The sequence below is a fragment of the Nyctereutes procyonoides genome, unplaced genomic scaffold, assembly GCF_905146905.1.
Source record: "Nyctereutes procyonoides isolate TBG_1078 unplaced genomic scaffold, NYPRO_anot_genome, whole genome shotgun sequence".
Lineage (NCBI taxonomy): Eukaryota > Metazoa > Chordata > Mammalia > Carnivora > Canidae > Nyctereutes > Nyctereutes procyonoides.
This window is the reverse complement of record NW_026575044.1, coordinates 19,745,224-19,817,312: the sequence shown is the minus strand read 5'-3', so window position 1 is coordinate 19,817,312 and position 72,089 is coordinate 19,745,224.

Genomic DNA, 72,089 nt, shown 5'->3' with positions numbered 1-72,089 from the left:
CAGATGTTTATAGATTTTCATCAAATTAATCAAAGAACCCTATAGTCAACTTGACTTCCTTTTTCCAAAGTTCATTAAAATATAATCTTTGTCAATTAAATGGAGCATTGCTTATCTGTTGCTGGGATACCATTACCTCCTCTAGTCAAGAAGGTACTTAAATTGGAGAGAGAGAAAAATAATGCTTGGCCATTTGCCCATCTGGAAGGTATTCATCATTATCAGAATATTAGGTTTCATAAGCTACTGTAGCATACTAGAGCTAGAAAAAAAATAGTCTGAAGAATTTCTTTTACAGTTGTGGAAAATTTGTCCTAATTGTAAGTATTCAAATATTTAAGTTCACTTAGAAAATTAGAGGTAAAATCTGGGCTACTATATTGTATCATATTTTTATCCATTTTGTTCTTGTTCCTAAATAAAAGTTCTATTGTGGCTAGACGATCCCCATTGTCCTCAGCAAGAATGTTTAATTTTTAAGTCTACACCCTTGTGTGTAATTGTTCTTTTTTGCTAGATAATTATCTTCAATTTTCCTATATATATCAAAATCAAACTCGTCAGCAGCAGAAGTCCTAGACTGAGCTTAAAGATTAGGGCTATCGTGTCATGTCTGGCAAATTTAGTAGTTCAGGACACAGGAACCTATTAAGAAGAAAACTATTTACCCCCATAAACAGATGGACACTAAAGACTGAAAGTACCTACTCCCTTCCCTCTATTGAACATGTCTTTATTCTTCCATTGTCTTCATTAGCATAACAGTATTTTTCCAGGAAACTCTTCACCATGCAAATAACTTGATTACTCATTACAGGGATTGCCCAAAAGACCCATCAACATTTCAATTGAATTTATGCCTTGTTATTTTCACCAATCCTACCATTCTGCCATAATCTTTAACTAGTCCTAATCAAATTCTCACTTTCAAATACCTGCCTTAAACCAAATTTCAAATTCTTCATAAATCCATTTCTTTCCCCTCAGAGACATTCCAAAGGTCTCTGATTCTCCTTTACTGTGGTAAACAATAAACTCAGCTTTGTTTTATTTACAAGTTGTGTTGGTTATATCTTGGGAGAAGGCATTTGACACCACACAAAAGCTGGAGAATTTTCTGGGGGAAAAAGATATCCTCATGGAAGAAAGGGTCCAAAATCATGAATTTGATAAAGAAATCAAGTGTGAATCATTGAGAGTGAGAGGAGGGGCAAAGGGAGAGGTAGAGAGAGAATTTCAAGCAGACTCCTCACTGAGCGCTGAGCTCGACGTGGGGCTCAATCTCACAATCCATAAGACCATGACCTGAGCCAAAATCACGAATTGGACACATAAGCAACTGAGCCACCTAGGCACCCTGCAAAGTGTTTCTTAACATATTTTATCTTCTGTTTCTGGTCACCATTAGAAAAATGATCAAAACTTAGTGATCTCTTGCTTTTATAGTTTCTAATTTTGGGAATGATGTATATAAGTCTGCCCTAATTCCAAGACAGTATAATTATTGATTTACATTTTCTTCTACTAATTTTATAGTTGCCTTTACTCTTAAAATGTCAAATCTATTTTGGATTGTTTTATTATGAGGCCTAGATCTGCATTTATTTCCTTCCCAAAGGAAATATATTATTTCAATAGCCTTTTGTGATTGGTTCTCATCTATTTGCTAATTTATTATTTATATACCTAAATCTGTGTCTAGAATCTAAAATCAGACTTTTGTTATATTTCTCAGATGTCTTATTTTTCTTCCTATACTAGTAAAATACTGTTTGAATTACTGAAGTACTATCATGTGTTTTAATTTTTAGTTGAGCATTACTTCCCTCACTGTCTCTTTGTTCAAAAGTATAGTTCCTCAAAGCCTATGGTTATTTAGATAAACTTTAGAATCATGTATCAACCTCTAAAAATAATGTCATAGAAGTTTTCTTTGGGATGAAATTGATTTATAAATTAAATTGACGGGGGATCCCTGGGTGGCTCAGAGGTTTAGCACCTGCCTTTGGCCCAGGGCGAGATCCTGGAGTCCCAGGATCGAGTCCCACGTCAGGCTCCCAGCATGGAGCCTGCTTCTCCCTCCTCCTGTGTCTCTGCCTCTCTCTCTCTCTCTCTCTCTCTCTCATAAATAAATAAATCTTTAAAAAATTAATTAATTAAACTGATGGAAAATTTGATGTGTGTGTGTGTAATACTAAAGCTTGTTTGACTGAAATACAAACTTCATTGGTGGAAGATATTCAAAGTAAACAGACAAACTCATGTCACTTTAAAGATGTATTAGTGATATTATTTTGGATATTAGCAACTGAAACAGATTCTGATTAATAAACCACAGATAGGTTTGTTGGAAAAACAGGATAGCACCTGAATGGGAAAGCAGAGGCATCCAGAGAGCTCTGGACACCGAAGGAGCCCCTGACTTGCCATAAAATGACTTGCCTCCATCACTTTCTGTCGTTTTCTCTGTAGAGAGCATGTTAAGTTACATACATTTTATTTTGTTTTGTGTTTTGTTTTATTTTAATCAGGACATACATACATACAATGTGCAAAAAAAAAAACATAGAAAACACACACACACACACACACACACACACACACACACCTCTTAAATATATTACTTAATTGCCAAAAGTAAGCACTTGGAGAATTGCCACCGAAATCAAGACAGTGTTGTCAACACCTTCAGATCTCTCATTATGGCCTGTGCAGTCTCTACTTCCTTTTCCTCCAAAAATAATTATGCTTTTAACACAGTATCAGTTTTGCCTGTTTTTTACTTTAATATCAATTGAAATATATATCATATTAATTTTTATTTGGCTTTTTTTGTCTCACTATGATGTTTGCTAAGTGTGTACTTGTAGTTTTTTTCTTATTCTGTACAGTATTGGAGAATATCCTGCTGTATGAACAGTTCAGTTTATTCATCTTTTTCCTCCTACTGTTGGTGAACACTTTTATAGTTATTTTTCTCTTATGAATAATTCTGCAAAGAACATTCTTGTGCACTCATCTTTCTTGGTGCACATAGCACCTCTGGTGAATATATACTAAGAGTGGGGTGTGGCACATATATATTTTCAATTCTAGCAAATAGTATCAACACCTTTCCAAAGGGGTTTGTAACAGTTTACAGGACTCCTGTCAGTCAGACTCCCCCCCTTTTTTTAAAGATTTTATTTGTTCATGAGAGACACAGAAAGAGAGAAGCAAAGACCCAGGCAGAGGGAGAAGCAGGCTTCCTTTAGGGAGCCCGATGTGGGACTCAACCCTGGGATCATGCCCAAAGCCAAAGGCAGACACTCAACCACTGAGCCACCCAGGTGCCCGAGACTTTCCCCCCTTATCCACAAAAAAGATTGATTATGTGAATCTTTTTAACTTTGCCATTCTTAAAAATATGAATGACATCTCATTGCAGTTTTAACTGCATTTCTCTGATTAATAATGTTGAGTCTTTTATAGGTTAACTGGCTATTTATATATTCTCATTTGGATATCCTCTTTTGTAAAGTTTCCTGATTAGTGTCTTGCCTATATTAATATTTGGTTGTCATTTTTCTTTCTGATTTGTATAAATATTTTATATATCCCAGATATAGGCACTTTGCTCTAGGTATTACGGATATATTATTTTAATACTTTGACTTGCATTGTCTTAATGGCATCTTTTAGTGAAGAAATTCCTTAGTTTTTGCCAAAAAACTAGTCAAATTTGCCAATTCACTACTGGTATTGTTTCCTTTGCCCTGTTTAAGGAACAACTCATGTTCCAAAATAGTAAAGAAATTATGTCCTAGGAAATCTAATTTTTATTTTTATTTTTTTAATTTTTTTTATAAATTAATTTTTATTGGTGTTCAATTTACCAACATACAGAATAACACCCAGTGCTCATCCCCTCAAGTGTCCCCCTCCGTGCCCGTCACCCATTCACCCCCACCCCCGCCCTCCTCCCCTTCCACCACCCCTAGTTCATTTCCCAGAGTTAGAAGTCTTTATGTTCTGTCTCCCTTTCTGATAGACATGGCCAACATGCACATGAGAAAATGCTCTGCATCACTTGCCATCAGGGAAATACAAATCAAAACCACAATGAGATACCACCTCACACCAATGAGAATGGGGAAAATTAACAAGGCAGGAAACCACAAATGTTGGAGAGGATGCGGAGAAAAGGGAACCCTCTTACACTGTTGGTGGGAATGTGAACTGGTGCAGCCACTCTGGAAAACTGTGTGGAGGTTCCTCAAAGAGTTAAAAATAGATCTGCCCTACGACCCAGCAATTGCACTGTTGGGGATTTACCCCAAAGATTCAGATGCAATGAAACGCCGGGGCACCTGCACCCCGATGTTTCTAGCAGCCATGTCCACAATAGCCAAACTGTGGAAGGAGCCTCGGTGCCCATCGAAAGATGAATGGATAAAGAAGATGTGGTTTATGTATACAATGGAATATTACTCAGCCATTAGAAACGACAAATACCCACCATTTGCTTCAACGTGGATGGAACTGGAGGGTATTATGCTGAGTGAAGTAAGTCAATCGGAGAAGGAAATCTAATTTTTAACCTGTGATGTATCAATCTTTAATATTCTTAGATTGGCTTTTTACTAATTGTATGGGAAAGAGAGTCACACATTGTTTAAATAAAGATTTTATTTATTTGAGAGAAGTGAGAGCATGAGGAAGAGATCACAAACAGGAGGAAAAGATAGAGAGAGAAGCAGACTCCTCACGGAGCAGGGAGCCCGATGTGGGACTCCATCCCAAGACTCTAGATCATGATCTAAGCCGAAGGCAGACACCTAATCAATGGGGCCACCCAGGCACCCATCATGCATTTGTTTTTAACTAAGATATCTAATTGCCCTAGTTCCTTATGGCTCTGGTGGATTATTAAATTGTGCTCTTTCAATGAAAATTGCTCTAATTTGGACAATAAAATATGTGATCCTACTCCAACTGATCAAGCGATGTTTATTTTAAAAGACAAGTGTAAACTCATTGCTCAGTAGTAAGCTTTATCTTAAATTCAGTTTCCACACATATATAGCTCTGTTCTTGAACTCTATTGTATTTAGAGGCACAATTACTTATTCATGTACCAATACCAAACTTTTAAATCATCTGTGTAATCATCTTAATAAATTCTATTAATCCCTATAATAAACCATTATTTCCTCCAATTTTGTTTATCTTCAGGACAGAACTCTTCTTTCTCCTTTCCGTTTTTATGTAATTTTAGATGTAATTTGTTAATTTTGAAAAGTTCTAATCGTAGTTGGGATTTGGTTAGGATTGAATCTCTAAATGAATTTGCATATCTTAATTCATGTGTAGGTAACATTTATCTTACATTTATCTACTTATTTAAGTGTCCTTCAGTTTTTCTAAATGGTACTTTACAGTGTTTTATGTAGTTGTCTTATCCTAATCCATTAATTTAATTCCAAGATATTTGATATACTTGCTACTATTTAAACTAGTATCTTTAGCTTAATTTTATTAACTATGTATAACTAATATAAAGGAGTAAAATTAATTCTTATCTATGAACTTTAACAGTCAGCAGCCTCAGTAAATGTATTATTTCTAATAAACAAATTCCTTTGGATTTTGTTAGGAAAAAAACATACTGTATGATAATACTATATTATTATTTTCAAATTCTTGTATCATTTATTTATTTTTATTACTTTATTATAGGGCTTACATTTTATAGGACAATGTTAAAAGAAAGTAATAGTGGGCATTTTTATCTCCTTCCCAGAGTTATAGGAAAATATTTCAATATTTCACTATTAAGTAAAATACCTGATGTAGGTTTTTTATATGACATTATAAAATTAAAGAAGCTCTCCTCTACTCAGGGTTTACTAAATGTTTATTTATAAATAAATGTGAAATTTTATCAAATTGCTTTTTCTCATCAATTGAGCAATATGATGATTTTTCTCTTACTTGGTTAATATAATTAATGACTAAGGTCATGGTAGATTCTCAAACTCCCAGAAGATACAGGAATAACAAGAAACCAAAAAATAACTAAGCAGTTTATTTTTTTTAAATATTTTATTTTATTTATTCATAGAGACAGACAGAGAGAGAGAGAGTGAGGCAGAGACACAGGCACCACACAGAGAGCCTGACGTGGGACTCGATCCCGGGTCTCCAGGATCACGCCCTGGGCTGCAGGTGGCGCTAAACCGCTTCGCCGCCGGGGTGCCCAACTAAGCAGTTTACTAATAATCAGTGGTTGCCACAATTCCAGAGGTGTCAAAAGAGGTAGTGAGACCCAGTGGTTTGGAGCAAACCAGTTTATCACTCATGAGCTAAGCCAACAACAGGAGATTCTGCATGTAGCACAAGTTCCCCTGAGACCAAGCCCCACGGTGCGGTGTGGCCAGCCCAGATGATTACTATACACCCTAGATTGTGCTGTAGTTGAAGAAACCGGGGTCAAGTGCTCAGCATCTTTTGTAGCAAACAACAAACAAGCTAGTCTCACTTATACAAGGAATAACCAGTTGCGTGGCAGTCATGCTAAAAGGTCTCAGGGTCAAAAGATGTTTAAGCCTTGCGATTTGACACAGCAAAGATAAGAAGGGCTGTGCCCTTGCAGGATTGTTTTTCTCAATAATTGATTTTTCTTTTTTTTTAAGTCCAATTTTACAAACTCACTCTTTTATTAGGAATATTTAGTTATTTACATCTAACATAACTAGAGATATACTTGAATTTATACCTGCCATCATTTTTTTTTCTATTTGTCACAACATGTTTTATTTACTATATATTTCCTCCTCTCTTGTCTTTTTACCAATTAATCAAATTTTAATCCTCTTTTTCCTCTATTGATCTTTAATTATATATATATATTTACTATTTCTAGTAGTTATACTTGAGATAAGTCTTTGATTCATTTCCATCAATTAAAAATTATTATTTTTACTGCTTTCCTGATGCTGCTAGACATTTGGGAACTTTTTCTCTATTTTGCCTCCTCCAAACTTGTTCCTATTGCCATGCATCTTAGCCGTGCCTGTATTTGTGAATCATACATTAGTTTGTATAATGCATAATTCTGTGATTCCGTTTGTATTTTAACACCCCCCAACAAATAACAGTTATATAGTGTTAATGTTTTTTTAAATATTTTTTATTGAGGTGAAAGTCACATAACATAAAATAGCCATTTTAAGGTAAGTGATTCAGTGACATTTAATGCATTCATGGTGTTGTGCAACCACCACCTCCTTCTAGTTCCCAAATATTTTCACACCCAAGAAGAAACCCTGTACCCATTGGACAGTTGTTTTTCCTTTTACCCTTCTTCCCCTGGCAAACACTAGTAGGAAGCATTCTGCCTCCATGGATTTAATATTCTGAATATTTTATGTAAGTGGAATCATGCAATATGTATGTTTTTATATCTGACTTCTGCCACTTGTAATGTTTTCAAGGTTCATCCACATTTTATCATGTATCAGTATTTTATTTAGTTTAAGGCTGAGTAATATTCCACTGTAAGGAATATACCACTTTTTATGTATCTATTCATCTGCTGATGGACATTAAGGTTGTTTTTACCTTTTGGCTGTTTTGAATAGTGCTGCTATGAACATGTTTGCAACATAGTTGTTTGAGTATTTTTTCATTTCTTTTAGGAATATATCTGGAGTCAAATTGCTGGGTCATATGTAATTCTATGGTTAAGGTTTTTAAGTTTTTGAGGATTTGAGAAATTGTTTCCATAGCAGCTTAAACATTTCACAGTCCTATCAGTGCAATGTAAAGGAATTTCCATTTCTGTATATCCTTACTAACACTTGTTATTTTACATTTTAAAATTATAGCCATTTGGGATCCTTGAGTGGCTTGCCTGTTGGGCAACTGCCTTGGGCAGGGCGTGACCCTAGGGTCTGGGATCGAGTCCCACATTGGGATCCTTGCAGGGAGCCTGCTTCTCCCTCTGCCTATGTCTCTGCCTGCCTCTCTCTGTGTCTCTCATGAATAGGTAGATAAAAATTTCAAATAAATAAATAAATAAATAAATAAATAAATAAATAAAATTATAGCCATTTAAGAGAATGTGAAATGGATCCTCATTATAGTTTACATTTGCACTTCCCTAATGATAGTGATGTTGAGCATCCCTCCATGTGCTTGTTAGCCATTTGCACATCTTCTTTGGAGAAATACTACTAATTATTATTATTAATACTATATTATCACTATTAGTTATTATTCAAGTAATTTGCCTATTTTTAAATTATGTTGTTTATATTTTTTCTTTTTATTACTATTATTTTAGTTTAGTAATTCATCAGTTGCATATAATACTCAGTGCTCATCACAATAATGTATGCTCTCATTAATGCCTGTCACTTAGTTACCCCATCTCCCAACCCACCTCCCCTCCAGCAACCTTCAGTTTCTTTCCCATAATTAAGAGTCTCTTATGGCTTGTCTCTCTCTCTGATTTCTTTCCATTCCTTTTCTCCTCCCTTAGCCTATGATCCTCTGCACTATTTTTTTATATTTCATATGATTGAAACCATATGATAATTTTATTTCTCTGATTGACTTATTTTGCTCAATGTAAAACCTCCAGTTCCATCTATGTCAGTGTAAATAGTAAGATTTCATCCTTTCTGATGGCTAAGTAATATTCCATTATATATGTGTGTGTGTATACATATATGTGATATATATAATATATATATATATATACACAATATATATCTTCTTTTGTATTCATCTATTGATGTGTATCTTGGCTCTTTCCATAGTTTAGCTATTGTGGACCTTACTGCTATGAACATTGGGGTGCAGGTGCCCCTTCAGATCACTACATTTGTATTTTTGAGGTAAATACCTAGTAGTGAAATTGCTTTGTCATAGGATAGCTCTATTTTTATTTTCTGGAGGAACCTCCATACTGTATCCAGAGTGGCTGTACCAATTTGCATTCCCACCAACAGTATAAGAGGGTTCCCCTTTCTCTGCATCCTCGCCAAAATTTGTTGTTTCCTGATTGTTAATTTTAGCCATTCTGACTGGTGTGAGGTGGTATCTCATTTGGTTTTGATTTATATTTCCCTGATGCCAAGTGATGTGGAGCATTTTTTCATATGTCTGTTGGCCATTTGTATATCTTCTTTGGAGAAATGTCTGTTCATGTCTTCTGCCCATTTCTTGACTGGATTGTTTGTTTTTGAGGTGTTGAGTTTGATAAATTCTTCATGGATCTTGGATATTAGCCCTTTATCTGATATGCCATTTGCAAATATCTTCTTCCATTCCAGAGGCTGCTTCTTAGTTTTGTTGACAGTTTCTTTTGCTGTGCAAAAGCTTTTTATCTTGATGAAGTCCCAATAGTTCATTTTTGCTTTGGTTTCTCTTGCCTTTGGAAATGTGTCTAGCAAGAAGTTGCTGTGGCCACAGTCAAAGAAGTTGCTGCCTCTAGGATTTTGATGGATTCCTATCTCATGTGTAGGTCTTTCATCCATTTGAAGAAATCCACTTCATCCATTTGTAAGATAAACTTACAAAGCATAAGGAAATGGTCCAGTTTCATTCTTCTACATGTGGCTGTCCAATTTTCCCCACACCATTTGTTGAAGAGACTATCTTTTTTCCATTGAATATTCTTTCCTGTTTTGTCGAAGATTAGTTGACTATAGAGTTGATGGTCTGTTTCTGGGTTCTCTATTCTGTTCCATTGATCTCTGCATCTGTTTCTGTATGAGTACCATACTATCTTGATGATTACAGCTTTGTAATAGAGCTTAAAGTCTGAGATTGTGACACCACTGGCTTTGGTTTTCTTTTCCAACTTTCCTTTGGCTATTTGGGGTCATTTTTGTTGTTCCACACAAATTTTAGGATTATTTGTTCCAGCTCTGTGAAAAAAGTAGATGATATTTTGATAGGGATTGCATTGAATTTATAGATTGCTCTAGGTAGCATAGACGTTTTCACAATATTTATTCTTCCAATCCATGAGCATGGAATGATTTTCCATTTCTTTGTGTCTTCCTCAATTTCTTTCATAAGTGTTCTGTAGTTTTTAGAGTACAGATCCATTATCTCTTTGGTTGAATTTATTCCTAGGTATCTTATGATTTTTGGTACAGTTGTAAATGGGATCAATTTCTTAATTTCTCCTTCTTCTGTTTTATTGTTACTGTATAGAAATGCAACTGATTTCAGTGCATTGATTTTATATCCTACTGCATTGCTGAATTCCTGTATGAGTTCTAGCAATTTTGGAGTGGAGTCCTTTGAGTTTTCCACATAAAGTTTCATGTCATCTGCAAAGTGAGAGTTTGACCTCTTCTTTGCCAATTTGAATGCCTTTTCTTTTTGTTGTCTGATTATTGAGGCTAGGGCTTCTAGTACTATATTGAATGACAGTGGTGAGACTGGACATCCTGTTGTTTGTATTTTTATTGTTAGTTTGATGTTAATTTTTATTTACTCATTATTAAATTTTATTCTTTATTCTTTCCTGAATTTACATATTTTTGTGTAACATTGCCTTTTCTTGGCTGAAGTTCTTACAGCGTTTCTTTTTTTTAAGATTTTATTTATTTATTTTGACAGAGCGAGCACAAGCAGGGGAGCATCAGGCAGAGGTACAGGGAGAAGCAGGCTTCCCCAGTGAGCAGAGCCTGATACAATGCTCAATCCCAGAACCCCGGGGTCATGACCTGAGCCTAAGGCACAAGCTTAATCAGTTGAGCAAATTCATGTACTTCTAGTGTTTCTTTTTTAAGTGATGACCTTTGGATGAAAAATTTCAAGTGTTTGTGTTAACATATCTTTATTTTACCTTTGATTCTGAAAGATATTTTTACTGGGCATAGAAATCCAGGAGATAAATAGATAGATATCTATTTAGATAGATAGATAGATAGATAGATAGATAGATAGATAGATAGATAATAGATATTCAAACCTTTTAAAGACTTTTTCATTCTCTTTTTTTCTCGTTTTTCTCTTTTATTGTTGTTCTTTTCTTTCCTTTTCATCTCTAAAAAAGTCAGTTATCAGTCTTATTGTGGCCTCTTGTATGGTAATTGTTACCTCCCTCAGGGTACTTAAAATATTTTCTTTGCCTTTCAGCACTTTATGGTCGACTTGGGTATTTCTCTTTGTAACTATGATGCTAGGTTGGTTTTCATTGACGTTTGTAAATCTATGGGTTGGAATATTTAATCACTTTTGAAAAAAAAACTTGGTCAGTATCTTTTCAAATATTCTTCTGTGTGTTCTCTTTCTCCTCTCCTTCTGAAAATCAGTTTTTATATTAGAAGTTTTAAGTGCATTCCACAATATTTCCCAATTTCTGTGTTATGTTCTTCCCCTTTGTCTTTTTTTCCCCTCTGTGATTCACTTTTATTATTTTCTATTTACATGTCTAATTCTGTATTCAGCTCTAATTTTTGTAAATATATTCCCTAAATTCTTCATTTCAGATGGATTATGTTTTATCCCTGTAGTAGACATTTAATTGATTTTGACAGATTTCATTTTGCTGCTGAAATCTTCCATCTTTTCATTTATTCTTCCCATTTAATCCTGTATATATTAATAAATCAATCATAGTGATTTTAAAAGTTCTTTAATGTTAATTCCTGTATCTGGATTATCTGCAGGTCTGTATTTATTATATGTTTTTCTTCTTGATTGTTGATCACATGATTTTTGTATACCTGATTTTTCATTATATTCTAAATATCATATAGATACATAGGTAGATAGATATATCATTTATATATCTCTATATATAAACTACTGATGTTACAGATGATGGTATCATCTATTAGTGAGAGTTCACCCATTCATCTATTTAAGCATGAGAATGGACACCTATCACCTAAACCCATCAGAATCTAAGTTTCTCAAAGAGAGATTACAGTTTTATTGAGTCTTAACTATCTGTGATTTGTCCCTGTTGGTATTGAATTATTCTCAAGAACTTTCACTTGAGTATATGGCAAATCTTTTCTTCCTCCATACTGAGAAAATATGAGAGATTAAGTTATATAAAGTTTTCTTCTAGTAACCGTAAGTCTCCTGATATAAACAACTTTAATATTTAGCACACATTTTGAAATTGACAATTTTTTGGTATGTATTTTCACACATTCCAATTTTTCCTGCTAGCCTTGTTTATATATCAAAATTTCTACTGGTAAAAACAAAAAACAAAAAACCACAAGATATCTTTGTCCCCAGGATCAGTCTTTTCTGAGGGCTCAAGCCTGCATACTCAGCCTCAACAAGTGCCTCGAATCACTTTCTATTCCCAGATGAGAATTGATTGTGAATCCTCAGCTTCAATTATATCTCTCTCCATAACTTCATCTTTTACATATTTTTATTTCAGTGCCTATCTACTTGGTTGATTTTTTTCATTCAAAATCTATGAAACTGCAGATTTCACTCTTCCTTTGAGATATTTTAGAATAGTTTTTAATTGATTTTTAAAAATTGATATTGATAAAAAAGATATTGATAAATAGATATGCATGTTACTTACGATATACAGGTGCACATCCCATAAACCACAGTAATCGTAAGTGCACACCTCAATAAAGCATTAAATATGTATTTGTTTTCTAAATCAGAACTTAGATCAAGACATAGAACATGTTCAGGACTCCAGACCCTATTTTCTTTCTTTCTGATTTAATATTCTTTAATATTTCTTTCTTTCTGATTGAATATTTAATATTTCTTTCTGATTTAATATTTAATATTTAAATATTAAGCTCATGACAGCTTAAATACTTATATCTCTTCCCATTCAGTTCTCCCAGGACCACAGACCCAATTCCCTTTCCTATTCCACAGTTATATCTCTTCCCATTCAGTTCTCCCTTTCCACAGACCCAAACCCAGAGGCAACCATTATTTCTACTTTGTTCACCATATATTAGATTGCTTATTCTTAAAGTTCATGTAAATAAAATCATCATACGTTATATTTTTCATTTTGTCAATCTCTATGCATATATAGTAAAATGTAATTTATATTTTATAATATATTATGTTGTATGAATAGATATTAACTTCTCTATCTTCTTGACAGTGGGTTATTTCCAACTACTACTATGAATAAAGTTTCTCTGGTCATTTTTATATATGACTTTAGTGGGCATATGTCATCATTCCTCTTGGGTATTTACTTAAAAGTGGGGTTTCTAGTTCATGCTAAGTTCATAAGCATATGTTTAGCTTTAGTAGTAGATTGCCAGTTTTTCAAAGTTGTCCCAATTTTCATTCCAACCAGCAATTCCAGTTATTACATCCTCACCAACACTTGATATTTTTAGTCTTTAAAAAATTTAGTCATTTTAACAGATGTGTTGTCATATTTCATGATAACTAGTGATGTGGAGTATTTTTTCAAATGCTAATTAGTAGTCATTTTGGTTTTCTGTTTCTTTAGTGCCTATGAATTTTGCCTATTTTTTAAATTGAATTGTCTTTTTATTGGCCTGTAGAAATTTTTTAAATTAATTCTGGATGTAAATCCTTGGATATCCTATTGCAGTCTATGATTTGCTTTTTATAGTCATAATGATATCATTTGATGAGCACAGAATTTTTTAATTTTATTTGAGTTTAATTTGTTGATGTTTTTCTCCAATGGTTAATTAATTTTTTGTTAAATTTAAGAAACATTTGCTTAAACATTCTTATAAATTCATTGTTTTTGTTTTGCCTGTCAAGTTTTTGCTATAATCCATCTCACATTAATGTAGTTCTTCTGACCAGCACAATTATTCAGCTTTTTCTTGTTTTGTTTTGAATTTTTTTTTTTAATTTGAGGACTCACAAGTCTCCAGTTTTGCCACTCTGATCCTTCACAATGTCTCTCCCTCAATTTTCTAATTTCCTTAAGTAGCAACAATCTTCCTGACCCATAGGCCATGCCCAGAATTGACAAATTTCTGAAAAGGACTAGGGGAATGGCCTTCAATCATTAGCAAACCTCTGGATTTATTTTCCCTCTCTGGAATGTTGATTCATTTTGCCATTTTTCTTTTTTTTCTTTTTTTCTTTTTTTTAAAGTCGCACAGCTGCTGTAGCAGAGTCGGTACTCATCCCCAGGTACTCTGGTCCAGAGCTCGTGCTTTTTTTTTTTTTTTTTAATTTATTTATGATAGTCACAGAGAGAGACAGAGAAAGGGGCAGAGACATAGGCAGAGGGAGAAGCAGGCTCCATGCACCTGGAGCCTGACGTGGGATTCGATCCTGGGTCTCCAGGATCGCGCCCTGGGCCAAAGGCAGGCGCCAAACCGCTGCGCCACCCAGGGATCCCTATTTTGTCATTTTTCTGCCACATTCTTTTATTTTTGTAACTTGTCTGTCTTTTTGTAGTGGATAGCAGAAGTGTTGCCATGCCATGATCTACTAGACCCTACTTGGAAGCAGAGGTCCTTCATTGCTTAGTTATTAAATTTGAAACCAATTGTGAATTACTTGGATAGAACAAGTCATTATGTCTTACTTTCTTTTTTATATATTTCTGGATTTGGTATGTAAATTCTTTTTTAGGTATGAGTGGCTTTTAACATTCTTTTCTTATAATGACATTATCAGATTTTGGAATTAAGTTTATTGTGACCTAATCAAACAAATTGGAATGTATTTCATCATTTTCTAACCTCCGAAAGACTTTGTATAATTTGGCATTACTTCCTTCTAAAGTAATTGGTAGAATTCTCTAGGAAGTCATCTGTGCAGGATTTATAAATTGCATTTTTGTAGGAATTACCTATTTCTGAACTTTAAAATGTACTGTCAATAAATTCAGTGGATACATTCTTTACAATCTATAGGATGCCTCTCTATATATCATTTTCTTCTGGTATAGGAGTAATATGCCTTCTCTCTTTTTATTGAACAATCTTTCCAGGGGATTATTAAACTGATTTTGTTTTCAAAGAATCAATGGATTAGTTGGCTACTTGATTATCAGTTTTAATATATTCTGGATATAAATCCTTGATCTGATATCTTCTCCCATTCTGTAGTTTGCTTTTTTACTCTTACTGGCATCTGGGACTATTAAGAAAGTATGCATAATTATAAATTTGTTTTGAATTTGATTGATTTAGGATGTTATATCATTTATTAACTTTTTCTGTTTTTGTGTCTATGTTTAGCTCTCTAACATCTTCAAGCAAATTTGCCTTCTAGGGATTTCACCTGCATTCTTGAAGCTTGGTTACAACTTTAAATGAATACATGTTTATTAATTCATTTATCCATATGTTTCTGTATGTATATAACATATATAATATTATCACAAGTTTCTTGGCAATTAGGTGGGAAAAAAAAAAACTTTGCCATGATACTTAGATATCTATGTGTAAAGGTTTGCTCAAAACAGGAGACATAATTTTTATTTACCTCATCTTAGAATAATCTTCATCCTTTTGAAGGCCAATATTAACTTCTTCTTGGATGATATTTTTCTCAATTCATTTTTCCCTTTTTATTATTTTGGAAGTTACTGCTACTTTTTTCCAAGTGGTTGTGCTAATCTAATTCCATTTCAAACTAAGGAAGTCTGAACATAATCACTATTGACTTACTCTGAAACCCTATAAATTCTTTTGAAGGCCTTGACCTTGATGATTCCACTTCCTCTCTTATGAACTATTGAGATCTAGTTTTTTTTTAATTATAAAATTTTAAGCTTTTCTATTTGAAGTAGTTATAATCTTATGGGAAGTTTTCCCAAGTAGCTCAAAGAACTCCCACATCGTAATTGTCAGAGTTTTCACCTATTTAGCCCATCATTCTCCCATCCTGAACCCTTTTGCAAACTGCAGACATAATGTGTAATTATGCCATAGAAATTTTGCATGCACTACTAAAAACAAGAACACTCTCTTACATAATCATAGTACAACCATCAAAATCCTAAAATTGAAATTAATATCATAATGACATATAATCCACATCATTAGAAAACTGTCCCGATAACATTCTTGACAAGTCCAGTATTTAATTCTGGATTGCTCGTTCCATTCAGTAGTCTTGTTTCTCCAGTCGCTTCAAAACAGAGCAATTCATTGGTCTTTTTTTAATCTTCATGACTTGGACATTTTCTAAAAAGAACAGGCTAGCTATCTTGTCAAATACCTCTCATTTGGGTCTGTTGTTTCCCTAAGCTTATGCAAGTATGGCAAGTTACACAACTATGAAGGAACACTGCAGTGTAACCTATCCAAGGTACATCATACCAATCCACCTTGTTACTAGAGATGCTAAATTTTGCCACTTGGCTAAGATAGTGTCTGCCAGTCTTTGCTACTATAAACTTAGTATTTTATATTTATTGTAAATAAGCAATTATTTTTTTGCTGTCATTTCTGTAAGAAGAAGTTTTCTTCTCTGTTATTTATTAATGTATTCTGTTACTTATATATGAATGTGGACTCAGGATTTCTATTTTACTTAATCAGTTATAATCCATGACGATTGTTATTTATTCTGAAGGTCAGATTGTCACATATTTGAACAGTGGGAGTCTGTTCTATCTAGCATATTCTTTGAGTGCTTTCTTATTTAAAGGCACAAGGAGATGTTCCAAGGTTCATCTTATACTTTTCCCCACTCTAGCTCAAAAATCAGCTGTTTCTCCAAACTCTGCTGGTATCCTGTAGTAGAGAATGGTATTTGAATACCAAAAGGATATGGGTGCCAGGTGTGCTTATCACCCTTGAGGAACTAGTGCTTCTAGGTTTCTTGTAATGGACAAAGTTAAGAAATACATCAATATATGGACACATATACACACATATGCTTCATCTGTATACATCTCTCTATATATATATTTAAATACCGTAAAGTTTATATTGCAATAACTCTAATTGCAATCTTACATGACAAAGTTTAATTTAGCTTACTCCTTTCTATGTTTGTAACTCTCTTCTTGACAATAAAACATATAAATTCTATTATTTTTTATATATTTATTTATTTGCTCAATTGCTTTGTAATTAACTTTTCTTCCAGTTGAATCCCCTAGGTGCTACTGATTTGGGGCTATCATGTGCTAGATGGGAACCTTCCAGTCATGCAAGCTCCAGTGAACATGGGAACAGTAGGGAGAAAAAGAGGAAGATGGAGAATCTAGTTTATTCTCTGTCTTTTTCTGTTTGTTGTTGTTGTTGTTCTTAATCTACAAGTTAGGGATAATTGCTTTCATTGCAAGCAGTCCTATTTGTCAGCAATTTTTGCTTAAAATTTCTTCTGGCATTCCAGATCTAAGTTCTGATATCATTTAACTTCTGCATAAAGGATATCCTTTTGGGTTTTTTTTTTTAAGATTTATTTGTTTATATGAGAGAGAGGGAACAGGGGAAGGGGGAGAGAGAGAGTAAAAGAGAGAATCCCCAAGCACACTCCCCACCAAGTGCAGAACTCCATCCTAGGAGTTGGCTGTCCAACTAACGGAACTTCCCAGGAGCCCCAAAGAATATTTTTAGTGAGTGTATATTGGTGCTTTTCTGAAAACATTTGTATTTCATTCTCATGCTTAAAATGTAGTTTTTCTGATTATAGAATTTTAGGTTGACATTAATTTTGTTTTGGTACATCACTGATTTACATAATCTACATAATCTTCAGACTTCTATTGCTGATGTTGAGAAGTTGGTATTTGATTAAATAATATTCTTTGTCAAGAATTTGTCTTTTTTTCTGGCTGCTTTATAATCTATCTTATCCATTGACTTACTATAGTTTTCATGTGCATCTTTATTTACCTTCATTTTGCTTTTATGCTTGAAATTTTGTTAGGCTACTTGCATTCAAGAATTGTTTTTCCAGGGCACCTGGGTGGCTCAGTAGGTTAAGTATCTGCCTTTGGCTCAGCTCATGGTCCCAGGATCGTGGGATTGAGCCCTGCACTGAGCTCAACATCAGGCTACTTGTTCATTGGAGAGCCTGGTTCTCCCTCTCCCTCATCCCTACCCATGCCCTCTCTCTCACTTTTTCTCTCTGAAATAAATAAATATTTTTAAAAAAATGATTTTTTTCCAAATGTCTATATTTTGAATGCTAAAAAATGTTTGAACACTATTTTCCCCTGGGTTTTTTTTTAAATTTGATTTGATATATATCAGCACTTTCCATACTGTCCCCCATGTAATTTCACATGTCTATCACATTCCTCATTTCTTTGCATCTCTGTGCTGTGTTTATACTGTATCTTCCTCTTCATTTATTTGCTCTCCAGCTGTGTCTAATCTAAGTAACCACTCTTTGAGATTTTATTTCAATTGTATGTATCATTTCTAGAAGTCACATTTAGTTCCTTTTTCGAGATGCTTATTTTTTCTTTATATTCTCCTTTCCTCTTTGTGAAATCAAGACTTAATTTGGTTTCAAATATTCAATGTCAGCACTTTATATACTGATATAACATTTTCAATATTAAAGTATTGTGTCACTCTCTTTTTGGTGGTTTTAATTAATGGTGACTTATATTTTGTGTTTATAATTTTTGACACTGAACATTTTTCTCTGGAAATTTATCTTGGGGATTATTTGTGTTCTCTATTAAAGTTGCATTTTCCTTGAAAATGAAGAGAGGATTTTTGTTTGCTTCTGTCAGTCCTCTCTTGGGCACTATCTTAAGTCATTCTAAATGTAATTCTCCTCTTTATGTTTTAAAGATCTTCACAAGAATTAATATTATAGATTTAAACTTGTATACATTCTGTCATGTCATTAGAAATTCTCAGGGAAGATTATTTTTCTATCAACTCAGGATGAGTAATGAGACAAGGAAATTTAGTCTTTATCTCTTTCTTTGCAGCAGATTTATTTTTCATTTAGCCCTTTAGGATTTCTGCTTCCTGTATGGGCTCTTATTAGATGTGCTAATCTGGCAATACCCAACACTATGTATATATGTATACTTCAAGCTTCTGAGAGCACTAACACAAGAGTTTGGGGTCTCTAGGATTTGGTATAAACCTTTAAGTAAAGCCAGTATAGTGATTAATTATTTCTCAGGCTTGGAGCTTTATTTTGACCACTGAAGATTTCTTCCTTTCAAGGTACCTTGGCAATTCTTTTAAACAGAAATACATGTATCAGCATTTTGATTGTTTTGAATGAGAGAGTTGTTTAGTGTATTTAGTCCACCAATAGCTAGAAAACAAAAGCCATATTCAACTCAATGTTTTTTTTTACTATTTCCATTCGTATAGTTAGCTAGCACATTTTCTCTCATGTTCTGTTTTTCATATTCCTTTGAGAATTCAAGCTTACTCTTTTGTTCAGAAACTATCTTCATAATTTTTCTTCCCTTTCCTCTATTTTATATAACCTTCACCCCAGTCATATATCGCATGTCATATACCACAAAATATTTGCACTGAGCATTTGACTTTATAAAGAACTCTGAGGCCCATTCAGTATCTCAGTGGATCCTTTCCACGCTGCTGTGAGTAGCAGCATTATTGCCCCATTATGCAAAAGATGAATCTTTATATCAGACATGATAAATGGTGCAACCAAGTTCATACAGCAGAAGTGTATAACATTTGACAAGGTCGTGCATGCCAGAACTTAACTCAGACGCTACAAGTTTTCTTCCAAGACTCATTCCATTTTAAGTTGTTCTTAGACTTTGATATCTTTAGCTTGAGCTTTTGAATGACATTTTTATAGAAAAGGTAAAAAGGACCCATCCGTGTTTCCAGTTAAAGAGACTGTCTCACAACTAGAACAATGAAAAAAAAAAAAAAGTAGAGTTCTCATGTTACTTTATGAGAAAACAAAAGGCAAAACTTGTCAAGACCTGCTATCTGTTCTTTTATAGTAGCCATATCTGCAATTTTATTATTTGGTTGCTCCTCAAGGAGGTAGTAGAAAAGGATACTCACTCATTCTCTTCACAAATAAGTTTGTATTTACCATAAAAATAACTTAAAACCTAGTAAGGATCTCATTTAAAAAAAAAAGAAAAAGAAAAGAATAATTTCATTTCACTATCTTTTACTTAACATTTTCAGTTCTTGGTTGAGTTTGTATTAGATTAGATCTTTGACTTTAAGAATGATGGTTCTTTTTCTTTTACATATAAGTTGGGAAAACTTGTAATTATTTTAGTGCAAAGTATCTAGACAAAGTTATATGATGCCTCGGTGCTGGGTTAGCTCCGGTGAAGTGGGTACATTTACCTTTGGCTAGAAGATCCACCCATTTCAATTCTCCCTGTGACTTTCTTCTTTCTTGTTATGCTACTCATCTTGTCTGTACCAGTGGCTTGCTTTCAGCATCCTAATCAATACTCACTAAGGCTGGGCAGCCCCGATGGCTCAGCGGTTTAGCGCCGCCTGCAGCCCAGGGTGTGATCCTGGAGATTCTGGATGGAGTCCCACGTCAGGCTCCCTGCATGAAGCTTGCTTCTCCCTCTGCCTGTGCCTCTGCCTTTCTCTCTCCTCTCTGTGTATTTTCATGAATAAATAAATAAAATCTTAAAAAAAAAAACCTCACTTGATAAGTGAGGTTTGATAAGGCTTGATAATAAATGCTCACAGAGCAACTATCCAAATACAGTCCTCAATATCTGTAGCAGAAAGCCTGAGGTGTCATTTAAACTTGCCTATATCTGGGTCACCCTACCCCTGGGCCTGTTGAGTCAGGTATTATGAATATGAGGTTCCAGATCTCTAAAGTATTTTCCCAGGTGATCCCTACATATCACAGAGTTTGAAAAGCACTGATTCAAATGCTTCCATTACTTGACCTAGTTCACCTTTCTTTAAACATGTCCCCATCCATCCAAATCACATACACAGATAAACTCAACAAAAAATTTGCATCCTAATCAAGGACATATAGGTCCAGAATGAATCATTATAGAAAGGGATTACGGTGACTTATTCTCAAGTAATTTGAGGAGAATTAAGGGATATTTTTCTAGCATAAGAAATACTTAGGGGAATCCCTGGGTGGCTCAGTGGTTTAGCACCTGCCTTTGGCCCAGGGTGAGATCCTGGAGTCCCAGGATCGAGTCCCGCGTCAGGCTCCCGGCATGGAGCCTGCTTCTCCCTCTGCCTCTGTCTCTGCCCCGCACTCTCTCTATGTCTATCATGAATAAATAAATAAGTAAATCTTTAAAAAAAAAGAAATACTTAGAATTCCTGAAATTATATGATAATTCTCTCTTCTGCCTACACATAAGATAAACTTTGTGCCATGAAGGCTTCTTAGCTCTTTACACTATTGGTGCAGGTGAATGCAGGTAATCACAGGTTGATACGGTGGTTATGTGCATAGTTTAGAGAGACCATGTGAGAGACTTCATAAGCTCTCTTTACTGGTTTGTAATCTTTATAATGTCAGATCTCAGAAATCATAAGGATGAGGAATCATATGGAAAATATGATTCAAATATATGTATATGTAACATATATATGTAATATATGTTACATATATGTAATTCAAATATAATTTGAAGGCCTTAGTAACAGTCAAAAAGATGTGATTTATAGAAATTTGAAAACAAAATGTAGATACTATACAGTGAAATAATATGGGATGTTAGAGTTTCTAGAAGCACCTTGAGGGTTTACGTGAAGTTTTATTAAACCATCAGTGAGATAAAGTAGAAAGAGGATGAATTTCAAACATTCAGAATGGCCATTTGAAGACCATTTCTTGAAGTCTATTAGGAAAATAAATTGTAAAAATTATGAATCCTTTTTACTACCAGATTTATCATCCATAAAATGGGAATACATGTGTCTACTTTGTAATTGAGCCTATACTTTTAAAGTTTCATTATTCAAGCAGAACACATAAAATACATAATAAAGTAATATATATATATATATATATATATATATATATATATATATCAACACACAAATCAAGATATAGCACATTATCAACAGAGGCTTCCCTTGTGCCCCTTCTGGTCATTATCCACACCAAAGTTAATCACTACTCAGTTGCCAAAGATTTATTTGCTTTTAAATTTGACTAATATAATGGATGGAATAATATATGAACACTTGCAGTTGACTTCTTGGCTCTACATTATGATGAAGATTCATTCATATTCTTATATACAACAGTAGTTCAGTTTTTGAAATTGCATACTATGCTATTTTATGAACATACCAATTTACTTTTTATCCATTCTAACAGAGATGAACATTTGAGCTATTTTCAGTTTTTTATTATGCATAATAGTTGCTAGGAATATTTTTATATGTCTTTTATTTCTCACATTAATGTATTCTGAAGGATTAGAATTGCTGGGTCAAGGTAGAAATCGTTTGGGACACCTGAGTGGCTCACTCAGTGGTAGAGTGTCTGCCTATGGCTCAGGTCGTGATCCTGGGGTCCTGGGATTGAGTCCTGCATCAAGCATGCTTCTTGCTCTGTCTCTGTCTCTAACCCTTCTCTGTGTGTCTCTCATGAATAAATAAATAAAATCTTAAAAACAGGAATGTTTTCCCCTTTAGAAGACACTGTCAAAAAGTTACTAAAGATATACTAACTTACATCCCCATAAATAGAGTTGCAGATGCTCCAAATCCTCGCTAATATGTTGAATCATGTTATTATTACTGTCACTGTTTTGTCTATTTTGGTCTCACTTTTAGTTATTCAGGTAAAGGGGTAGTAACATACCATTACAGTTTTAATCTGCATTTCTCTAATGACTGATGATGTAGGTCAACTTTCCAGATTTGAATATTTTGTGAAGTGTCTTTTTAATCCTTTTGCCTGTATTTCTATTAGTTGTGGTTTTAAAAAACTATTATTGAGATGTAAGAGCTATGTATATAATCTAGGTGTAAGTCCTTGGATAGGTACATGGCATGCGTTATAGACTCTTTCAGTGCCTTTTGAATTTTAAAATCAGTTTGCCAATTTTACAGAAAAAAATCTTTGGGATACAATTAAGATTACATTGGATTTATGTTTTTAATTAAGGGAATTGATACCATTATAGTGTTCCAATCCATAAAAATAGTGTATTTCTCCAAGTGTTTATGTGTTCATTCAACTTTTGTAATTTTATATTCTAGTTTTAGTGTAGAGGTCTTGCATATTTTCCATTACATTAATAGGTATTTGATTATTTTATTACTCAAAATTATACTATTTCTCTAATTTTTTTGTATCTGGTGTTGCTGATATATAGTAATATAGTTGGTCTTGTATATTGTCTTTTATAAATTAATCTTGTTGGGCAGCCTGGGTGGCTTGGCAGTTTAACGCTACCTTCGGCCCAGGGCCTGATCCTGGAGACCCAGGATCGTCAGATTCCCTGCATGGAGCCTGCTTCTCCCTCTGCCTGTGTCTCTGCCTCTCTCTGTCTCTCTCTCTCTGTCTCTCTGTCTCTAATAAATAAATAAAATCTTTAAAAAATAAAAACAAAAAACTAATAAATTAATCTTGTTAAATGCATATATTAATTTGAAAAGGTTCTATATTTTTAAAGATATTCTGCACACTATCTTTTTTGGGAGGTAAAGCAACAGTTGTTTTTGCTTTCCTTTCCACTTCTTATGCATCTGGTTTCTTTTTCTTGCTTGTAGCACTAGCTATCACTCACAGTAGGTTGAATAAAAGTGGTGATATTATCAAAGATTGGGTATCTTTGTTTATTCCAATTCACAGAATAAAGGGTTTCAGTATTTCACCAATTGGAATTAATGTTTGCTCAGATATTTTATTACTATTATTTTTTTAGATTAAGAAAAATTCTTCAAGTTTTCTATATAATTATTATAGCCTCAAGTTTTATATTTTTATCATCTATGCAAACACTTTTTTGGTATTTTTTATTGGAGTTCCATTGGCCAACATATAGTATAACACCCAGTGTGCATCCTGAAAGTGCCCCCATCAGTGCCTGTCACCCAGTCACCCCATCCCCCTGCCTACCTCCCCTTCCACTACCTCTTGTTCATTTCCCAGAGTTAGGAGTCTCTCATGGTTTGACACCCTCTCAAATTTTTCCCACTCATTTTCTCTCCTTTCCCCCATAATCCCTTTCACTATTTTTAATATTCCCCATATGAGTGAACCCATATAATGATTGTCCTTCTCCAGTTGAATTATTTCATTCTGCATAATATACTCTAGGTCCATCCAGGTTGAAGCTGGGTATTCGTTGTTTCTAATGGCTGAGTAATATTTCATTGTGTGTGTGTATATATATATATACATATATATATATATCACATCTTCTTTATCCATTCATCTTTCCATGGACACCGAGGCTCCTTCCACAGTTTGCACAGTTTGGCTATTGTGGACATTGCTGCTATAAACATTGGGGTGCAGGTGTCCCGCCATTTCACTGCATCTGTATCTTTGGGGTAAATCCCCAGCAGGGCAATTGCTGGGTCATAGGGCAGTTCTATTTTTAACTCTTTGAGGAACCTCCACACAGTTTTCCAGAGTGGCTGCACAGTTCACATTCCCATCAACAGTGCAAAAGGGTTCCCCTTTCTCCACATCCTCTCCAACATTTGTTGTTTCCTGTCTTGTTAATTTTCACCATTCTCACTGGGGTGAGGTGGTATCTCATTGTGGTTTTAATTTGTATTACCCTGATGGCAAGTGAGGCAGAGCATTTTCTCATGTGCTTGTTGGCCATGTCTATGTCTTCCTCTGTGAAATTCTTATTCATGTCTTTTGCCCATTTCATGATTGGATTGTTTGTTTCTTTGCTTTTAAGTTTAATAAGTTCTTTATAGATCTTGGATGCTAGCCCTTTTATCTGATATGTCATTTGCAAATATCTTCTCTCATTCTGTAGGTTGTCTTTTAGTTTTGTTGACTGTTTCTTTTGCTGTGCAGAAGCTTTTTATCTTAAGTTCCAATAGTTCATTTTTTGTTTTTGCTTCCCTTGCCTTCATGGATGTATCTTGCAAGAAGTTGCTGTGGCCAAGTTCAAAAAGGGTGTTGCCCGTGTTCTCCTCTAGGATTTTGATGAAATCTTGTCTCACATTTAGATCTTTCATCCATTTTGAGTTTATCTTTGTGTATAGTGTAAGAGAATGGTCTAGTTTCATTCTTTTGCATGTGGCTGTTCAATTTTCCCAGCACGATTTATTGAAGAGACTGTCCTTTTTTGAGTGGATAGTCTTTCCTGTTTTGTAGAGTATTAGTTGACCATAGAGTCGAGGGCCCATTTCTGGGTTCTCTATTCTGTTCCATTGATCTATGTGTCTGTTTTTGTGCCAGTACCACACTATCTTGATGATCACAGCTTTGTACTACAACCTTAAATATGGCATTGTGATGCCCTGGCTCTGTTTTTCTTTTCCAATATTCCCCTGACTACTCAGGGTCTTTTCTGACTCCACACGAATCTTAAGATGATTTGTTCCAACTCTGTAAAAAAATTCCATGGTATTTTGATAGGGGTTGCATTGAACCTGTAAATTGCCCTGGGTAGCATTGACATTTTCACAATATTAATTCTTCCAATCCAAGAGTGTGGAATATTTTTCCATCTCTTTGTCTTCCTCAGTTTCTTTCAGAAGTGTTCTGTTGTTTTTAGGGTATAGATCCTTTACCTCTTTGGTTAGGTTTATTCCTAGGTATCTTATGCTTTGGGGTACAATTGTAAATGGGATTGACTCCTTAATTTATCTCTCATCAATCTCATTGTTAGCGTATAGAAATGCCACTGATTTCTGCGCAATGATTTTGCATCCCACCACATTGCTAAACTGCTGTATGAGTCTAGCAATTTTGGGGTGGAGTCTTTTTGGTTTTCTACATACAGTATCATGTCATCTGCTAAGAGGGAGAGTTTTACTTCTTCTTTGCCAATTTGAATGCCTTTTATTTCTTTTTGTTGCCTGATTGCTGAGGCTAGGACTTCTAGTACTATGTTGAATAGCAGTGGTGAAAGTGGTCATCCCTGTTGTGTTCCTGATCTTAAAAGAAAGGCTCTCAGTTTTTCCCCATTGAGAATTATGTTTGCCATGGGCTTTTCGTAGATACAAACACTTTTTAATGTTTTATATTAATGTGGTGAATTGCTTTGAATTTTCTAGCACATACTTAGCATTTTTAATCATATTTCATAAATCAAATTCAATATAATAATAATTACTGACTTTCTATTAAGTTGACTCAACTTTATTAAATGTACTTTTTCTCTTAATCTTTAGTTGTATTTGTAAGATCTACTTTTATAGATACTACAATTTACTTATAATATTAGCTATCTGTAGGTTTGTTATTTAACTTGTCATTCCTTTATTTTCAAACTTTCTTTTCCTCATAATTTAGAATTGTAAGCCATTTGTAGTAGACTTATTTTTATATCCAGCTTACAATGTTTGTCATATATTTTTATAGTATATTTAAGTTTATTTACAGTATATTAGGTATAATTATTGCTATATCTGAATTGTAGTTACTATTTCAATATTTGTTACCATTTGCCTCATTTTTTGTTCCTCTTTCTTATATTGCCTTAATATTTCATCCTATCCTTGCTTGATACCCCCATTAAACTGTAACTTATACATTATGCTGCTTTTTCTTTTAGTGGGTACCCTGAAGACAAGCATGCATCCTTGACTTATTAGAGATTACCTTAAGTTAATACCATGCATCCTTGATTTATTAGAGATTACTTTAAATTAAAACATTACTTAGAATGTTTACCACATCCTAAGTGACGTTTCACCCTATGGACCTTTAGGTCCATTTATTTCTGTGTTTGTCTATTGTTATTAACTGTATAAATTCAATACATTTCAAATTTGCATTTTAAATCCCAGAAGGTATCATTACTATTGTTTAAATAGTGAGTGTTTACTTATATTTACCCACATAATTGCTCCTTTACTTGTTTTTCATCTCTTTCTATATTGCTTTACTTCCCTTGGGAATCCTGTTTCTTCCATGTGAAGAAATTCCCTAGATAAGGTTTTTATTTTTGTGCAGATCTATTCTCAGCAATTACTATTCCTGATGATTCTGTATTTTACCTTCTATTTTGAAATTTATTTTCAATAGGTATTGCATTCTAACTTAACTATTATTTTATTTCTGTGTTTTAAAATTAGCATTCCAGTGCTTTCTGGATTTTGTTGTTTCTGTTGAGATGTCAGTTGTCATATTTTTGTTATGCTTTGAAGGTAAATGTTTTATCTGGCTGATTTCTTAAACTTTTTAATTTATCTTTAGATTTCCAGAAATTTACTCTAATGTGTATAAGTATTTCATTCCCTCAATTTATACTACTTGGTAAGTGTATAGATTCTTCATTCTTTGGCTTTATGTTTCTTAGTTTAGAGAAAATCTTGACAAATATATCTTCAGGTATTTTGTCTGTTTCAAATATCCCCTCTGTTTCTTGGATTGAAATTTCATACATGTTTGATATCTCTATGATGTGCTATAATGTTTTTTATCCAATATTCTGTGATTACATTTTATAGTTGTTGTTTTTTTTCTTCAATACTGATATTTAGCACTTACGTGTCTTACTTTTGGATATTTTATTTTCTGCACTATACATTGTACTGTTAAACTCATATTTTGAATTATTAATTGAAATTATTGATTTTTGAAGTTCCAGTTTTCTCATTTGATTGTTTTATAGATCAATTATCTTATAGAATTCGTATCTTCTGAAATCTGTTTTTGAATGCAAATATCATCATATTAATTTTTAAGTTCATGTCTGAACACTAGTATCTTGATTATCCATTAGCCTAAATTTACTGATCATTTTTTTTCATTTGAATTTTGATCATTTGTTGTTGTTGTTGTTTTTCCTAGTATGGCTGGCAAAGTTTATTGTTATGCTGTACAATATATGTGAAAAAATATAGAGGGTCTAAATGTCATTATATTATCTCCAGAGAGGAAGTATGTAAGGTAGAGAATGTTTGGTATGCCCTTATTCTATCTGTCATTAACACCACTTCATATTTCTTCCAAGGTTACAACTAAACTCCAGGGTTTTTGAGAGGAGTGGCTTCTATTTCTTCATGACTTTAAACTAAAAAAAAAAAAAATCTATTTAGCTTTTTAGTCCCTAAAAAATTGCTTTCCGGTTTTTTTTTTTTTTTTTTTTTGGATGTAACCACATCCATGTGCAACTTAGGTGTCAGCAAATTGCTCAAGGGGAAATTATTTGCAAAATGTTAAACTCTCTTAGAATATTTGCTCTTCAGGATCTTAGCTCCCAAGTTCTGGCTCTTATTCCTTTGCTTTTTCATACTTTCAAATAGTTATTCATTGCTTTTCATTTCTAGTTCTTGTTATGAGCTTTCATCTAATAATTTCTTCTTAATAGTCCTTCTTCATAGCAAAAGGAGGACATGGTTTATTTATGCTTGAATTAATAACATTCACTGTATTCTTCTGCAGGATATAAACAGCAATTTCCTATTACCAGAAATTTATGAGCTTTGTTATATCTCTACTTATTTACCAACATTTTGCAATGTAACTGGTGTTATGATATCTAATCCTGGAAATGTTTAGGTTTTTTTTCATTACTGCTGAGTTTAAACTTATGTTCATATTCTTAATAACATTATTTTTCTCCTCTCTAAATTTCTCATTTCAAAATAATTTATATATACTCTGTCTTCAAGCTCTATTGTCTATTAGTCAAACACTTCATTTAAGTTATTATATCCTTAGCTTTCATTTGACTGAAATAAAATCAAGGGGCTGATAATTGTTTGTTTTGGAAGACCTAGCACCAACATCATCTTTTGTGAAGAGCCTTCTTTGATATCTAGGCAGAATATTTTTGGTAGAGAAATTGGTGGAATACAGAGCTCTGTATAGGTTGTAATGGAATAGGCCATGTCGTACTAATTGCCACTGTGGTGGACAAAAAGAGCAAAACTAGTACCCTTCACAAATTTTCTAAGAAAAATTCCTAGTTTCTGTTAAGAGCTTTAATTTATGTAGTCTCAGACTCAAATGCCCAGTTCTACAGAAAGGCAAATGCTGTGCTGTGATTATTATTCCCAGCACTGGGGTAAAAATCTACCTCTCTCAGGAGGACTACATCCCCTTACTATAGTTAAGACATACCTTGGCTGATGCCCCAGTTATTTTGAGGTTATCCTGGTAATAGCTGCATAACAAAGGTAATTCACTGAAGTCCACTTAAGAGAATTACTGGTAAAAGAATAAAACGTTTATCGAAATCAATTCTCTCTGCCCCAAACCTCTCAATTATAACTGTAGCTGTTAAAGAAATTGCTGCTGCTGAATGAATAAAACAGATCTTAAACAGGGATCTCTGAAAGGCCTTCAGTTCCAGTCACATGCTGATTACTGGAAAGACTCCCCACCACCTTCACTTTTTGGCACTTGAACTTTCATGTTAAGTTTGAATGCTCATGGAACACAGCAAAGATTGGAAATACAGAAAGTAACAAGGCTTCCTACTCTTTAAAAAAAAAAAAAGATTTTATTTACTTATTCATGACAGACACAGAGAGAGAGAGGCAGAGACACAGGCAGAGGGAGAAGCAGGCTCCATGCAGGGAGCCCTATGTGGGACTTGATCCTGGGTCTCCAGGATCACACCCCAGGCTGAAGGCAGCACTAAACCACTGGGCCACTGGGGATGCCCAAGGCTTCCTGCTCTTAAGTGGGTAAATGTTCTCTCCCTGAGAGAAGCTAGAGCTTCTGGGGACAAGAACAGTATCTGATACACATCTTTTGTCCATAGAAGGAAAATTATTAAGTACCCAGTAAATCACTCATGATGAGAATATAATTGAATTGAACTATTATTTTAATATATTTTCTGGGAAACTTCCCTGGATAGAGATCTACACAGAGCACCCAGAGTAGGCCCTGTCCTCAAATAACTGCAATTTAAATGGACTAATAAAATTTATACTTTAAAAGTTAGAGTCCAGTATAAAAATATATTTCCTAAGTATTAAGAAACCGTATAAATTCAGATGTGAAGAAGATTGTCCCTTATCTATTGATAGGGAAGATTTCATGGAGGAAGTGGGGACTACCATGGAAAAAGATACTTTAGCCGTCATCAAATTCTGACCAATCTGCTATCCTTTAGTATCCATATAATATATCAGTGAATTGCAAATATCTTCCCAGTTTCTCACATACCTCAACCAAGGGCTGTGAAACACCCATCAGACTCTATGTGCTCTGTCAAGTTTATAGTCCTTTGAAGGGCAAGGATAATGTCTATCTGAAGAATGTTGATCTTTAATTTAGATATTCTTGAATTTGATGTACATCCCTAATACTTATTTTACACCCTCAGACTGATTATTTAACAGTTTCTGCTCAGGTACCTCATTTGTCAACTTAGAATGACAATATCGAAACTTACCTCATAAGTGTGCTATGAGCATTAAATTAATTAATTCATATAATTCATGGCCTGACTCATTGTGGTTATTTATTAAATGCTATCCATCTTCATTATCATTTTCACATAATATTTTTGATTGTTTCTTTTTATAAAGTTTCTATTTAAATTCCAGTTAACATACAGTGCAGTATTTTCAGGTTTCAGGTGTACAATATAGTAATTTAACACTTTCATACAACACCTGATGCTCATGTGCAAGCCTTAATCCCCATCACCTGTTTCACCCATCCATCCACTCCCTCTTCCCCTCTGGTAACCATCTGTCTGTTTTCTAGAGTTAAGAGTCGGTTTCTTGGTTTGCCTCTCACTCTCTTTTTTCTTCTTTGCTCATTTGTTTTGTTTCTTAATTTCCACTTATGAATGAAATCATGGTATTTGTCTTTTGCTGACTTATTTCACTTAGCATAATACTCTCTAGCTCTATCCATGTCATTGCAAATGGCAAGATTCCAGTCTTTTTTATGGCCAAGTAATATTCCATTATATATACCACCTCTTTTTTTATCCATTTGTCAGTCAATGGACATTTGAGCTGTTTCCATAATTTGGCTACAGGGGACAGTGCTGCTATAAACATTGGGGTGCATGTATCCCTTTGAATTAGTATTTTTATATTCTTTGGGTAAAACCTAGTAGTGCAATTGTTAGATCATAGGGTGGTTATATTTTTAACTTTTTGAGGAACTTCTATACTCTTTTCCAGAGTGGCTGCAGCACTTTGCATTCCCATCAACAGGGCAAGAGAGTTCCCCTTTCTCCACAAACTGGAAAATATCTGTTGTTTCTTGTGTGGTTGATTTTAGCCATTCCAGCAGATGTGAGGTAATATCTTTCTATTTTACTTAATTTTTTAAAATTTAAATTCCATTAATTAATATATAATGTATTATTGGTTTCAGAGGTAGAGGTCAGTGATTCATCAGTCTTATATAATACCCAGTGCTCATTACATCAAATGCCCTCCTTAATGTCCATCACTTAGTTACCTCATCCTCACTAACCTCCTCCCCTCCAGCAATTGAATTTCCCTGGTGATCAGTGATGTTGAAGATCTTTCAAGAGTCTGTTGGACATCTTAATGTTTTGTTTGGAAAAACGTCTATTCGTGTCTTCTGCCCATTTTTTAAATTGGATTATTTGTTTTTGGGGTATTGAGTTGTATAAATTCTTTATGTATTTTGGAGATAAATATATCCAAACCCTTTACCAGGTGTCACTTGCAAATATCTTCTCTCATTCTGTAGATTGCCTTTTAGTTTTGTTAATTGTTTCCTTTGCTGTGCAGAAGTTTTATTTATTTATTTTTTAGAAGTTTTTTTTTTTTAATTTTGATGTAGTTCCAATAACTTATTTTTGCTTTTGTTTCCCTTGCCTTAGGGGACATATCTAGGGCCAATATCAAAGAAGTAACTACCTGTGCTCTCATCAGGGATTTTTATGGTTTCAGGTTCACATTTAGGTCTTTAATCCATTTTGAATTTATCTTTGTGTTTAGTATAAGTAAGTATTCTGGTTTCGTTCTTTCACATATTGCTGTCCAGTTTTCCCAATGCCATTTGTCAAAGATATTGTCTTTTCCCCATTGGATTTTCTTTACTACTTTTTCAAACATTACTTAACCGTAGGGTTGTAGGTTAATTTCTGGGTTTTCTATTCTGCTCTGTTGATCTATGTGTCTGTTTTTATGTCAGTACCATACTGTTTTGGTCACTAAAGCTTATTTATTTATTTATTTATTTGTTTATTTATTTATTTTTTATTTTGACTAAAGCTTTTTAATACAACTTGAAGTCTGGAATTATGATGCCTCCAGCTTTGCTTTTCTTTTTCAAGGCATTTTCATATAATACTGTATTCCAGTAGCTTCCATAGCCAATAGAAGAATCTCAATAAATGAACCTCAAATAAATTAACGTGTGAAATGAGAAAGGTTTGGCAGCAGAAAACAAAGTCACCCTGAGTGCAATAAGGATATGAACCAAGAAATTAGCATCTCTTTATAAGTTCCTGGAAGGCAAAAGTAGCATCTTATCTTAATTTTCCACACTTATTTCAGCATATTTAGATAACGTATATAGGTAAGTATATAAACTTTGGCAAATCATTAGCTATTTTTTAAAATTTTAGTTCATACTTAATATTCAAAAAATGATAAAATTAGCTCCCATTTATTAAGTACCTATTAAGTACCTCATACTCCTAAGTCCTTTACATATATCCTCACTGCAACTTTTTGAACAAACCACAAAATTAATGGAAAATTGCACTAAAATATATAATCTAAGGAAAGATTATAACAAGGAAGTCTATATAGATATGCAGTCTATGAAACAGCAAAGCTGGTACATGCAAGATAGTTTACAGTTTTATCAGTTTTGGTAACATAGATGTAACATAATTCACAGGCTCATAATATAATAGCTAGATCTTCAGGTAGAATAATTCACATATAAATCCCAACCAGATGAGAATTCTAAAAGGCCAAATTCAGGAAAAAAGAAAATTCTCTTTGCCAGATAGCCCAAAAGAAGTGTGCAAGTGATAGAAGTTACAAGGGTCAGACAATTGGAAGTGTAGGCATTTATCTCTAGTCTGCCAGGAGATACAGATAATCCAGGTGTGAAAACCTGGTGTTCAGAGGTAAGAAATCTGCTTTCTAGGCATGAGGCTACCAGTTAAAACCAAAGGCACTATGGGAACTTGGTTTCTTTAGATTTCCAATAAGTTCTCCATCACCAAAAATTCTATTTCAAAGAAACTTTGTGGAGAAATTCAATACAAGGACTCAATCAAGGCACTGGGGAACTGGGGGAAAATTTAAGCAAAATAAATAGGGCCAGCTGAAGAAGAGGGAGAGATTTGCATTTCTACTCCTCATGGTCTAGACAGAGAGATGAAGCAGGTCCTGTGAAAGGGGTTGAGGCCTCCAGAAATAAGAACCAAAATTATTTTAATCTCATATATGGAAAACTTCTAGTTATAATTTTAGCACCTATGTCCTAATCCCATGTTAATTCTGCCTATAGCACATCTATGTGACAAAAATTGATAAGGGGACTGATAACACTTAATTATTAGTTATCAAGCTTAATCATTAAAGGACATGCCAATCTCGACTTATTGCCAGTGATATTTCTTAAAATTTTTAATATAATTGGGTACAGATGACAAAAAGAACAAAATATAAAATAAGCAAGCTAATGGGCAGCTTAACTGGTGGCTCACCGGTTTAGCCTTGCCTTCAGCCCAGGGCGTGATCCTGGAGACCCGGGATCGAGTCCCACCTCAGGCTCCCTGCATGGCGCCTGCTTCTCCCTTTGCCTGTGTCTCTGCCTCTCTCTCTGTGTCTCTCATGAATAAATAAATAAGAATCTTTAAAAAATAAGCAAGCTAAAACAAATTAATCTACTGAGCATCTGATGGGAAACCCAAGCACTTACCTTGATGCCTCTACTTGGTTATCTCTGAGATTTTAAACAAAGGTTTTTGTTTTGTCTTGTTTTGTTTTTTAAACTCTTTGGCCTTCTATTTCCTTATCTGTGTAGCGAACTATTACATAATATTTAGAATATAATCAGAATTCTTCTCAGAGCTTTACAGAATGTAGCTTATTTTGTACTCCCCAAAGACCTAGATGTAAGTAACGTGATTATCTCCATTTTACAAGGGACAAAACTGACCAGAGAGGATAAATTATTAACCTAGATTACATATCTAGTCATTGGCAGACTGGTGATTGAGCCCAGAGGGTAATCTTTACCATTCTCAGTTTCTACTTTATGCTTTATTTGTACATTTATTTGTATCTACAGAGCTTACACAATTTTTAGCCTATGTTAAAATGATCCAAGAAGCAGATGTCAAGGCAAGATTTATTGTGCAAGGATTTTATTGGGGATGCCTGCATGCGGGGAAAATGGGAGAGAGCCAGGAAAGGCTGTGAGGACTATAAAACTATGATACAAATCAGATCCCAAGTGAAGTACAGAGGGAGTGATCCTAGAGTGCCATGCCATCCACAGAATGTGGGCATAGCCATTAGGGGAACCCTACGTTTCCCCCAAAATAGGTCAGCCCTCAGTGTAGCCCTGCTGAAGTATGGTCTTTTAACAAATACAGACATTGACTCCAAAGTGAGGCCCTTGATCAGCTATACTCCCTAGAGGTGGAAGTCTGTGAGAGGAAGAGAATGAATTTTCATGGCTGCCACATAGTTTAATTATACATAATTTTATTGCCTTTAAATTATTTCCTACATATTAATCTTATTAATCTTGGTGAGGACAGAAACACAGAAAATGGTAAACACATAGCAGTTGGTGAATAATATTTCTTGTTCTTTTTATGTGATCCCTCTGAATATTTTTTAATGGAATAGACTATTTAAGACAATAATTTCCAAAAAAGACAATAATTTCCATTGTTAATCTTAAATGGCCATATTAGAACCATTTAATATTATTTCATATTACAACTCTTCATCGAATAGCAGGCAAGTAGAGAGGTTCCCTGTGCAAAATTCTGTTTTCAAACTTTAAAGACTCCTTTTGAGATCACAGAGAAATTAGAGATTATTTGTCACTAAATGCCACCTTTAACAAAGGAAAGAGCTAGGTTAAATGAAAGAGATTACATGATTTTCACAGCATCACACTGTGAACTAGTTTTAAAGCTAAAACACAAACTTCATGTCTGGCTTCCCATCCCAGAAGTACATTGTCATGCTGCCTCCTTTCCATGCCAGCTATCTTACTTTTTTATCTCTGACACACAAGATCCTGATTCCTGAATTGAAACCTATGCATCCCCCACACCTATGCTTTAGCAGAGCAATCAAGCTCGACATCATTAACCATTAACCTTTCTGTTTGCCTGATAGAGGAGATGAGAGAGGATAGCAAGCAATGAGCCCTTGGGGTGCTGGAGCAGTGCCAATGCAATTATGCTCCTCTGGCTCTCTGGGCTGGTGGCTGGGATGGAGGTGGACAAGAAGGGTAGGTGAAGTATCCCTGCATGAAGAATTCAGTCATCTACCAGTTAACTAGGGATGGCAACATGACAGTCAGTGTATTCAGTTCAGCCGGTGACCCTTTGGAGGGGAGGAGAGAGGGATTGAGTCCTGAAAAGCCCATCAGATGAGGGCGGCTTCCCTGCACCCCACACAGATAGCAGCCCTCCGCCTGTCGCTCCTGATTACTGTGTGCAGTTCTGTGTGCATGATTAAATAGTGATGGCAAGGCTGCCTCTTCCATAATCACATCTCCTGACCTCTTGACGGGGTGGCAATGATTGCAGATGGAGTCCCACAAATGCATAACAAGCTTTTTTTTTTTCATGTAATGTTATCTCCTATGGATATATAGTTTAATCATCTTTTTTTCCTTTATATAAAATTCAACTAAAAATTTGAATGACTTCTTAGTCTACACCTCTGTTTTCACATACTGAAACCAATATCTCTGTTCTCAATACAGAGTCTAATGATACATTCAAATCCATGAAAATAATATTTCCTGAGATTTCTGACCTGTCCTAAGAACAGATTTTTGAAATACATACATATATATAATATATATATATATATATTTGTCTGCAGTCAGTGTCTGCACTGAGTGTGTCTGCACTATATATATATATATATATATATATATATATATCTGCATTTAACATGTATAAAACTGAAATGAGATGTAAGAGCAGAAAGGATAGAAAAAATGAAATAGAATATCATAAAGTATTAAGCTAAATATGAAGACTCAAAATGTATAGTAGTAAGCATTAATGATAATGTTATAACATTAGTATTTGTCATATGTATAAAGCTTAGAAATGTTACAGCCATTTCCCTTAAGACTCTTTTCCTCACTACAGCTTCTGGCGATGAGCAGAGCAAAAATTATTATTTCTGAACTAAAGATAAACATGTTCTTAGAGTGAGATGGTTTGTATAATTTTATGTAACTAAAACATGACAGACATGGGGAAGGACTGTAGTTGTTTGATACCTAATAATATATGTCATGGGCAATAACAGAATTCTTATCAGCTAGAGTTATCAGAATCTTTCTTTTTGATGTTGGGAGTTGAGGAAGTAAAATAAATCAACAGAAACTTACCAACTACTTTTACTCTGGGTCCATTACTGCACTGAGAGCACTGCAGCACAAAAGAAAGAGAAAAAAAAAACATGCAGAGGATCTCCACTGGTCTTCACTGAGGTAACTCCCCATGCAGGGCATGCTGATAGGCCATTTTCCTAGAGGTGGTAAATCAATTACCCTAATGTCCTTGAAGGCCAGATCACGAAGCTATTCCTTGACAATTCCAGAAGCTTCTGATAGAATATTTTAAAGGCATAAAATTTGAATTTCCAAGGGTTCTAGTGAGACTCTAACTAAATCCCATGATACAATTAGGAAGGGAAAAAGAGAAAATGATTTATCCTTCAATGCTAGATTTGTAGTTAGAACTCTTTGGTGCTATATAAATCCAGTTAATCCTTTGTTTTATATTCAATAAATGTCTCATATAAGATATGTGACATTGATTGGATGTGAAACAATAGGTAAAATTTAGGTAAGTAGGAAATAAAAGCATTTCAAAAGAGGAAACTGTGTGTCAGTGACAAGTTTTTGGTGTCTTCTGTGTCCCCAATAGAATTTTCTACTGGATTTGGGAAACTATTTGGATGAAAGAATTTTAGAGAAAGAAATCTGCTAAGGAAAAAAAAATCTGCTAAGATAGTGAAGCATCACTTCTTACCACTGAGATCAGAAATCCAAGTGTTTCATCCTTTTAAAATATTCTATAGTAAGTTTGAGGAATTGTCAACGAATATCATTGCAATCTAACTTATCAGATAGTTAGGACTGATAATCAACTCAACGCATCAGAGAGAATGACCTAAAGAGTGTGTACTTGCCTGTGTGGGGAGTTACCTCAGTAATGCCCAAAGGAGAGAGCAAACCTCAATACTAGGAGCATGCCTGTTTCATATTTTCATATTTCTATATATGATTATTCTAAAATAAAGCCACGGAGAGAAAACAAGGCAGGATAGAATACTAGTCCCATTATTTAATACCAAAAATAAAAATTGTGTAATTGGCATATATTTGTTTGAAAAGCATCTCACTGTCCACTGTTCACTTACCAACCTGTCTAGACTAGATGCCGAAGGTGTTCCACACAACCCTCCCCCAACTGCAGAAACCATAATCTCCTTTTATACCCTGTAAAGAATGATGAACAAATTATTGCCTGGATGGCTCTTTGGGATTTTTGGAAAAAGCTACTAGAGTGAAAAATCAGTGGTATATGATCCAGTAATACTAGCTACTTACAGAATTTTAGCCAAACTGAGATCTCTTTTGATCTTAGTAAATGCTGGTGTTAGAGAAATGATCTTTAACAAATTTTTGAGCTCTAATGCTTTATAATGTTACAGGAGATATGAGAGTTCCAAATGAGTGAATAAATGTAAATGTGCTTTGAATACCAAAATATATTTGATAAGTGAAGGTCATGAAAATCATCCATGAAGTGCATTCACAATATCCTGAAAGTAACAGCATCCTAGGAGAAGAAACATTGTTGCTTGCTGATCATTTGCTCTTTAGCCTCTGGCATTTGACCTGCTTAGACAAGCAGATTGCTTATTTTGCTGCTCTGCCTTCCAAACTTGGGGGATTGATCTCAATGCTAAGACCTTGTAGGGCCACTGAGCTCCATCTCCAGAGAGACTAGAGCAGGAGCTTTTTGACAAATCACCTCCAGCCATGGAAATTAGAGAGCCACCCTCAGATTGATTTGCTTTTCCAAGACAAAACTGAAAATTCAAGCACCCTCTTACAGGCACTGTGTCCCCATGCCGCAATACATTCTGCCTCCTTCCTTCCTATTTGTTTCTGTTTTGCCTGTTATTTCCATCATTATGGAGCAAGGCTGACAATGCGGGCATAGTGCCAGCTCCCATTGCTCCCTGATGCTCTGATGGGCTTTGGATATATGCACATGTTGAGGTGACATTTAAATGATGTTTGTGTGTTGCACAGTCAGAAAAACATTTCCACACTGGCTCCTTTGATCTCCTAAAAGCCAGCTATCATAATACAAGAGGATTTTTTAATAGATATAAATAAATCCAGGTGGCTCCAGCCTACCCCCTGGGGCCTCATGTAGCTCCACTGGCTTATCCAGGTTTGCTTTGCTCCAGATTTTAATAGTCACAATTATCACTTCTCAAGTAGGATTGAATTACAACCACAAAATTTGAAACAAACAAATAAATCCGCTTTCTACTAAGATGGCAGAGTCAGTGTTTGGGTTAAAAAAGAAAAGTAAAGGGGAATCACAGTTTCTCTCATCAGAAAAATCAAGGGAGGAACACCTGGGTGGCTCAGTCGGTTAAACATCTGACTCTTGATTTTAGCTCAGGTCTTGATTATGGGGTCATGAGTTTAAGCCCCATATTGGGCTCCATGCATGGAGCCTACTTGAAAAGAAAAGAAAAGAAAGAAAAGAAAAGAAAAGAAAAGAAAAGAAAAGAAAAGAAAAGAAAAGAAAGAAAAGAAAAGAAAAGAAAAGAAAAGAAAAATGAAGGGAAATCATAGTTTCTCTCTTCAGAAAAAGTCATGGATTATATTAGGAGCTCTGAGGCAAAATAAAAGATGTGCTTGACTTTAGCTTGAACCTGTTTCAAACTAGAGATAGCAACAAGTTGTAAATACTTTGCAGGTTGCCAAATTTATTTGAAGCAAATTGGAAGTGGGGATAACTCAAGGGGTCCAAAACTCAGAGAAGACTTCACAAAGTCTTTGACCTGGAGAGAAAGAGCATTTTTAGCAGAGCAGAATCCGTATGAGAAAAAGAAAGCAGACAAAAGCATGACATATTCTGAAAGTTGTGGAAAGAACATATGGTAGAGTATGTATTGCATGAGGTGAGGGTGAATAGTTAAGAGGTAAAATAAACTAGAAGGGGATGTTTGGAGTCAGATTGAGAAATGACAAGGACCTTAATTAAAGATGACAATGAGGCTACAGATGACAAAAGAGTGACCTACCTGGTATCTACATGAGAGGTAGGATTTGCTTGAATTGCAAATAACTCTAAACACTCTAGTTAGAGTTGTTGAGTGAAACATAGGGCTAAAAATACAGGAGAAGAAAGTGATTTGATGAAGTTAAGTTTTGTGTATATTGCATCAGATACACCCATATGGCATGGATATGGAATGCCTAAGCAGTCGCTGGAAATATCGATCAGGATGTGAGGAGAGGAGAAGGCCTGAAAACTTGATGACAGAGGAAGTACAAGGCCCAGAACTTAAAATTTATGTACTTTGGAAGGAGTTGGGAAGATCCAAGGATAGACGGATGCGGGAAGTGATGGATGTAGAAAACGAGTGATCAGGAATGAGGGAGAAACAGGTGTGTTTAGGACATGAAAACTAGGACAAGAGAGCATTTCACAGATTGTGTACCTGACATTGTAAATGTCACAAGGATTTCCAGGAGTATGAGAAACAAAGAGGGTTGTTAGATTTGGTAATTAGAGGATTAATAGTACAAATAGAAGAGCTATTTTAGAAGTGAGATAGGAAAAAGCAAAATCCCAGAGGGAGAGTAAGTGAGAGATCATGAACTGAAGATTAGAGTGTAGATGATCTTTAAAACAAGTTCAAAGTGAAGAGAATAGCAATAGGGTGATACCTTTGTAGTCTGAGAAGAAGATTACAGGTGAGAAGTAGCAGGTGAAGGAAAACTTGAATATATCACAAATGTCAATCCCAACCATGAGCATCTCTTTGTAGAAATTTTGGAAGAGAAAGTGTATGTTACTACCTTGGCTCCCATTTCTCACACTGGCCATGTTAGCTGTTAGTAACCACCTAGAACCTTTGTACTCAGTTCTCCTTGATATGATGATGCTGCAGCCTCCACTCAGGCTTTAAGGAAGGGGACATGGTGTGCTTTGCCACATGCCCATAAGCCAAATGGATGAATTGGTTTCTATTAAAATGTTTCAGTAATTCAAGGGAAACAGGAGGGGAAATCAGAATCTAAGCTGATGGGAACAAGCAACATGACAGTTAAGAAAATTTGATGTTACATCTGAGTTGCTACAAGTTCAATACAAATGGAACAGAAAAAAAAAGTTATCTAGAACATATGGCTTGTGATTGAATTTAGATCCTAAAGCCAGAAGGAGGATCAGGAGTCAAGATGTTTGGCAAAAGAGACAGACAGAGACAAGACTGGAACGAGCAGGTAGAAAGGTTGATGTTGAATCAAGCAAATGGGTTATTAAGAAAGGGTACAAAATCTCAGATAAGGATACTGAATCAAATGAGGAAATAACTATCAATTACTGGCACCCAGTGCTTTTTTCTCTGCAGAACTGTTAGGCAAAACCCAGGGAATAATTTAAAGTTGAAATGGTGTACTCTCTCATTATACCTCTAGAAGCAAGTCACATGTACCCAGAGTATGTTTGGGAGAGCTGGTAGTGGAGGCAAATACAGGCAAAGTGGAAATTGAAATTAGACTGGATGAACTTTGAGAACAAAATTGCTTGTGAAAAGTGGTGGCACAGATGGGACCAAGTGGTGGGGCCTTTGTAATAATATCACCTTTGATTCGTACATGTTATATTTCATTATGATTTCCTCTCAGTTGATCCACATAATAACAATGTTAGCAAAAGCCAGGATAGAAATAATAATCATCATTTGTAGATGGAAAGAAGGTGAACTAGCAAATTAAAGTAATTATCTCAAGGTCTTGAAATTACTGGCTTTAGTCAAAACTAAAACATTAGTGACTCCTGGTCTAGGGTTGGTTTTTGGTTTGGTATGGTTTGATTTGGTTTTGGTGCCCTATTTCTTCATAAATTTTGATGAATTTTTAAAATTTCATATTAAAGCAAAATGAATAGACTAATATGGCAAATACAATTTTTCTTCTTTCTTGTCTCTTTTTTTTCTTCAGGTTAAAGTTGTGACAGATTCAAAATTCTACATTCCAAGATAAAAAAAATTCCCTTTCTTTTGCCATCCAAACTTCTTAATGAGGGGCTAATGGGATCAAGAAGGATTTGAGAAAAAACTGAAACAAATCCCATGAGAGCGAGATTTGTCTGCTTCTCCCTGCACTGCTTCTCCTTGATCTGCAAACATTCCCCACACAAGGCCAGCAGCTAAAGAACATCATCCCCTTGCTCAGACTCACTCTCCTTTTCCTGGGGTCTTCTGTCATTTAGGAAATTAAACTAAAATAATGAAACATTCCTTGTGAATTGTCTTCTAAAAACTACTAGTCTAGTCATTTACAGCAATAGCTCTTCATCTCCGTAGGGGAAACAAGGAGTGAGTGCAGAGGGGTTTGAGGAGACAATAAAAATGACCAGCTAAATCTCAAAAAAAAAAATTTTAATTACCAAAAAGAAAAGAAAAGAAAGACTAACTGTTGTCTGAGTGGTGGAGCCTTCCAGGAGACCAAATAAGTCTTCTATAAACTGATTTGCCTTCCTGACTGTGATTTACCAGACTGACACCTAATTTGTTCTGAGCACAGTTGATGCCTCAGACACAATGGCGGATGACAGCCCACATAACCTCTCTTTCAGCTTTCATCTCATATATTCCATTTGAAGTTGAGTTCCGACAAGAGAGAGGCACAGAATTAATATTACCTTGGATCAGCTCAGTCTCCAGAGGGAGCAGCAAAAGCTTTTCTGGAAACAATAAACCCTTTAAACATGACAGGGGGAATGGGACCTTAGGAGGTCTCTGAAAGTATCCATTATTAAAGAAAAGGGGGTGGGGAATCCTCGTGGGCGACTTTGATTTTTTTTCTCAGCAAAAGCAGTGATGAACTGGTGCCAGTTTTACATACAAATTTAAAGATCTGGGATGGTTTATGCTAAAAATCTCTCTTTCCCCTGTCCCTTAACAGGAGCAGTAGAGAGAAAGAATTCATTATGAATCACATTTGTTATGACATTGGTACTCCCTTCTTGTTTAATCTTTACCAAAATAAAATAAAAATAAAAATCAATAACTTCAGCAATGAAATTCAAAGGAAAAATACATCATATCTGGTTATACATATAGGGTCAAATTTGGATGTCCAAATGTACAAATAAGGAATATGTATGAGTCTCAAGAATTAGAAGAAATTTTAATTGAAAGTTAACTGTGTGGATTCCCACAAGATTCAAACAGAAAAAAATCACACACATGCATATATACATATGTGTGTATTAATAACAAGATTTCATAGTAATTTGATACTTTGTTGCAATTAAAAACAAGTAAATTCATGCAGCACTTAGTACAGATGGTCTGATATTTTTCAAATCTCTTTTTGTTTAGGAACTTGTGATAGCTTCTCTGTGATATAGAAGAAACTAAAACAGAGACAGCTTCAGTATAATATTGTTGAACCTAGAGTCAAAAATCCTACTTCCTACTTGCCTTATCTTACCATATCTTAGAAGAATCAAGGGGAATCATTTATGAGTTGTTAAAAATAACCAAATATCCCTCCTGTGTGAGCTATGAAGCACTGGAGCTCAGGTTTAGGATGATGAGTGCATAGGCTGAGCTCAATTAGGGCTAAAAGAAAGAGAAGGTCTTGAAGTCCAGGTTCTATGTGGTCATAGTCTAGGGGTAGTAGTTTAGGAAGAAGGACCAGTGCCGGTGTTTCACTGGAACTGAGGAGACTGTTTTAATTATCTATCACAGTATAACAATCTCCTTCAAAACCTTATGGCGGGATCCCTGGGTGGCTCAGCAGTTTAGCGCCTGCCTTTGGCCCAGGGTGTGATCCTAGAGTCCCGGTTTCAAGTCCCACATCGGGCTCCCTACATGGAGCCTGCTTCTCCCTCTGCCTGTGTCTCTGCCTCTCTCTCTCTCTCTCTCTCTCTCTGTCTCTGTGTGTTTCTCATGAATAAATAAATAAAAATCTTTAAAAAAAACCTTATGGCTCAGATCCAGATATTTACTATCTCACAATTTATGTGGATCAGGAATCCAAGTAAGATCTAGCTACAAGCCGCCTTCTCAGGATCTTTCACAGGCTATAGTCAAGGTAATGGCCAGGACTGCAGTCATCTCAAGGCTGGGTTGGGAAGGGTATGCTTCCAAGCTAGATACGTATATGGTGGCAGACCTCAGCACATCCTCTTCCAAGCTCACTTAGGTGACTGTTGACAAACTTCCACAAACATCAGTTCCTGGCTACACACGTGGCAGCTTGCTTCTCTAAGAGCAGTGGCTCAAAGAAGCAGCCAGTCTGTTTTGTTTTGTTTTATTTTTAAGATTTTATTTACTTTAGAGAAAGAGAAATAAAGAGCATGAGCAGGGAGAAGGGCAGTCTGTTTTTAACATAATCTTTGAATTGATATCCATTACTTCTCATGTATTCTCTTGATTATAAGGGAATTATTAGATCCAGCCTATACTAAAGAGGAGAGGGCTGAACAGGACCATAAAAAAACAGGGGTAGTGTTCCATGGGGCCATATTATAGGCTGCTTGCTACACTGGGAAACAAAGGAAAGTTTGGAAGAACTTGATGGGGAACACCCTGGAAATTCCAGATAAGGTCAACTCACAAAGAACAGGAAGGTAAAGCACATAGGTTCAGGACTTAGGACTTAAGATTTCTTGCCCTCATGGCACACAAAGGATGGGAGATGTTTTGAGCCCCTGGAAGTCAGAAGTACCTATTAATGATTTTAAGATTTTCCACAGTCTTCCATTATAAAAGAGACTTGTTGATATTTGAGAAGACTTATCGATATTTGAGAATCTTATTTAACTCAGTTTTTAAAAAATTAAATCATGGAGTTACATATTCCCTCGTTGAAAGGTGAGGAGAGGCTCACCTTTGAGGCTCTGGTCAGTGGGTTAAGCTAGGTCTGAAACCCGTGTTCTGATTGCTAGCCTGTATTCTTCTATGGTTAACACATCATCCTTGATATGAAAGACACAAGACAGCACAGGGCACACCATTCCATGGCACAAACATCTGTACTGAAGCTTGGTGTTTATTCATCAGGCACAGGTGATCCTGGCAGAGGTGTTTTTAACATCTCACTAGGGGACCCATGAGACAGGTCATTCAATATGAAGAGTTGCTCAAGAAGAGCCTTACATTTTACCTTCACTTACCAGGTGCAAGGAAACAGCAATGAACTGGAATATAACTAATTCAGTTACATATAGTTAAATACCCCACCCCCAGAATTTTTCTTTGAGGAGAAAGAAGCTGATTACAGGAAAGGGAGCTGATTTAGCAATTCTCCCAAAAAGCCACTTCTTAGCTATGTCCTGGGGTTGGGACATACTCCCTGAATTTCTTATACATTTAATTGATGTCCCTGAGGGATCACAAGCTTACTCATTTATTCAAGGAAGATTCAGTGATATTCACCAGATAGGAATTAATGAGGTAAGAATATAGAACCACACACTTATGAAAGTTTTCCATAGCCAAATGGGATTCAAGGTGATTGGGATCTAGGGTAGATTTCCCATAATAAAGTAAGATAGAATGAAATAACCAGAGACTATCATAAAGGATGACTCATGTGTGAGGAGCTGATCTCTTAAATATCTTTAGCAGTTTTAATTTCTTTAGGTTAAAAGTAATATCATTAAAGATAAAAAATTCAGTTAAATTAACTACAGTTTATTTTGTTAAAAGAAGCCATGCCTTCTTTTTTACAAAATATTTTTACATACATTATCTCCAGCTAACTTCAGTCATAGGCCTTCACCCATTACAAAAGCTTATTAGAACTCTTCACAGGTGAAGACTTTATCTAGATTTTCCTCTCTCATTACCATGGTACTTAACCATATTTCTCCCAACACACACACACACACACACACACACACACACACACACACACACACACACCTTTCACCTAAGCAGTTAACTCCTTCTTACATTTCAGATCTCAGCTTAGGCCTTTCTTCCTCTAGACTCCTCTAGACTGAACCTTAGAATCAACTGGAAAGGCCATCCCCACACCAATTATGTTAGGATCAGAGCTAAGCATCCATATATTTTTAAAGTTCCCCAGGAGATTTCACTGTTCATTCAAGATTGAAAACCACTACTCTAGATCCATGAATCTGGGTAATAAACTAGAATTGAAAAATTTTGAATTGGAGTAGGCCTCATTTTAGTCTAGACCCAGTCAAACTAGAACTTAAATACATTCTATCTTGTGAGAAGTTCCCAGATCCATGGTAGCGATTGAACAAGGACTACTATATGTCTTTTGTTTTAAATATTCCTGCAGCACATAGCTCCTCTGTTGGTGAGGGTGTAGAGGAAAGAGAACCCTTGTGTACTGTTGGTAAAAGTGTAAATTGGTGCAGCCACTGTGAGAAACCAGCTAGCTGTACATTAGAATCTCTAGGGAGGCTTATGAACTACAGAAATGCATTGGTCTGATTCCATACCTATAGCATCAGAGTTTGGGGATTCAGATAACTCTGATACTGTAGATTGTGGAGATTGTTCTAAAATTCAGATGACTTCAAAATGAATGGACTTCGGGGTTCAATAACTTTGAAAGTGTAACTAAAGCATGGATCACATACAAAACCTCCTAATGGTTGCTTCAGCATTTCCAGTGACCTAACATTCACCATTTTTCCTCAAGTCCACTTCCCTGTTAAGCCACTGTGACATTAGCCCATTCTTGCCTCTCTTGTTCAAAAGCATTTTTTCTTTATAGCAGATATTATCAGAACTCCCTGTCATCTCTCAAAGAATGTAGTAAATATGAGGTTACAGTAATAAACATGATAAATTGCCTGGCCATAAGAAACTGAGGGATGTAAATTAAGGTAAAAGTTAAGTATTACCAAAGGAGTTCAACCCAGGGTAATGGCACAAACTTGTAAACATAGGCATATGCCAGTCTTAGGGAAGTCCAGGAAGTGTTCCTAGAGAAACTGATGACTTGGATGAAGGCTAGAGGGTTAGTAAGGGTCATCTAGATGAAGCATGTGTGGCTAGGAGGGGAGAGGGCATCGCAGTAAATAAAGGCATTGCACAGCACTATTCTAGGCAAATCATTTCTCCCGGGATTAAGGCGACCAACCATTCTACTTTGCCCAGGACTTTCCTCATTTTATCAGGGAACATCCCAGGTCTGGCAAACCCATTAGTCCTGGATTAGGCACCCAAGAGGGTTAGGGAACATTACTGTAATGGGATGGCCAAAATGATTTCACCAAAAAGGAGATTGCTAATAAAGTTCACCACTGATGTTCAGTATGCTTCTGTATGCATATGGAGTTTAGTGGAGGGCTCCAAAAAGTGTAGAAAAGGTGGGCATCTGGGTGGCTCAGTTAAGTGACTGCCTTTGGCTCAGGTCATGATCCCAGGGTCCTGGGATTGAGTCCTGCCCTCTCGAGAGTCTGCTTCTCTCTCTCCCTTATCTCTCCCCTCATCATGTAGGCATGCTCTCTTTCTCTTTGTGTCTCTCAAATAAATTAAACTTTTTTTTAAAAAAATCTATGGAAAAGGTTAAAGAGAAGCAAGGATGATAATAAAGACACATTTGACCAACTTTATAATTTTTCTTGCATTATCCTGCTCGTGCCTTCAAAATGACTCTGTGCATCGTCTTTAACCCATAAACCATCTATAGGGACCTGATTCTTGAGCTAGACAGGAATGCCAGATCTAGTTTCTAGACAGACCTTGGAGAAACACTCAGGATAGGGGAGTTTATTACACTCAGAAACTGGTTTCACCAATCCCAAGTGATAAGAAAAGAGTTTGTTAAATTGCTTGGTCAATTTCAAGATTTAAGAGGGAAGATTACCAGGAAGAGATCACTCTGATCTCAGACTTAGAGAGAAGGCAGATGTGATGTGAGAAAGAAGACAGATGTGAAGTGATGCCCTAGAATTTCTTGGAACAGAGTTTAATGAAAAGCTCTCTTTTAAGTGGCCATGCAAGTGGGATTTTTAAAGTTGATTAGTTGACAAGACTACTTAGCATATTAGAACACTGGATACTCCAAAGTTAAAAATTAAAAAGAATTTTTTCTCCTACTGTCTCTCACTTAATTACTTTCTGCAGCTTGCTTGAAACAGCTGTCTTCTTATCCTATCCTAATGAGGCACGACCGCTGGCATGGAATATTCAATGCCATTTTTCAAATGTGATTTATGGAAAAATAGAAATTCCTTTTTCTATAATTTTCCTGGTTGACATGAGGAATTAGGAGACATTGGCCCAAGGGGAAACATTAGAAACTCACCTGGGAGCTCCATGTCCTAAGAGGAAATGAGAATTTCATTGCAAAGGTTAGCATTAAAGTGATAGGAAATTATTCTGTTATTTTTGTAATGGATATTTTCATTTTAAGTGAGATTTACAGAAAAAGAACAGTGTTTCATCTGAAGGAATTATTTCTATACTCTAGCAAATTGTGAAGTACCAAAGGAACTATTTCAGGTGCAGGGATGGGGGGCATTATGCTATTATAATGTAGGCTGATTCCAGGCTATGTAGACTTTTGATATTTGTTATTATCAGTTTACTATTATTATTATTATTATTATTATTATTATTATTAACAAATATTCACTTAGAATGGTATATGAGCCAGGCACTATTCAAGACATTGAGGATGCAGTGGGAAAACAACAGATTAAGTCCATGCCCTCATGAAGTACTACAGTTTTATTTTCCATGGTAATTAAGTTGCCATAATCATAATTATGTTTTTTCCTTCGGATCCCTGAAAGCAGATGGACTGAGAATAAGGGAATTTCATCATCTTGCCTTCCCACAAATATTTATTGAGTTTTTCCTATGTGGCAGGCACTGTCCTAGGTGCTAGAATCAATACTTTCTATTGAGTTGTGTTTCAAAGGTTCAGGTCCTCAACTTCTTTTGATAACCAATCAACCTGGCAACTTGTGGAAGTGAGGTGAGACTGCCCCTTGCTGTTATCTTGATGATTTCCCATATTCTTATATTCTCTTTCTTTTTGCTATTTTCCCCATGATCTCTATGCTAAAATCCTGATACTGACTGTCCTTTAGCTAAAGGTTTTATATTTAACATATTTTACATATGTCTCTACTTCCTCTAAATTTTTAATTTCTTCACAGGTACAGTGTTCTTTCCATAGTCAGAAGGAGCATCTTGATTGAAAATATACTTCTAATCTCCTGCTACTTGCTGATGAAATATTTGATGTGTGAAAACTTTTTCTTAGTTTTAAAAGTGTTAAATATCCTTCTAACCTACTGATCCAAATGACCCCAAGTGTCCATTTGCTTTGCTTGAATTATCAAAGCGTGGTCACAGTTCTGACTCAGTGGCACACATTTCTTGCCATTCTCTGGTTTGGGACATACATTTTTTTAGTGGTGAAAGCTGATGCCCCCCCTCCCCCAAATAGGGTTTTCTTGACCATGAATTTTGTGAAAAAAAATATCATAAAGAATTCATTCATGAGGGATTTATTCCTTCACCAAATATTTACTGAGTGTTAGACCATACGCTAAAAACTGATTAAGGTACTTGGAATATAGCAATAAAATAAACTAACCAAACAACCAGCCATCCAAGTCCCTTCCCTCTTGGAGTTTGCTGGTTTGTTGATGAAATTTGTGTTGTATGAAAACTTTTTTTTTTAGTTTTAAAAGCATTACATAGGGTAAAATGTAAAATTTGATTGCTTGTTTATTTCATTGCATATTTATTTTTTAAAGATTTCGAGAGAAATTTGAGAATGCTGTGTAACAAATAAGAAAGACATTTTTCATAGTTTTGGTCAAAACCTGCTCCTATTTTGAAGCTAAAAGAACAAAACTGCAATATTTATGATGATATAAAAAACAGCCCATTCAGTCCTCTTTCCAGTCAAGTGGTGGAGTTAAAAGAACTGATGACTTCTGACTTATGCATTAGACTGCTTATGTGGATACAAGTTTGTATCAATAGGCATGTGTAGGCACAGATATGCATATGTCTTTGTGGTTTTTCCTAGTAGGTATGTAGCTACTTGCTATTCTCTTCTGAAAGCTAAAGGAAAACTCACAAAACTTACAGAATTGGCTCCCAAGTTCATTTAGCATAATTTCAGGACAAAAGTCTCATTACGAGTGTTGTTAGTATTTTTGCTATAAGATGTGACCTTATGTATATCTCCAATGATTGGTTTTCAACCCATACTTACTCTGTATTTCAATTTATTTATTCAACTACATAACTAAGGTTTCTATGTACTATTTTACCATAAAATCATTAAGTCAATGTAGCTGCTAAACAAGGAAAATCATTTTCATGTCTGAAATGACTATGATTAGAAATTTGATGCTGGAGATATCTTCTTGTTTTTATCATTTGGGCACCATTGCTTCAGCATCATCTGTTTACATCCATTTGGAGGAGTGGGTATAAGAGAGAAGTATAAAGCTGATCTGTGATTGCCAGTTGCCAAGAGTATACCTCCAATTACTAAATCATTGATGGCCAAAAATCTGCTATTTACATTAACATTACTTTTATAGGTTCCTTAGTTTTAAAGCATTTGCCTTCCTTTCCTTTGGCTAATTATAGTAACAGAGCCAGGCTCATACATACACAGAGTGAGAGGTTCCCTAAGGGAGAAATTTCCAAAGTGCTAGGATGACTGAGGACTTCACAAAACACCTCTTTAGGGGGATAAATACTGACTACAGTTCTTTTTAAGAAAATAAAGTCTTTACTTTCACTATCTGAAGTGAGTACAAAATGAGTCCTCCCTCTATGAGGGGCAATGGAGTGACACATTTATTTTGAGGCATTAGGGCATATACTAGGCCTTTTCTCAACAGTATATACTGATGTTTTATAAAGCATCATTATTAATAAGATGATGTGAATCCTGTGAGCAGGGCAGAGGTCCATAGTAGCTGGATGGAATCGAAGGTGGTCAGATGGCTATGAGGGGACTGCTTCATTGTCAGTCAGGAAATAAAAAAACAAGTGACTTCTGTCAAGTGACATTAGATTATCTGTGGGATTTCCTAAATGCATAATGTCACATCTTCATGGATTTATTTATAAAATAAATTATTTCTCCAACTCTGATTCATGACATGGGCATATTGACTCAGATATCATATACTAAGCATTTTTTATATAAAAATCAAGTGGGCTTTCTTCTTTTAACTTAATACAAAAATAACATGTTCATTGTAGAAAACAATTTAAAAACAAAATGATAAAGAAAAATAGAACAAAATTAACAGCTTCCTGAGGAGGCCAAGAATTTAAATACATATCTACCTACTGGGCTAGAAAAGAGATACCTCTAAATTAGAGAGCTGTGTTTGAGTGGGGAAGGCAAAGAGGAGGCTGAACTGTCTCCCTCTTGAGCCTCTAAAACTCCTGGAGATGTAGGTCAGGGAAAACAATAGAGTAAGGTGGAGAGAAGGGATAATAGAGATCCACAGCCCTCTTCCCTAAGGTAGTTCTGGAAGGTAGCCAGTCTTTCAGAAGCTGTGTACAGTGAGGAGCAGTGAACTAACATTGATTGTGATACTAGATAAAATAGCTGAACCCACACACATGCAAGAAGTAAATGCTAATCATCAAAAGTCACTGAGTGTTGTCCAGCACTGTTGTCCAGCAGACCAGTACAGATGTCTGGTCATTTGGCCTCAAACCATCTCCAAGTACCCCAGCTGCCAGTATGGTGAGGAAAGACCCAAGTGTTTCCCTGTAGCCAAGAAAGATAAATATGAGGAATGGGGGAAGCTTCCTCCAGGTCAATTAGGCTACTAATAGAAAAAAAGGGCAACCCCCGTGGCACAGCAGTTTAGCGCCGCCTGCAGCCTGGGGTGTGATCCTGGAGACCTGGGATGGAGTCCCACATCAGGCTCCCTGCATGGGACCTGCTTCTCCCTTTGCCTGGTCTCTGCACCCCCCCCCTCAATAAATAAATAAAATCTTTGAAAACAAAAAAGAAAAACAATGTAAGTCACAGTGTGTGTGTGTGTGTGTGTGTGTGTGTGTGTGTGTGCATGCAACTTGGGAAGTCTAATAGCTCTTAACAGTAAGATAGGTACAGACTGGAATAAAACAGAAGTTGGTATAATAGAAAAATTGAGGCAGGTCAATTATATAAAATTAGGATATATTGACCTTCAAAGTTAGCTGATCCTCACATTTTCCCTCATAGGAATATGAAAGTGAAGGAACCAGTTAGTTAGAAAGCAGCAACCAATGGAAGGACCTAGAGTTAAAAGTATGGCAAGCTGAGAACCTTGTGAAAGTCAAAGCTATCATGGACTGAAAACACTGAGTTAGCAGACAGAGCTGATTAGAAGAGAGAAGAGATTTCAACTCAGAAAAAAAATTCAGATACACAATGAGAAGTTACTGGACAACCTGTACAGCTACTTGGGTTCCTGATACTTTTCTGATTATATTTCTAAATCTGTTGCTATTTATTCTGTCAATAAAAATCTCCATTACTTAAATAAGTTGACTGGTTCTCTGCTGTCTGCAGCAAAACAAAACAAACCCCTCTGTTATTTAACCACTTGGCAATTTGAAATAAGGCTAAAAACAATAACTTCATTTATACATTTCTGTATCCAATAATCTTTGATTCTAAAATAACACATGACAGTATATTAAAATTCTATTCTAGGTGGCTGACAGACCTTTTTATCTCATTACAAATGGCACCAATTTGTTCCAAGGGCCTCTCTTTATGAGTAGGTCTGTGTGAGTTTCTCCAATTCCCAGTCTAACTCAAAATTCCAGTAATTTTTTTTTGCATCATCCCAGGACTGTATGCCATTTTAGGAGAAATGGTGGACCTATTTCTAGGGGATACTATACTAAGAAAATTCTCCTTAATTCATCCCGTGTTTTCCCCTCAGCAGAATAGAAATGCCCACCTCCATTCAGTAGTCTCATTCACTTCTTAATTACGAGAGATAATTGCCACTTCTCTATGATGTACAGGCTTCTACCCTCTCAGAGCAGCCAAAAAGCTAGGTCAACACAGGGAATTTGACCCAGTAACTGAACTACTCTTTTAATCGAGGATGGAGTAAGGAGGAAAAAGACAGAGAGGTTGCACAGACTGCCTATGGAGTATAAGCAAACCCTGCTGATTCATTTACATATCTAAATTTAGCCAACTTTAGGCTCCTAACAAGCTCTCTTCCTTCCTTTAACTCAGCACTTTAAAGGGATTTGAAGAGAGGTTCCCTAAAGTGAAATTGAACCTGTGAGTAAACAGTGAAATGTGCTTATGTTTTCTCACTTGAATATTCTGAAGACATATATTTAGCCTATATTTTTAATTTATAAAGTACTCTTAACAATGACATTCCATTACTTATATGGATTATTTCAACAACTTGGAATTTAATGCTAATATTGGTCTTGCTGAAATACAGAAACAGGAATATATATATATATATATATATATATATATATATATATATCACTGGCATATAGTATATGACTATGGCAATGATAATTCAGATAAATTATGTTCTTCATTTGCTTAATTATCTGAATATTTCAGTCAACAATGGCCTGGATTACAACACCAAGGCACAATCTATGACAGAAAGAATTGGTAAGCCAGACTTCATTAAAATTAAAAATTTCTGCCCTGTGAAAGATACTGCCAAGAAAGTAAAAAGACATGCCATAGACTAGGAAAAAATATTTGCAAATATATATATGATAAAAAGTATCTTCATTGGGCATGTTTTGTATATTTGGAAAATAAACATCCAAAGAAGTCTTAAAACTCAGGAATAAGAGACAACCTTATTTTAAAAATGGGCCTGGGACACCTGAGTGGCTTAATCACTTAAGCAGCTGACTCTTGGTTTCAGCTCAGGTCATGATCTTATGGATTGTGATATCCAGCCCGGTGTCAGGCTCTGTGCTCAGTGAGGAGTCTGCTTGAAAGATTCTCTTTCTCTGCTCCTCTCCTCTCTCTTTCCCCTCTCTCTGACTTCCAAATATCTTTTTTTTTTTAAATGGGCCAAAGTCCTTAACAGACATCTCACCCTAGAGATACACAGATGGCAAATAAGCATATGAAAGGATGCTCTACATCATGCGTTATCAGAGAAATACAAATTAAAAAAACAATGAGATACCACTATGTACCTATTAGAATGGCCAAAATCCAAAACAGACAACACCAAAGGCTGGTAAGGATGTTGAACAATAGAAATTATCGTCCATTGCTAGTGGAAATGCAAAATGTCACAACCACTTTGGAAGACATTTTGGCTGCTTTTTACAAGACTAAACATACACTTCTCTTATGGTCCAATGATTGTGCTCCTTGGACACAAAGGAGTTGAAAACTGTGTTCATCAAGTCACACGGATGTTTATAGCACACATCTGGAAATACACAGATTTTAATAGCAGCTTTACAATTGCCTAAACTTCAGTAGGTGAAAGTATGAACAAACTCTGGTATTTTCAGACAATGGGGTATACACTCAGCACTTAAAGGAGTTATCAACTCATAAAAAGACATAGAAGCTTAGATGCTTTATTACTAAGTGAAAGAACCAATCTGAAGAAGCTACACCCTGTATTACTCCAACTATATGACATTCTGGAAAAAGTGAAATGGTAAAGACAGTCAAAGGATCAGCAGTTGCCAGGAAATAAGGAGTAGGGTTGAGGCAATAGATAGAGCACAGAGAAATTTTAGGGCAGTGAAACTATTCCGTATGACGCTATAATAGTAGATACATAACATTATACTTTTGTCCAAACCCATATAATGTGCAACCCAATAGTGAACTTTGAAGTAAATCATGGACTTTGGGTGATCATGATGTGTCAGTGAAATTTCATCAGCTGCATTGGATGTCTAACTCTGGTCCAGGTTGTTGGTCTTGGGGGAGGCTGTGCATGGGTAGGGACAAGGGGGACATAGGGCATCTCTGACCCTTATTTTCAGTTTTGTTATGAACTCAAACTTCTCTAAAAATTAAAAGTTTATTTTTAAAAATTGTCTGGGTTGAGATGGCACACATTTATTTTTTAACTGGTCTCCATTTGACCAGTATCAGTTCTATGCTTAAATGTATTTTGATTGTTGCTTATTTCTTCAGCTGCTCATTTGGATAGACAGGCCAATCAAGCATCATGAGTAGTCAATCTTTCGAAAGAAAGGGCCAACCAGAGAGACCCTGTAAGTGGGAAGTTATTCTTTTTTTAAAGATTATTTATTTTAGAGAGAGAGCACGGAAGCAAGCATGCAGTTAGGAGGAGGGGCAGAGAGAGAGAATTTCAGGCAGACTCCCTGTTGAATGCAGACCCCAACAAGGGGCTCAATCTCACAACCCTAAGGTCATGACCTGAACCAAAAATCTAGAGACAGACTCTTAGCTAACTGAGCCACCCAGGTACCCTGGAAAGTTATTCTTTTAAATATATTTTTTTTATAATTATTGTTCTTTCCATCAAGAGGAACAAGTGTGGATTTACTGCATGTGACCAGCTCATCCAGCCCGGACTCCATTTATAGAAATTCCCTCCACAAAGTCATGAGAAGTAAACTTCTGACAGAAGTTCTAGCATCCTTGAATTTATTCTCTGCAGACTATAGATGCAAGTAAAAAGATGCTAGTATCATGATAGGACTACTGATTGTAGGTCAGATGATAGAAATTCTAGGAGGTAGAAGGCAGTAGCACTTAACTGTCAGAGACAAAGTAGGGGTGGCAATCAGAATGTTTTGATGATGTCTCATTGATCATGAGATCCCTAGAAATAAAATCCGACTTAATCTGAATTGTAGCTCCTTAACCAATTCTTCTCCAGCAATATTTATATCTTTTTTAAAAAATATTTATATCTTAAAATGATAAGGAACAGTTTTTCTTAGGAAATAAAAAAAGAGGCAGAAGGATTTTGGAGAAGCTTAATGAAGACCTTTGCAATAATTTCCAAATATGTGCTTCCATTTTCCTCTTTGCTTAAACTTTCCTCTACAACGTAATCGATATTTACATAATGCTTGTTATAGGTGGTTTGTGCTAGGGAAAGGAAAATACCCGACATTTTTGGAGTAACTGAGTCCAGAATCTGAGTTACTGTTAATCTTTGGGGACCCAGAAAGCCCTCGTGATCTACTGGCCAGAACGAGAATTTATGGGATTAGGAGGTAAATGGAGTTTTGGCTCAAGTTTACTTCAAAGAAGAATTGCCATATGACTGTTCCCCAGTCCTTCTGTGTATAGTTAGACTGGATGCACTTAGCAAGTGACAAAATTCCTATACTGAGTCTCTGACCCATTAGGTTGGAGCTTTGGAAAAGGCTAAGTAAGAAAAAAAAAACCAGAAGCTCCCTATTCTTATGAAAAATAATAAAACAAATGCAATCCTTCATTCATGAGAGCTTCTTGGAGATTAGTGCCATAATCAATCATTTAAAAGACATGAAGTGGTTATCCTTATCATATCTCTCTTTAAATTACCAATGAGGACTGTGCAGAAAATAGATGGATCTTGAAGAATGAGAACAATTACCATAAATTTAGTCAGTGACGTCACTTGCAGCTGAGCTACATGTAGCCTTCTCAGTAGAGCAAACCAGCAAGTCAGTAACGTCTGATATGTAGCTATTGATATGTTGAGCACATTTTACTGTATATAAATGTGCATAGTTTAGATTTCACCTGACTTGGGCAATGGTACAACATTATTCTCTTATATCAGAGTTATATCAGCTGTAATTAGTCTGCAAGAAATTTGATATTCTCCATCCCACAGGACACGTTGGTCTATTACATTGATTTTCTCATGCTGACAGGACATGGTAAGCTGAAAGTAGCAAGGAATTTTGTGTTCTAGTAACTTGCATTTGTTAGGATCATCCAGGGGTCAGGAGATAAACTCCATTAGAATTCAGGGGTCTGCCACTTGATGAAATATTTAGAAATCATTCATTTGTGGTCTATTGGGATATTCCCTTTAAAAGCAAAGAAAAACTGTTATACCTTGCAACAACAACTACCATAGAAAGTATCAATTTATGGGCAGGGATATTAGGACTTTAGAGGCCACATATGATATATCTGGTTGTTTTGCTTCTAACTATTTATTCAGAAGCCCCCAAAACTGGCAACTTTGGGTAAGATCCAGAGAAAAATAAGGCTTTTAACCTGGCCTGGGTTTCAATTCAAGCATCTCTGCCATTTGGCTCTTACGGGGCAATGGCAGTTTAGAGTGTTGTAAGCGGGCCCTGAAAAGCCCTGACAAGAATATCACAATGTAGGTGCCAAGCAGTTTGTACCTAGAGCAAAACTCTGCTGCCCTCAGTAGATATCTACTATGCTTTAGAGAGGGAGTTCTCAAACTTTTTGGCCCCAAGAGCCCTTTATAGTCTTAACATTTATTGAAATCCTTCAAAAGCTTGTGTTTATGTGAACTGTATCTTTTTTTACAATTTTTATTTAAATTACAGTTAATTAGCATACAGTATAATAATAGTTCAAATGTACAGTATAGTGATTCAACACCCAATGCATATCACAAGTGCACTGCTTAATCTTCATCACCTATTTAACCCATCTCCCACCCACCTCCCTTCTGGTAACCATCAGTTTGTTCTCTATAGTTAAGAGTCTGTTTCTTGGTTTGCCTCTCTCTCTCTTTTTTCCCTTTGCTAATTTGCTTTGTTTCTTAAATTCCACATATGAGTGAAATCATATGATATTTCTCTTTCTCCGACTGGCTTAATTCACTTACCATAATACTCTATAGCTCTATGTCACTGCAAATGGCAAGGTTTCATTCTTTTTTATGGTTGAGTAATATTCCACTATAAATACACACACACTCACACACACACACACACACACACACACTTGGATTACTTCCATAATTTGACTATTACAGATAATGTTGCTATGGACATCAGGGTGCATATATCCCTTTGAATTAGTGTCTTTGCATTTTTTAGGTGAATATCTGGTAGTGCAATTGCTAGATCATAGAGTGGTTGTATTTTTAACTTTTTGAGGAACCTCCATACTGTTTTCCAAAGTGGCTGCACCAGTTTGCATTCCTACCAACAATGTGAGAGGATTCCCATTTCTCCACAAACTCAACAATACCTGTTGTTTCTTGTGTTGTTGATTTTAGTTATTCTGACAGGTATGAGGTGATATCTCCTAGTAGTTGTGATTTGCATTTCCCTGATGATCAGTGATGTTGAGCATCTTTTCATGTGTCTGTTGGCCATCTGGATGTCTTCTTTGGAAAAAGGTCTATTCATGTCTTCTGCCCACTTTTAATTGGATTATTTGTATTTTTGGTGTTGAGTTTTATAAGTCCTTTATATATTTTGGATACTAACCCTTTATCCAAAGGGTTATAAGATGGGTTATAATGATATAAAAGGGTTATAATGATATAAACGATATATCATTTGCAAATATCTTCTCCCATTCCATTGGTTTCCTTTAATTTTTTAAATTTTTTAAAAAATTTCCAGACAGGAGAAGCCTTGTTGTTCTTTGTTGTCTTTCCCTTAGGCTGAGGGAGGAGACAGCACAAAGTCTATCTGGAGACCCAGGCCCCACAACTGTACCAGGAGGCAAGAGGGGCTAGGCTGTCAGGAAGCCATGCTCCAGTGTCTGGGTTGGAGAGAAATGCTCCTGCACCTTTGTAGTCTTGAAGCTTAAAGAGCCTGTTTGGTTGTGACCAGGGAACCAAGAGGAACCCTGTGCTGACTGTGAAGTGAAGTCTCAGGCTCACATGGTCCAGTAGGTACAGATGAGGGTCAGGAGGATGAAGATAGCCACAGAGAGCAGCATGTTCTTTTCCTTTGGTTCTCCTGCCAAAGCAACTTTAACTCCTTCTCATAGTTGGAGGCTTTGTACATCGGGTTGCTTTTCTCCTCCAGAGACTTCCTGGCCTCTTGAACTTAGCTTTGCCCTTTAGAGCCTGGAGTTTATACCCTCCGGGTCTCGACACTGCAACAGCTTCTCCTCTAGCCCATCTATCTCTAGAGCAATGTCCAGATTCTCCTGCTTCTTTTTGGTCCTGTTGCTTGCTGGGACTCCCCAATCATTATTAGATACTTATAGATTGCTTGTTTCCTTCACTATGCAAAAGCTTTTTATTTTGATGTAGTTCCAATAGTTTTTTGTTGTTTTTTCTTTTTGCTTTTGTTTCCCTTGCGGCAGGAGACTATCTGGAAAGTTGCTATGGCTGATGTTAAAAAAGTTACTGCCTGGGTTCTCCTCTAGGATTTTTCTGGTTTCAAATCTCACATTAGGTCTTTAATCCATTTTGAATTTATTTTTGTTTGGTGTAAGAAAGCAGTCTGATTTCATTCTTTTGCATGTTGGTATCCAGTTTTCCCAACATCAATTGTTTGTTATCTTGACTACCTTTTTTCCCATTGGATATTATTTCCAATATTATATGGATATTTTCCATATAATATGTTGTGGGTCCATTTCTGGGTTTTCTGTTCTGTTCCATTGATCTATGTGTCTATGAGTTGTATATTTTGATACATGCTACATTAGAAACCAAAATTGAGAAAAAGTTAAAATATTTATTGAACAATTTATTGAAAGTAGTGATAATAATCCCAATATATGACAACATAAATGATGCATTTTTTGTATGACATGTTCACTGGTTTCTCAATAATCTGGTAGACAAGATAACTCTTTGAGACTTTCTCCTCAGTATATAGCAACAACAAAGTCTTTTTCCTGTGTTTCTTCTCTCACATTGCTACCACACTCACCACACTTCTGACATCAGATGTGTGGAGTGTTTCTTGCCCCACATCAAAAAATTCTCTGTGACATCAACTGGGTGCCCTACAATTCACATTAATTCTGACATAACAGTAGTTAATGCAAACCCCACAGATTAAGAGATTAGTTCCTTAAGACTGCCCTCCTCATTTCAGAAGCCAGTTGCAAGTAATAGGTCCCCAGGTTACTGACAACTGCCTGATTTAGCTACAAATTGGAGGTTCCCGTGACCTCTCGTTTGCACTCAATTATTTGCTAAAACAGCTCACAGAACTCAGAAAAACACGTATATTTGCCAGTTTATTATATAACAAAGGATATGATAACATTAATATGTGAGACAAGATCTGGAAGTACAAGAACTTCTTACCCTGTAGAGTTAGGATATGTCACTCTCCCAGTATATGGATGCTTTCATATCCATATGAAAAGCCTGGAAGCTCCCCCAACCCCATACTATTGGGATTTTTATGAAAGCTTTCTCAGTAGGCATGATTGATTATTAATTCCATTTCCAACACCTCTCTCCTCTCTGGAAAATGGAGGAAAGGGCTTAAAATTCCAAGTTTAATCATGGATTGATCTTGCTAGTGACCAGCCTCCATCCAGAAACCATCCAGAAACTCACTCAGTTGTCTCAGAACAAAAGGTACCTAGCAAATTCCAAGGGATTTAGGAGCTCTGCATCAGGAACCAAGGTCAAAGACAAGATATTAGGACAAAAGATGCTCATAGTGCCTTTATCACTTAGGAAATAATAAAGAGTTTTAGGAGCTCTATGATGGGAACTGATAGAAAACTAAATGTTAGAACAAGAGGTTTTCCTAACACCCTTATTTACTAGTGATTTAGGAGCCTTGTTTCAGGAAGTGGGGATCTATCTTTCTATCTTATTATTTAGCACTCAGCCACCTCTGTGCTGGTTCATTTGACTCCTAAAAAAGAGACCAAAATGAAAAAGAGACAAATTATTTATAGGTTCAAAAGCATGGGTGATTCCAACAAAGCCGGTCTGTTTACCACTATTGAGTACCCAATCTATCAGTATATCCAGGAAGACTAGCTAATCATCTGCTGCCAGGACAGTTATATTAGAGACCACTCACTATGGACTGGCCAATGATTCATCCTCATTTGAACTGCACTTATATTAGATATGTATTTGCATTGACTTCCTAACACACATCTGCCAACAATACTGACATTCTTCATGAGTGTCTTATTCACCACCATAACATCCCAGACTACATAGCTTCTGATCAAGGCACTTATTTTGCAGCAAAAATGTCCAGTAATGAGCTTATGCAGATGCAATTCACTGTCTTCATCATCACTAAGAAAAAGCTGAACTGAAAAACAGTGATCTACTTTTGTGAGAAATTAGTTACAAGCCAATTAAGAGATATTTTCCAATATATGATGTTTCTTTCCCATAATAGAAGTATAGGGATGGAAAAAGATAGGATGGAAGTGTGATACACACTTCTCTGTACTACATACTAATAATTTGAATTCAGAAATTTCAGGTTTAGTAATCTTCATACCCAAGAAGGAACCTTTCTTTAGAATACAATACTTAATTTTAATTGGATATTTGAATTGCCACATAGCTATTTTTGGCTTCTCATGACATTGAGCCATCAGACATAGAAGGGGCAATTCTTCCATGCTCCTATGTCAGTTAGGGTACTTAATTTTTTATTTGTTTGTTTATTTATTTTAGAGACGGAGCATGAACAGGGGGAGGGGCAGAGAGAGAGAGAGACTCTCAAGCAGGCTCCCCACTGAATGCAGAGCCTGCTGCCTCCGGGCTCAATCTCATGACCTTGAGATCATGACCTCAGCCAAAATCAAGTCAGATATTTAACTGACTGAGCCATCCAGGTACCCCATTACTAGCATAATTATTAATAGAACTCTCATACTCAAAAGTTTCTCAGGTTAAGTATAAAGTGTATAGTGATCTTAATCACATTGTGAACCATCAGAGACTCAGATTCTTCAGGATTTGTGATACAGATAGTCCTACTAGTAAAAGACTCCTGATGAACTGGATATTGGTTGAGAACAAGTGGAATGTTGAATGAGCAGTGAAGAAAATAAGTTAAATATATCAAACCAGCTATGTGGCCAACTGCAGAAATGAGAATTCTAGGACATACCTGTTATCTTTTTTATTCTCTCTCCTTCTCTCTATCTAGATATGTATCTATAGACCTATATCTCTATATAAGAATAGTGTGACATATATATGTAGCATATTATCTATAATATCTTAATTATATATAGATCTTGATATGCAAATAGATTTAGATAATAAATTATCTAATATATATGTGTGTATATGTATGTGTGTATAATTTATTTTTTCCTACCATTTTCATATGGCAGGGTGATTGTGACTAACTATAACTTAATGCAAACTTTACTGGTTATAAAGACAGGATGGAAGTTAATTCCAGTTCCTGGAAGGAATAATATAGATGGAGCTTGGGCCATCCATTTGTAGGAGAAGGTAAATGAATTTTCATTTATTTGAAGATTTGCATTCTGTCAGGAAGTAGGTTCTTGCTGCTATTGTTAATTATTGAAAAATTAAGTATGGGAAGAAGTGTGGGGAAGTTCTTAAATATGTAGAGATATGTATATGTGGAAAGAGAAACATATGGTCTTTTTGTCTCTTACAGTTACTTATAAACTAAATGAACTTAGCAGAACTTAATTAAAACAAAGATAGTGATTATTAATGGCCTTTATTTTTTTACTCATCTTAACAAAGAATTTGCTAAATATGGTTCTATTCTGTGGCCTAGAACATAAAAATGTGCATAATAAAAGACATCACAAAAATCTATGGTGGGTAAGGAAAGAAGAAGAGAAATCTACAAGTAACATGATTTTGCTCTAATGGCTGAAGTTTCCCCAAAAGGAGTTTACCTTCTTTGATGGATTTGAATAGGGGAGCTATACATGGGCTTGAATGCAATTTGGACATCCTATGCGATGTCAATCACACCTAAGCTAAGTAAACCCCCAAATGTTCTATTTCAATGTCTCTATTGTTAATTGCTCTGTGGAGTGACATATGAGACATGAAGAGTACTGGTGTTGTTACAAACTTATCTGGGCATAGCTAAAGGAAAAGAATAACCTAATTTGAACATTGACATCAGAATTAAGCGAGGAATGAAAGCAGATTCTGGGTAGGGTCACTTTCTGGTGAGTGCTGAAAACAGAAGGAGCTAGTATAAAGTTTAGAATCCTGAAATGAGAAACAATGACAGCAAATTATCCCTCAGTTCAGATAATAGTATAATTTTAATAAAATCCAAAGAATTAATATGTACAGAATAGTTCTCTTGACAAAGCAGAATTAAATGTTAAATTAGTAAGAAAAGAATACATGAAAAAAGAGCAAAGCACAAATATTTGGGGAAAAAAAACAAAAACCCGAAACACCCCCAAATATCCACTAGGTCAAAGATTACATTACAGAGGAATTTTTCCAAAGTATTTTCAACTGAATGATTTCAACTGCCTTAATTTTTTTAAACAGCTTTACTGTAGTATAATTGAACAGTAATTTGTTAGGTAAAACCAGAGCAGCATTTAGTCTTGGGCTAATTATTTCTCATTATTGAAGCAAGACCCTTCTGTTTTGTTTTTTTTTTTTTTACCCAATGCCCTGTTGAAGCATGAAGATTTCCAGGATGACTTAGAGGAACAAGTGTGATTCTTCTACCTGTGTCAGTACCAGTCACTCTTACCTTCCTGATGTTGGATAGTTTCCTCACACAGATTCACTGAGCAACTCTCCACTGAATACATGAGGGGAGTCCTCTGCAGACCTCCAAAGTTCTCTCCCTCTGAAGTTCTTTTTTCTCTTGCTGTGAACTTCAGCCACTGCAGCCTCCCTAGACCTCTCAGATCTGTCTCAACTCAGGGAATTTACTGGACTTGGCATCGGTTCCACCTTTTCAGTGCTGTGAATTAGAAAGTATCCAGGGCAGTCAGGGGGACATTCATTTTCTTTTCCATTTCATGAGGATCCCTGCACCTTCAATGCTGATCTGCAGTGTCTTAAAAGTTATTATTTCATATATTTTGCCATTGGGATGGGGAAGTACAGTTTTTTTCAGGTGATAAGGTAAACACTATCCCTAGTACTTTAAATTGGTTAGAAGTAGTTTCCATTAGTTTTAACTAAATAAAAAATTAATTACTAACTCGATGCAAAATTTTGTATTGTGTACTGCTGATTCAAAACAATTTTAAGATATGTTCAAGAAATAAAAGTACATTCAAGAAGCTTACTCTCTTGTAAGGAATATAAAACATGAAGATTAATCATTGAAATGCAAAGGTCAAAAAGAATAAGCACCAAATCAATGGGATAAAGGGCTATGAAAGTTTGGATATGAACTATTATTCTCAGCTCACAGCATTAAGGAAAGTTTGATCGACAAAAACACTTTTGTGATGAATGGAAACTGTAGGACAACCAGAAGAGGTGAAATGGTGGTAGTTACAAAGTAAAGATAGACTGGTATAAAGCCAGGAAAAATGTCAGGTACCAGACAAAAGAGCATCAAATTCTATCAAACATTTATGAAAGAAGTAGTAAAAGTTTTTTAACAAACTCTTTGAGAAAATACAGGAGGAGGGAACCCTTCCCAACTCATTTTATGAGATAATTATAACCCTGATACCAAAACCTGACAAGACACTACAACAAAAGAATATCACAAACTAATATATGTCATGAACATTGACACAATAATCCTCAAAACTTTACTAGCAAATTAAATCCAGCAACATATAAAAAATACTTCCTGATCAGTGTTGTATACCCCAGAAATGCAAGATTTATTCAACCTTTGAAAAATCAATTAATGTAATTTACTGCATTAATATAAAAAAGGAAAACTTATATTAGTTTCTCAACAGATCCAGAAAAAGCAGTTGACAAGATTCAACACACACTTGTGATGAAAATCCTCAAGAAGCCAAGAAAGTATCTCAATCTGATAAAGGTCATCTAAAACTCCTTTAGCCTATAACATTCTAGGGAATGAAAAACAGAACACTTTATCCATATGAAAGGGAAGAAGGAATGGAATATGAATGGTCATTAAGCATATATGAAAGTGTTCAATACTATTAGTTATCTGGGAAATGTAAATTAAAATCACAGTGAGAGTGGGGCGTCTAGGTGGCTCAGTCGGTTAAGCATCCAACTCTTTCTTTCTTTTCCTTGTTTTTTTAAATTTAAGTTCAATTAAATTTACATTAAACATATAATGTATTACTAATTTCAAGGGTAGAGGGTAGTGATTCACCAGTCTTATATAATACCCAGTGCTCATTACATCACATGCCCTTTAATGTCTATCACCCAATTACTCCTCCTCCCCTCCAGTGACCCTTAGTTTGTTCCCTATGATTAAGAGTCTCTTAAGGTTTGTCTCCCTCTCTGATTTCATACTGTTTTATTTTTTCCTCTCTTCCTCTATTATCCTGTTTTGTTTCTTAAATTCCACATATGAGTGAGATCATATCATAATTGTCTTTCTTTGATTGACTTATTTTGCTCAGCATAATACCCTCTAGTTTCATTCATATCATTGCAAATGGCAAGATTTCATTTTTTTAAATGGTTGAGTAGTATCCCATTGTATATATACCATATTTTCTTTAACTGTTCATCTATGGATAGATGTTTTAGCTCTTTCCATAGTTTGGCTATTGTGGACCTTACCATATAAACATTGGGGTTCAGGTACCCCCCACTCCATTGGTATCTTTGGGGTAAATACCAGTAGTGCAATTGCTGGTCATAGGGTAGCTCTGTTTTCAACTTTTTGAGAAACCCCCATACTGTTTTCCAGAGTAGCTGTACCAGCTTTCATTCCCACCAACCGTATAAGAGGATTCCCCTTCTCCACATCCTCACCAACATCTGTTGTTTCCTGACTTGTTAATTTTAGCCATTATGACTGGTGTGACATGGTATCTCATTGTGATTTTGACTTGTGTCTCCCTGATGCCAAGTGATGTTAAGCATTTTTCATGTATCTTTTGACCCTTTTTATGTCTTCTTTGGAGAAATTTCTGTTCATGTCTTCTGCCCATTTCTTGATTAGATTATTTGTTCTTTGGGCGTTGGGTTTGATAAATTCGTTATAGATTTTCAATACTAGCCTTTTATCTGATAAGACATTGCTAATATCTTCTCCCATTCTGTTGGTTGTCTTTGGTTTTGTCGACTGTTTCCTTTGCTGTGCAAAAGTTTTTATCTTGATGAAGTCCCAGTAGTTCATTTTTGCTGTGGTTGCCCTTGCCTTTGGAAATGTGTTTAGCAAGAAGTTGCTGTTGCTGAGGTCACAGAGGTTTCTCCCTATGTTCTCCTCTAGGATTTTGATGTATTCCTGTCTCATATTTAGGTCTTTCATCCATTTGGAGTCTATTTTTGTGTATGGTATAAGGAAGGAAATGGTCTAGTTTCAGTCTTCTACACGTAGCTGTCCAATTTTCCCAGCACCATTTGTTGAAGAGACTATCTTTTTTTCCATTGAATATTCTTTCCTGCTTTGTCAAAGATTGACTATAGAGTTGAGGGTCCATTTCTGGGTTTTCTGTTCTGTTTCATTGGTCTCTGCATCTGCTTCTGTACCAGTACCATACTGTCTTGATGATTACAGCTTTGTAATAGAGCTTTAAGTCTGGGGTTGTGATGCCACCGGCTTTGGTTTTCTTTTCCAACTTTCCTTTGGTATATGGGGTCTTTCTTGTTCCATACAAATTTTAGGATTATCTGTTCCAGCTCTGTGAAAATAGTAGATGATATTTTGATAAAAATTACATTGAATGTATGCAATGGCAGCACAGACATTTTCACAATATTTATTCTTCCAATTCATGAGCATGGAATGATTTTCCATTTCTTTGTCTTCCTCAATTTCTTTCATGAGTGTTTTATAGTTTTCTGAGTACAGATCCTTTGCCTTTTTAGTTAGATTTATTCCTAGGTATCTTATGGTGTTTGGTGCAATTATAAATGTGACCAACTCCTTAATTTCTCCTTCTGTTTCATTGTTAGTGTATAGAAATGCAGCTGACTTCTGTACATTGATTTTATATCCTGCCACTTTGCTTAATTCAAGCATACAACTCTTGATTTCAGCTCAGATCATGATCTGAGGGTCATGAGATCGAGCCCCACATCAGACTCCGTGCTCAGTGGGGAGTATACTTGAGATTCTCTCTTTTTCAGTCTGTCTTTTCCCCTCTTCCCTACCCTTTTACCTCATTCTCTCTCTAAAATAAGTAAATCTTTTAAAAAATAAAATAAAATCAACAAGGTATCATTACACATCCACCATAATTGCTAAAGCTATAAAGCAACACAAACCCAAATTATGAAGGTAGGAAGGAATTGGGACTCTACTAGTGGTAGAGTTGGGACTCTCAGTGGCAAAACCACTTTGGTAAATAAAAAGTTAGCTGGTTTCCTGAGAAGTTACACCTTCCCTGTGGTCCAGCAATTCCATTCTCATGTATTTATCTGCCAGAATTGAAAATGTATGTTTGCACAAAGATTTGCTGATGGTTGTTCATAGCAGCTTTATTTATAATGGCCAGAACTTAAAACAACTCAAGTGTCCATCAATAGGGGAATGAATAAACAAATTATAGTATGTTCATACAGGGGAATAATACTCAGCAATAAAAAGAGCCTATTGATCGATGAAACACCATTGACAAATATGCTGAGTGAAAGCAAGCTGGACACAAAAGGATACATGCTCTAATAACTCATGTGTATGAAGTATAGAACAGGTAAAGCTAATTTGCAGTGTTAGAATGCTGAGCAGTTTTTGGTGAGCATACTAGGAGGGGAATAAAGGAGCTTTCAAAGGTGGTAGAAATGTTCCGTATCATGATAGCAGTGTGAATTATACAGTTGTAAGCATTTATCAAAATTCATTGAATTATACAGTTAAAATCAATGCACCTCACTTTTGTAAATTATACCTTATTTAAAAAAAACTAATGGAAAAATGATACAAATATTTTCATGAGTGTTAACATTTATTAACAGAATATACATACGTATGTATATGTCTATATGTGTGTGTGTGTATATATATATCAGATTTCTGATATATTCCCAAGAAAGTGAAGAAGAAGTTCTATATTTGACAGAAGCCTGTGACAGTACTTTCAGACATAAAGAAGTGCAGGATGCCAAATTTTGTTTATAGAAATTCTTGAGAACCAAGCAGAAGATTTATATTACAATACTCTATCAAAATAAGACCCACAGATGCTTTTTGAACAGGAAGTATCTTGTTAAAGCAATGGTTTTAGATAAGTATATGCAGTTGCAAGGGTGTGTGTAGAAACTAGAATTAGGTTGTGGTAGGAAGGGATTGCTGCTCTACAAAACCACAGCACATGGCGCCTGTAAAGGAAACCAGTTGCTGGACAACTTTGCAGGCTGCAAAGTCAAAGGCCAAGGAAACAGTGCAGTGTATGAGCATCATGGAGCATAAACAAGTCCAAGGACATTCTTTCAGTGAGTGAAGGACTCTATTTATTATTGAAATCTGGAAAAAGGATGGGTAATGGACTAAAGCCAGGGAGTATTCACACGGGAGCAGCCAGTCTATATCTTAACAACATAAGCATTGAATTAGCCTGAAGGCACAGAGTGAACACCCAATTACTGAGGAAAGTGCAAAGAGAAGAGACATTGCAGTGCATTGAATGTAAATGCCTAATAAATAGAGATGCCCTTGCCTATTCTAAAGACGCAATTAAAGACCTTCAGTTCCAGTAGCCACATGCTCTGGAATTAAAATGTTGTTTCTTTTTCCCCCGCTACAGATGGTAGATGTTTCTGTGCAAGCTTTATTCTAATACATTTTAGAAAGAGATTCAGGTCACCATTGAATCCATAGACAAGTACGGAGTATGTCTCAATAAAGTTAATTCTATGTGTATATAGGAGGCAGAGGGTTGAGTACAATGATAATAATCAAGATTATCCCTCCCTGAAAATATAGATCTTATATTTTGGTTGAAGTGACAAAACTCAGAGGTAATGTGTTTTTTTAGAAACAAACTACATAGCCAAATGAGTTTGTCCTCCTAACCATCCCTTTGAAGCTGCATGTCTCTTTCATCATTGGACCATTATTGGACACCTTTAATAATTGTGCTCCCTAGAACCTGTCACTTCTGATGTTACTAAATATCCTGAAGAAAGACAAATCTTGACTCTTTGAAGATGTCTTTGCTTTTTTTTTTTAAAACAACGGATAGTTCCTTCAATATAGACATTTCAGATAAAAAGAAAAGTAATCCCACTATGATTAAAAAAAAAAGTGAGGGAGAGGGAAAGGTGTTGATAGAAACCGCTTTCCTTGTATGGAATGTGTTCTGGCTCTGAAGAAAAATTCATTTTTTAAAAAGATTGAGGAACTCTGCTATCAACGTCTAGATGTTTCCAAATACCCAGCTGTTTGGCATTCTGCAGTTCCTTCATCAGGTTGATTGAACAGTGAGTGTTTCACTTTACATCTGCCTGTTTGCTGCTGTGTAAACACTGCCATTACCTTTGTTATCATCGCTCCTGTGATCGGACCACGTAAATCAATCCTCACTCGCACAATTCATTAATGTTTTATACTTTTCCAAGGATTCCTTATCTTCTGTGTTAGGACAGCCTTATTAGGTAGGTGTGTCAAGTGTGACTTGACCCACTTTCCAAAGGAGACATGATCAGGGCTTTGATATCACTGACTGGTCACTTGTGCAGGTTAGGAAAGAGGGAGAGAGGATTGATTTCTACATCTCATTTCTACATCTTACCCTGGGGCTGTCTTCCAGGGAGTGTCATCTTAGGACAGGTCCTGTTCCACACTTGTGCTCCAAGGATTTTACTCTCTGTGAAAGTTTCATCTCATCCTTTCTGAGAACTGATTTTCCCCTTTGTGTGAGAGAATATTTTCACCTACATCTCCTATAGGCAGATAAATCATTTGAACTTATTGTTTTCTTATTTCATATTCTGATCTCTTTTTAAGTTGCTTCTGATTTTGTCATGGAATTACAAAATATTGTTCCTTTTGACTTAGATATCTGAGTGAAGCGACACCCACGTTTATTATTCTGCTTAAGGGGAGAATTCCTTCTTGGGGGATGGAGGACAAAGAAAAATTAAGGTTATGTTTTGGAGTTCGTTCTCTTGAGTAAAGGAGCACCAAACTCCTTTAAGACTTGTAAGAATTTTGCAAGGAAAATCATATAATAGTTACCAACCACATTGGTGGTCTCTTGTTACTTCAGGAATAGACAAAAGTCACAGAGGATTGAAGTTGTTTGATATAAGATCTCTTAGAATGGAACATACATAATTGGAAATATAAACTGAGTGCTTCTGGTGTGCTTCTCCTTTACTCCACCCTTTGATTTTCTGTGTGAGCCCGGTTCCTGTTCTCTACCATAGATTTGCTATAGGCACGGTTTTAAAATTTAATTTTGCTAAACCTGGCACATCCATCTAGTAAATATTCAATTTAGTTCTTGAGAGTATTTTTAGTTAGCCACTGTACTCCTCCTTTAATGTCTAACTCTTTTGCCTAAATTTTCACTTAAACTTTTGCAAATCGTATCCTATACATCATATAAGCTCTTTAAAAGGCAGCATGACAAAGCTTATTGACAGGGTGAGGGGATTTAGTTCTAATTCATGTCACTAGCTGAATATACACATAAGTTTAATTCCAAAATATACAGAGCTTTCCAAGTAGCAACCTAGTGATATAACACTTCACTACCTTCACCTAACCTTGTAACCTTGAGGTATACCTCAAGCTGTACTATGAACACAGGAAGTGCTCAGTGATTATACACTGCATCTGATGGACAAAGCTTAAGAGAATAAAATTATTTCAAATAATAGTAAAACAGCTAAGATTTTATGAACACTTACTATGAGAGACTACTGTCCTCATAACAAGCCTACTTTTCCTTACAAAGATGAAAGTCAACTTGACCAATGTCACTATATTGTTAGGAGGTAACAGTCTTTCAGCTTTATACTCTGAAATACCTTCCTCTGAAGCCTCCCTCTTAGAACAGGGAATGCCAGCAGCACATCTGCTCAGGTTCTTACCTATTTCTAATAGTTTTCCCCCAATATTTTTATGGAAATTCAGAGGGCTTGTCCCTGATGCCCGAGTAATGGATCAGAGACAGAGAATTTGAATATAATTTATGAACTAAAGCAATGTTTTGTTTATCCATTTGAGAATTGTTTATTAAGTACATACTATATTCCTGGCACATGTAGGTGAGCATTTCTGAAAGGAAAGTGGGTGTACAAATTGTCACAATGCAGTGCAGCCTGGGTCACCACAAACCAGAGGGGAACTTCAGTAGAGGTCTGGTGTGTCAAGGAGGCTCTGTCTCTGCACTCAATGTCCTCTTTCATTCCTTTTAGCATTCTTTCCAAACTACTTCTAATTCTCCAAGGTGGCAACCCTGACTCTGCTCTTTTTATTTTCTTACTTTACTGCAAACTTCTACATCCTCTACTACAAGCATTTCAATCCTCTTCTTTCTCTCTGACCGTCACTTTATCACTCCCAGTCATTTCCCATTTGTACTTCCCATTTACTCTTCCACCCTTGCTATGGACTATGGATAATAACCTTGTCCCTCTCCTCCAGGTCCTCTAGGATTTGGCCTCATAATTATTTCTTCTGATTATTTCCCCTCAGAGTAGAAATATACCCAAGTATCCCATATGCTTAAAAACAAAAGACATGACATCAACAACAAACTTTACCTAGCCAGCTGAGGTGTTACTTTAGTCTTTTTTTTCTTCTCTAATAAGCATACTCAAAGAAGGCCTGTGATGGCTGCTGCCACTTCCCCACCCATTGCACTTTTAAATCAAACTGTACCGAGACTCTTTTCTCATCAGTTCAAATTCAACGTTTTACTCTCAGCCTCCATTCTGTTTTACACTTCATCAACATTTGACTTTGACCCAATTCCTTCCTCCTACTGCCTTCATATTCCTAAAATCCATAAAATTTCTCTCAAGTGGTATTTTCCTGAATATGCTTCTAATATATGCTCATCACTCTTTAAATATCATTGTAAATATTTTTCTCTACCCTAAATCAAACATTGATTTAGCTTAGAATGGCCGGTCCTCTTATCTATCTGCTGAAATTCTCTGCATCATTCAAGATCTAAAAGTGAGTATCATCCACTCTGTAAACACCCTGTTTTCTCTTCACCAAAATTTAGTGCTTTCCTCTGTACTTCCATAGCACTTAATAATATCTTTCACCTTCTGACTTCTGTTGTTGTTTCTTAAATTATGAGACTTTACAAAAGTAGAGGAAAAAATATAGAACAACACTTATGCTCCAACAAACACTAACATTTTTTTATATTTGTTTTAGATATATCTTTTAGGAAAAAACACATACATATGAAAAAACCCTCCTGCTTTCCCAGAGAAAACCACTTGCCCTAAAATGATTCTACTTAAAAGTAATAGACTATGTGTTCTATGTTCTGAATGCCTACAAGTATGTCTATATGTGTCTAATAAATATACATATGAGTGTGTGTATATATATTTACGTGTATATATACACCCTTAAATACATAATATTGATGTCTGTGTTTAATTATTTCTATAAAGAGGTTCTGTACGTAGTACTTTGTAACTGGCTTTTTTTGTGAAACCTATTTACTAATTTGTATAGGTTGATATGATAAAAGGGATCATTAATTGTAAATCTACA